Consider the following 72,089-nt stretch of genomic DNA (forward strand, 5'->3'; position numbering starts at 1 on the left):
ACTAGATTTCTCCGTACTTGTCCCTGTCTACATTCGATACAACCCCTGGGGCAATTCCCGAACCCGAGCAAGTAACAGCTTTTGCTAATTCTCTGATACCATGTCCTCTACAGATGGATCCTTTCAAGATACTATCCGCGCAGGAGGTGAAAGAGGCAGAGGACTGGTATGAAGTAAACAAGGACATGGCAGCAGAAAAATGGTTCAATACGATATGGATGAAGGATGCATGGGTTAATAGCAAGGTAAGCATTTATTCTCTATATGCATTGATTGACATATAATTAATTGTTATATTAATCTATGACTAAATCGTATTATCCTATTGATTAGGCTATTGACACATACATCGAGTTCCATGAGAAAAGGCATAACGCCTTTTCAATAGCATATCCTCAAGATTGCAAGTTCTGTCATACGTATTTTACGGTAACTATTTATTGCTACAATCCTTAATTTGTTTGAAAATTTTATTTTCTTAAATGTATTAAACTTTAATTATGTTTGTAATGGCAAAGCCTTGAGGGGTGTTTACTGGTTTTGATCACATACCGGGCCTCCAATTCGACGTCAGAATGGGCGTCGCTAATAGGCCAGCTGACCACGCCCTACGCAATTGCCAAGCAGTGAGATAAACCATACGCCGAAGCGATTTGATGTTATAAATGGGTAATACACTCGTCATAGAACATCATTTCTTACTGTTATGTGTTCTATCATGTTTTGACAAATATATTATTTTGTAAATCATGGACAGGTCTATGCACCCATAAATCATGAATATTCACATTGATTTTTGTTGGTCATCTATCCTAGAGTAAGAGAAATCATTGTTGTGGATAGCTTGTGCACATATCTAATGCCAAATTTCAAGTAAAAGATGAAGAATATGACTGATGCACTCCCCATTCTCTTCCATGCCACTGGAGACAGCACTACACTTGAAGGGAAGAAATAGACCGTCAGATTCGATGAATCCGCGCCGAAGTAAGACAATGGTTATGACTGTAGCATATTCGTGATGAAATTCATTGAGATTTTGTATAGCGATTTCACCTTAGGGGAATAGACATGCAAAAATTCACCAACGATTGGAGGAAGTTAATAGCATATGATTGTTTGTCTGTAGTCAGTAGGTGATATTTGTCCAGTGCATGAGAGGAATTTTGGAAAGATGTATTATATAGAGTATTAAATTCATTATTGAATATGCATTGTACATTGTTGTCTTAGTCATGTACCATTTCATGTTATATACATTGTTGAATATACATTCTACGAGGTTTACAGTAATCTTGTAGTGCAGAAAATTTTCAAGTATGTGCATTTCAGTCCGAGTTCCTTCTCTGATCACGATAACCTTGGGAGGGTTGATTCGAGGGATGGGTTGACTGCAAAAGGGCTAATTAAAACTATACTGGGTTATCTTTTTGGTCCTGAAATCATTATACCAGCCAACAAGATTGCCCAGTATAGTTTTAATTAGCCCTTTTGCAATCAACCCATCCCTCGGATCAACCCTCTCAAGGCTATCGTGATTAGAGAAAGAACTCGGACTAAAATGCACATACTTGAAAATTTTCTACATAATCGCCGGAATTGCAAGTTTCGATGTATAGCATACTTTGTAATTTTAGTGGATGATGAAATGAACTTTATACTTTGTCTCATAGTATTTTTAGCTTGTCTCGATATGCTCATCGATCAAGTTCAATGCACATGGGACTCAATGCTTGGTAATTGCTCTAGATCTTGAATTTCATGTTTGCCCCTTCAATTTCCAATTTGCCCCGCTCAATTCCTAGTTTGTCCTGCTCATTTCTAAGCTTACCCTGCTCAATTCCTAGTTTGCCCTGCTCAATTTCAGTTTTGCCCCGCTCAATTCCTAATTTGCCTTGCTCAATTTCATGCTTGCCCCGCTGATTTCCTAGTTTGCCCCGCTCAATTTCATGTTTACCCTGCTCAATTTCATACTTGCCCCGCTCATTTCCTAGTTTACCCCGCTCAATTTCATATTTGCCCCGCTCAATTTCATGCTTGCGCCGATCATTTCCTAGTTTGCCTCGCTCAATTTCATGTTTGCCCCGCTCAATTTCATGCTTGCCCCACTCATTTCCTAGTTTGCCCCGCTCAATTTCATAATGACCCCGCTCATTTCCTAGTTTACCCCGCTCATTTTCAGCAATGAAAAAGCATTACTTGATGGTTAAGACGTTTTTCAAAAATGCAACACTGATTCCAAAGCTCAAAATCTCTGATTTCATGGTGTTGGGTAGAAAAGAGATTTTAGGAATCAGTACTCTCAGCTGACTGATATCACACACCGCATCAAAAGAAAAAACAATCTTGATAATTGATCGATTCAATTGTGTTCTATCAATGTGAATCGTGGCCATGAATGGGATAATTCTACCACAACTCTTGAGGTTTTATGGGAATAACTACGACCACTAGAGCGTCGAAACGAAGGTTCTCTTTAAATCCATAGAGTTATGGCATCTTGTGGAGAATGGTTATACCAATGTAGCTGTGCCAAGACACAGGCATTCGAAGGCCTTCCAAACAAGGGAACCCCAACTTGTTGTACTAGGTGCAACCATGCAAGTGCTTGGATCTAAACTAATCACCCTCTCAATTAACAAAGTAGCAATAATAAAAATAGAGACAATGGAGAAGAAAATAACAAATCTAAGATCTCTTATTCACTTTCAAAACCAAGATGCATATATCAAGTTTAACACCAACTAATGCTCATATTATTAACATAATCTAAGTTGCAACTTGCAAGTGATTTTCAATTGTACGTCACTTATAGGGAAGTGACTTCTCAGCTTTTTTTTTTTTTTTTTTTTTTTTTTTTTTTACAGGTGTGTGCTTAGCAAAACTCTATATTATATGATGCATTCTGATATCTTAAACTTTGGATGATATTTCTGATCTTGTATGTGCATGGGTGGATGTGCGTCTGGTGAATGATGCTGAGTCTACTTCGTCCTCTACAGTGGGGCCCACTGTATCAATAATCTTGATTGGTAGAAATGGGCCCACCATATGGGATGCTGAAATAAATGAAAATGTCGACTGCTATATTGTTAAGAAGAGAAGAAATGAAATTGCTAAATTGGGTCTTTTAGCAAATTTCTTTTGTTCATTTCGAATAGCATATTTTGTATGTAATCTATTTTATTCTTTCTAGTTTCTTTGTAAGCTCTTTTTTACTGCCTTGCAATGATTGAAATTCTGTTTGTTCCCCAGAATTTTATCACTGATCTGGGTTTTTTCATTTTTAAATGTGACCATAAGATTGCTGATTTTGAGATGAAGTTCGTGGACATTGACAGCAAGCATCTTGGTGAAAATGGATTCCAACAAGAAACCAATTCCAAGTATTTACATGGACCCAAACGCAAGAATTCGCATCAAGATTAGGTCTTCTCATTTCCATAGTGGATATTTTCCAGACACCCAAACCAATCTTTATGAATTGAAGTGGTTATTATTTTACTGTCTATCAGTGAATCTTTATGGTTTTTAAATGATGCCATGGTTTATTCTGTCTTAGGCATATTCTTCTGCCATGAAAATTAACATGTTTGATTAATGACTATTTTGTCTTTGCAAGTACTAGCATCTAAATCTCAGTGACTCAACTTATTGCAGGAGCTATTCATCGATATAGCTTTAAAGGTTGATGTTCGAGCTAGGGGTAAGGAGCCAATGCATTCTTTGTTTTTCTTTTGACTTGAAAGGTTCTCAATTTCATGCTTGCCTCACAGAATTTCATGTTTGCCCCACTCAATTTCATGTTTGCCCCGCTCAATTTCCAGGTTGCCCCGCTCAATTTCATGTTTGCCCCGCTCATTTTCCAGTTTGCCCTGCTCATTTTCCAGTTTGTCCCGCTCAATTCCTAGTTTGCCCCATTCAATTTCCAGTTTGCCCCGCACAATTTTCAATTTGCCCCAATGGCTTGCATTGCTGCACTTTACTATTCAAATAAACCTATTCCCTTGGTTTGTTTTCTTGGAAGTAATGCAACAGCTGAAGCAACAACAGTATGTGATCAATATCAAAATAAAGCAAAATCATATAGCATTTCTAAAAAGCTAGATATGTTACTTAATAAACTAATAGGGAATGGTTATGAACCCCTCAATTTCTACTTTCCGAAATTCCTCCATGCTACAAGTTTTCCATATGCAAATAACTAAAAAATGATGAAAACATGGCATTTGACATAAATCACTATTCATGCTTCAAAAAATCAGTACAGTTCAAGGTTTCTATCTACATAAATCACTATCAAGGCCAGGTATTATTGTCGGTCACAGAATTTGGTCAGGTGTTGTCTTCATCTACTACTTCAAAGATTTTCTTTTCTTTTTCATATTCTGCTTAAGTGTCGACATGGCTTTGTGAATGGTGGAAATGTGTGGTCTTGATTTAGGCCTACTGCAGATTCAATGGAGTGCCTGAGAAGCACTTCCCTTGTAGCCAAACAGCATTTAACAAAGGCTATGTACTATCATGAAGTTGATAGCAGTAGAGGATTTTTGAAGAGGTCTTCTCTCCTGAAGTTCCAACCGAGCATACCCTAGTTGTACCATTTGGTCAACATTTGGATGGATAGGATCATCTAACCAGCATGATGTTCATGCAGTGACACATAAATGGAAGACTTCACTGAATGTGCAGCCAGCACGAAGGCAGAGATGACTAGGTAACATTTGGAACACAGGGATGACAACATGTTGAAGCAATATGGAAAAACTAACATCAGATTTCTATAGAAGTTCTAAAATTTTAAGAAATCTATGATGATAGAAACTCATGGCAGTTGCATGTGCATTTAAACTTGCTTTCAACAATACATCTAATAGGTCTTAAGTACAAAACAAACCTCTCAATGTAATGTGCTTAGTGGAACGAACATTTCAAGCATCATTCAAAGCATTCCTCAGAAGATCCATAAATTATTCTTTTAGGACACCTCCAGAGTTTAGTAGTGAAATTAAAGTCTTATTTAAGTACGTTTTCCTTGGCTAGTTGCTAAAAAATACAAGCACTAAAAGCAAACATTGTACTGTACTATTATTCACATAGCAAATTCAAGAACACATAACCCCAACTTCTCACCCTAATAAAATTTCAAATACTCCCAACAAGGATGGAATTTATTCATCTTCGTATCGATCCCTAGTGGGGATGGCTAACATGGAGGGTGTATACTGACATGGGTGTGTACAAAAAAGCTAACCCAAACAAAAACAAAACAAAAAAAAAAAACCACAAATTTTTTTTTTTTTGCAAAAGACACAAACGTCAATATTATCTACATATCATCGATATTATTGACGTAAGTCATCAATAATATCGACAATATGTCGATAATATCAAATCTGGATGACAATTGTCCAGCAAGCTTTGCTGCATTTTCATATAATATCGATTTATCGAGAAAATATCAATATATCGATAGTAGATATTTATACTCGCTATAGCGATACATCAACAAGTTGTAAATAATATCGAATTATGGCTGTAAGTGTCTAGCAACCAAACACTAAAAATTTCATATTTACTCGATATATTGACAAGTTATAGATAATATCGACGATGACGATGGATATATTGACAACATGTCGATGATATCTACGTATAAAACAATCATAGATGTAAAGTCGATTTTATCGACATATCATCGATATGATTGACATAAGTTATCGATATTATCGACGTAAGTCATCAATAATATCGACCATATGTCGATAATATCGAATCTGGATGACAACTGTCCAGCAATCTTTGCTACATTTTCATATAATATCAATATATCGAGATAATATCAATATATCGATAGTACATTTATATTCTCTATATATCGATATATCGACATGTTGTAGATAATATCGAATTATGGTTGTAAGTGTCCAACAACTAAACACCAAAAAATCCATTTTTACATGATATATCGACAAGTTGTAGATACTATTGATATATCAACTAATAGTCGATAATATGATTATAGATTTTAACTGTTCAGCAAGCTGACCGTTCAAATTCCTATATTCTCGATATATCTACAACTTGTCGATAATATCGTTGATCACAAATCAATATATCGACAATTTGTAGATAAAATCGATGACACCTTCAAACTATCTAGCAATGATGTTTGAATTTTCCAATTGAACTTGATATATCGCCCATTTATCGATATTATCAAAATGTCACTTGTCAATACATCGAGAAACTATCGATATTATCGACGGATATCGGTTTTGAAAAATAACCTACATTAACTGCTTTCACCAACCATCCTTTTTACACTCCATAGCCTTTTCTTTGCACTCCTTCTTCTAAAACGTTCCCTCCACTTCATCTCCAATGGATTTCTCCACATTAGCAACCTTAATCTTGAGGGATATCTTCTAAGACGATCTCAGTAAGTTTGTGTTCATTGCAATCAATATGAAATGCTGAGTTTGTTGATGATGGAAACCCCTTTTCACCTTCCTTTCTTCTATTTTTCAAACTGTCAACCAGATTTTAGATCATACACCCCGTTAGAAATCAGCCTAATAATGATCCTACACACTGTAATGTGATCAATGCACACATGTTAGTTTCTGTGTCATTGGTTTCTACAGGTTCTTGAAGCATTGATGGTGGATAAGTTCTTGATCTTCTTGTCACAGTTGTGATTTGGGAACTAACAAAAAAGATATCTAGGGATGGCAAATGTGGGATCAAGCTGTTTGGACCGCTCGTTAGCATATATGTAAATGTGCTCATGTGTTCTACAATCTTTCCACTATATCAAACAGATCACCCATTAACAAACAGCAATCCAATTAGCAATATTTGGATTTCTTTTTTATCTATAGAATATTGAAATTTCATACAAATAAAAGAAAACATAACAAGAAAAAGTGTTGGCTATCCACTAATACAATGGATATCAATTGCCGAACATAAGTGGACCTAGAAAGCCCTTTGTCTAAGGAGCTTGCAATCTCATTTGCAGTTTTATCAATTATCACAAAAGCAGTTTGCCCTGTAGCGGCCCTAGAGATAATTTCGTTAAGTATGAAGCTTCTTTTCCAATGGGCTTTACAAGAGGAAGAAGCCAAAGATAGGATGCTTCTTGAATCTCCTTCTACCAACAGATGACATTTAGAACCCTATAAGTTTTATGACAATGACAATGACAATGAGATGTCCTTTACTATTTCGGACTGAAAGATGTCCATTGCATTATAATGTGCATGGACAAAAGAAACTGAGCTACTGAGATTGCAAAAAGGGGACATGCATCAAACACTTCCACTGTCTTGATTTCTGATTCATTTGTCTGGTGCCCCCTTTGTCATGTGACATTGCTTTCCTGATTTATGCTTCTTTTGTTTCAAATAAGCATTCAGTTCACATCGATAAAATAATCAAGTGTTTTTTGATAAGTTCATATTCCAAAAGTAAAAAAAAAAGGCCTCCAAAATAGAGCCACCTCTTCCAATAGTCTCTTGTTGCCTACTGTAGATTGACATCTGGCCCATCTTTCTAAGATTTTGTACTAAACAACCGTTGCAGATTGGTTTTTGTCTCCCAAAACAATGATGCGCTTTATGAAAATCAGAGGGGCCATTAGGGTGGGGATTGTTTGTCCTCTTGTTTTGTTTCGAAAAACATGTGGACTTGTCTGATTACAACTCCAAATTGAGTTGTCAACGAGGAGCGCCGCTGTCATAGAACCCAAATGAGACAGGAACCTGATCAAATCTGAAATGAGAGGGGCACTGCTAGATGACAACTTAATTACAGAGTTGTTACCCTTGCAAGATAACCACGTATTCCTCAGTGCATGGAAGTGATTTGAAACCACTTTTTTTCCTTCTTTTTTTTAAAAGTAAAATTCAAAGGACAGTTGATATCATGCTCTTACTGAAATTCCCTGACAAACAATCACATCAATCAGATGCATGGCGCCCCAGGATATCATATTAGATATCCTATTCAGGACATTGCTGATTGATATTACCTGTGCATTCCATGTTTGGATTTTTATTGTGCTATCTGCTATCATATTAGATATCACACCTCCCTAATGTACAATCATCTCCAGAAAAACCCATCTTATCCATGTAATTGCTCTTTTAGGGAAAATTACTCTAACATGCATGACTCTTAATAATTTTTAATGAGACTACTAGAATCATTTTATACTTGTGTGAATAGATGTGAATGGAGCTGATTTCATATAGAAGTGGCATGTTTGTATGAAGTATGGTATGATACCACAAGTTGTGCTACAATTGCCCATGCGGAGTTCTTCACTCAATCGTTAGATGATTTATATAGATACATCAGTTTACTGTTCATTGATAAATCATGAATTGGCCAGATATATATAGATTTTTTGAGTTTATTTTATCATTTCCTTTGTTTGAAACAGGCACTATCATCTCAACTGTCATAATGCCTAACGATAAAGGAAAAAAGGCTATGGTTGGAGAGTCATCCAGGGGAGATCGTACAAAACTCCAATCAAGACCTAAATCGAAACGGGTAAAGGAACGGACTTCCCCAACTGAATCGCTAGCTAGGTGAATTCCTACTTAAAGGAGTGCTCCAATTCAGGATCCCCCTCCACCAATCCAACTAGAACAATTGATCCCACAGGTTCCTCCTCCTCCTGCAAACATGTACGATAAATATCGTGCCCAAAAAATAGTATATAAGAAAAAGGTCGATCGAGCGTGCATCCAGCAATTTGGGATTCCACAGATTTTGGAGAATGTTGGGTGGAGTAACCTCTTAGATTTTGGAGGGACGGTTAGAAATGAGCAAGTGATCATATTTCTATCTACTGTTAGTCGCCGGTAATGCACCCTGCTTCATTTCAGGTGACCATTGGAGAGACCTCCACCACCATTAATCCTGGGGTAGTTGCACAGCTTTTAGGGATTCTAGCCACAACTCGAGGCTTAACGGATCACGACATTGATGACCCAGATGTACAGATAGAAATGACGAAGTATTTTTATAACGGACAGAATGTTCCGTGGCATAAGGGTAATGCACTGAGAGCAACGCACCTGGAAGACAAGCATAAGGTGCTACACAATATCTTCTACTCGAATGTTTATCCAAAGGACTCAAATAGGTCTGACATTACTTCATATATGTTAGATATTCTATACAGCATTTGTCATGGTATTCCTCTGTGTCTTCCCACCATCATTACTCAATTAATTGCTAACTGCATTACAACCACGAGAACCACGGCCATTCCATTCACACACCTATTATGTTTACTCTCCCGTCATGTTGGCCTGATGCCCACCACTGACCGACCCAGACCCTTGAAAATGTTTACACAAAACAACATCAAGCGCATGAAACTGGAGATGAAAGGGGCATCAACATCAGTAAGGCACAGTGAAGATTTTATGGGAGAGACAGAAGTAGAGGCAGCGGAGATAGAAGCTGTAGAGACGGACGCAGCTGAGACAGAGGCAGCCAACACTGACTATCCTATAGAGGGAGAGCAGTGTGAGGTGCCACAACCCTCATATGGTCATACCAGTCGAAGGATGTCATACTGTAACCACAGGGCATTCATTGTTAGGTACATTGATGAGCAGGACAGACGACTTACACGACTTGAGCGGCTTTTTGAGGCCATGAAGAAGGGTATCGAACAGGTCAAGCATAAGATTGACACCCTTATTGTCACAATCACTTGCCGGCATGATGATGTCGCTCACCAGATTGCAGTCCATCCAGCTAGACTGGATTTAATCATGTCTGTTGGCTTGTGCATCAAGTATCTTTTTGGGATGCCAAGCCTATCAGATATTATTGTCGAACTGTTTCTTTAGATAATGGCGTGAATTTTACTTTAACTAATGTAGGGCACATTGATTTTAGTGCCCAGACTTGGGGTACTTATTTTGATTACACTATGTGGTATTATGATGAAATTTATTTATGCACTTCATGTTATGTTGCATGTTCTTAATTTCATTTACATTTCAAATGTTGATGGATTTCAATGGTGTGCATTACGCCATGACAATCTCGCTATCAGATTGAGCGATATGACATGTTGATGATACTTGATTGATTGAGTTTTTTCAAGTTTTTATATTATGATTTAATTAGACAGTTTTGCAGTTTTGTCATTGAAAAATCTTTGAACTGGGGATTCATCAAAGATGGTGCTTTTGTTGAATTTGTCAAAAGAGAGGTATTTATAATAGTTAATTCTTTTATATGCTTTTTCACCTCATTCCTCTCTTTTAGTGGATACCTGCTTTTTTGCTACTCGTTAGACAGCTTCTATTGCTTTATCGAGTAGGCTACCATAGCTACAAGTACTTTGGTACACAGGTTATTAAAAATTACTCATAAATTGAATATGTGGCATAATTACAAACTATGTATCATCCAAAGTACATAAATTACATGATATGCTATACACCGGGTATCGGAAACTTGCACGACTGGCAATTATGCCCGGTTTGTTTGCATCACCCACACTTTACTATTTTTTATTCCTCTCCACGCGATGGAATTCTAAGCTTTTTGGGTCTTCCAGCTGACCTCTTCTGTCTTGGGGGTATAATCTACGCACAATACTCTTTCATCCCTGCTAAAATTTTTCACACGCTATTGTCGCGTACAAGATAAACCAATTCACTATACATGACCAGGTAATTATATGCCGTGTAGAATGGGGAGCAGTATGAGTAGTGAGGAAGATTGTAGTTTATGCAGGCTGACAGGACATGCATATAAGCGTACCCCTTCATGCCAAACTCATGACATGTACATGAAAACTCACTTAGCTTCACTGTATTGTTATAATCTCCAACAATATAGTACTCATCTCGAGAAATAGCATGGCAGCGAACATCTCGCACCTTCTGCACGATATCCTTTAACTGTTTCTCCGCCCATGGTGTCAATGGACCTACAAATGATACCGCAAATTCTCGTCTCTTATAAAACAATTCTTGTATCTTCAATATTACAGCCTCTATTAATTTCGTAACGGGGTATTCACGTGCTTCTTTGAAAAGGGCATTAATGCACTCAGAAATGTTTGTCGTGACCAAGTTAAATCTTCTTCCTAGAAAGTATGAAGATGCCCATCTCTCATAGCCGATTTCTGTTAGCCATGCATGTAATAGGGGATTGGCCATTTCGATATCATGCATTATTTTTTCAAATTCGGCCCTCCTGCAAGTCTTCACAGTCATCCAGTAATACATCTCCAACGACTTGTCCTTAAAAGTGTTCGCCAAGTTTTTGTAGATGTGGTATGCGCAATACCCATGGATTGCATGCAGGAAGACTTATGGAACCTCTTTCATTAGACCTTTATGTCGGTCGGATATAATGACAAGACCCTCCACAGACCCTAACACATTGTTAAGGTGGGTAAGGAATCAATTCCAACTACTGTTCTTCTCTGATTCCCTGATGTCAAACGCAACTGCAAATATATGATTGTCCCCATCTAAAGCTGAGGCAATGAATAGAACACCCTTGTATTTGCCCTTTAAGTATGTCCCGTCAATGGCCAATACCCTCCGCAATGATTTCTAAAAACTTCGAATGCATTGTCCGAGAGCTACAAAACATCTCTCGAACCTGCAAGTCTGTTAGTTAATAAGCACGGCAGTAACTGTCCCTGGGTTGGCCCTCCTCAACTCATGCAAATACAAAAGGAGTTGATTGTAGGAGTCTTCGTAAGACCCCATCACGTGATTAATTGCAAGCTCCCTAGCTTTCCATGTCTTCCAATAATTGATACGAATATTATATTTCTCTTGCATGGCGAAGATAATATCACGTGGCCTTAACCCTAAGCGTTGTTCAATGCGGCTAATAACCAGATCACACGCTAGCTTACTGCTGGCTTGCCGGTGATCGCTCTTCATCCATGCCATGCTGCACCTATGTTTTGATGTATATCTCCGTATTTTAAATATACCCGTATCATTCACTCGAGATGCATGAACCCTCCATTCGCATGCATCTTCGAAGCACACTACTATAAATCTACTTAAATTTGAGTACATTACTCTATACTGGAAATTATTCCGAATTGCAAATTGGTTCAAAACATACTGGTACCAACTCTTGTCCTTAAATGTTTGCCCAACAGCTATATCGATCGGTTTACATAACAAATCAGTATATTCCAGCATTTTTGCATTGGTGAGTGCATCATCATCAAACGGTGCGAGAACTTAACGAGTCATGAGGTTTGATGTTTCGAGAAGGTCTCGAAGCGAAATGTCACTTACACACACAGATAGGATGGTGGATGATGATGGCAAATCTGCTGTTAATGCTAACGGCGGTGTCTTGTATTCATAATTACTGTTAATGTCAAGTGCACTATTGACTTAGCTAGTCACGACATTTGATGTTTGCGACAGCTCGGGTAATTGATCATTGCTTACTACCACTTGTAATGGAGAATGATTGTATTTGAATTCCATGCCATACTCCTCAATCACACTGTCCACATATGTTGTGGTATTAATATGTTGCATTGTTTCGATCTAACGGGATGAATTTATCCGAATGCTCAAACTGGTAAGACAAGAACTCTTTGACGTCATCGTTGTCTTCGATTTTGACTAGAGGCATTAATTCGTTAGTGCAAGGATTCAATACTTTCATCCTAATATCACAATCTTCTGATCTGCTCTTAATAATCTTTTAAATTCTATATCAAAGCTCCTTGTATGTAGTCTTGAGACGTAGCGTTATTTGTTTTGATGTTCCACCCGTGTACGAGTATTGCTTATTTTCAAATTCTAACTCCCCGCCAAAAGAGCACATGATTTTTGTAGCCATTATCTGAAAACTAATACAATGACACATTATCAGTGACTCGTAAATCAATGGAACCATGCCATATGACAAAACTCGATTAAATAATGAAGGACCGATAGCTCAGTTTCTATTATAGATGAGGATGATAAAGAGCTTAAGGAAATGAACAGTAAGCTACGCGTTTATATTTCAAAAAAACAATCAGATCTTATACGGATTAGGCCTTCATCGTTAACGAATGGTTTCAAGTGGTGCTTGTTTAATTTTGTGACGCTATTTATCATACCATTGAGTGAGGGAAGCATTATCAGTTTGAGCAGGGCACACATGAAATTCAACAGGGCAACCTAAAAATTGAGCATGACAAAATAGAAATTCAGCAGGGCAAACAAGAAATTTAGCGGGAGTAACATGAAATTCGACGAGGCAAACTATAACTTCAATGGGCAAACATGAAAATCAGCGGGGCAAATCATCAATTTGAGTAGGGCAAACAAGAAATTCAGCGGGGCAAACTGAAAATTGAGCGGGGCAAACATGAAATTTAGCAGGGGTAACATGAAATTCAGCGGGGCAGACATGAAATTCTATGGGGCGGACTAAAGATTGAGCGAGGCAAACAAGAAAATTAGCGGGTCAAACTGGAAATTGAGCGGGGCAAACATCAAATTCAGCGGGGAAACATCAAACTCAGTGTGGAAAACTAGAAAATTAGTGGGGCAAACATGAAATTTAGCGGGACAAACTAGACATTCAGCGGGGCAAACATGAAATTAAGTGGGGAAAAAATGATATTCAGCGGGGCAAACATGAAAATTGAGCGGGACAAACTGAAAAACTCAACGGGAAAATCCGAAACATTAGCACGGCAAGTATGAAATTGAATAGTGCAAACTGAAAATTGAGTGGGATAAACTATAAATTCAGTTATGCAAGCAAATATTAAATCGAAGGCGCATAGCATGATATTGAGTTGGGCAAACGATAAATCGAGCGAGCATATCATGATATTGATGTGGGCAAACGATATTTCGAGCAAGCATAGCGTGATATTGAGTTGGGTAAATATTTCTTGAGCAAGCATAACATGATATTGAGCGGGGCAAACATTAAATTGATCGAGCATTGCATGGATATTGAATGGGCAACTATAAATTGAACGAGCATAGGATAATATTGAGCTAGGCAAACATTATATTTATCGAGGCAAAAATTAAATTGACCTTATCTACCATGAAATTAAGCTGGGCAAACATTAAATTGAGCGATCTTAGCATGAAATTTATTGCGGCAGACGTTAAATTGACCTTATCTACCATGAAATTAAGCTGGGCAAATAGTAAATTGAGTGATCCTAGCATGACATTTATTGATGCAAACATTAAATTGACCTTATCTACCATGAAATTAAGTTGGGCAAACATTAAATTGAGCGATCCTAGCATCAAATTGAGCAGGTTAAACATGAAATTCAATGAGCCTAGCATGAGATCAAGTGAGCTATAACATGGAATTGAGTGAGCTTCAAATTGAATTGAGCGAGTTTGACATGGATTCAATCAATCAATGCATAAAATTAACTAAGCCTAACGCATGAAATTGACAAAGCCTAACACATGGAATTGACCAAACTTCGCATGCAATGCAATGCCATTGCACGAGTGTAGCATTTTTTTTCAAGATTTGTACCTCCGACTACCGCAGTACTAATCAAATGCAGGTTGAAGAGAGGTGCTTTAGCGTAACGGAATATTTTGAACCTTTTCAAGGAGATGCAACCAGTTCGTGGGATTACACGTAACCCTAGCCAAGATGAAAAATGGCAAATGTAGAATGACGATATCTAGATGGATATCTAGATGCTTCACTGAGATTTCAGTCAGGAAAATGAGAAGAAAACCCTTCATACTTCAGTTCTTCGTTCCAAGAGAGTGTAGGGCTAGAAGCACCTGTTTTTTTTTTTTTTTTTTTTTTTTTTGTTCTCCGTTAAGGGTAGTGAAAGCAATGCTGAAAGCAATGCAGTGAAAAGAGTATGAAAAAAGGAGGGGTACTTTCGTCCTGAAATTTGGTCTCTGCACGTGCAGGTCTAAGTTGCAAAACCAAGTTTGTATTCTTCCATAAAAACAGCTGGATAAAAGGTGGGGTCCACAGTCCTAAATTTCTCAACGTTACTTTGAATTACTTGTATGCTACGTCTGAAATTTCCAAGTAGGTACCGGTATCAACCATCACACTCACACTCTTCCAGAATATCAAGAATCCTTTATAGCCAGGAGATTGCTAAGACTCTTTGTTATTTTCATTTTCTTAACCTTCCAAAAACCGTGTATAGAAAAGCCATGAGGCCATTTCATGGCAAGTCATTGCAGAATAAGCTTCTTCTTCTTCTGAAACTGCTGCACGCGAGGCCCACTGGGATGTGCTTAAGGCATCTAACCTGTCCATCACGGCCTCCCATCATAAAAGTTGGGCGCCCCAAATCGAGGATGGTTCAACCACATGAATCTGAAGGTTTTCTGTATATGGTGTGGCCAACGTAATTAACAATTGTATTAGCTTGATTTTTGGACATTTTATCATTACAGTGGGGCTTACATAATGCATAGGTTGGATGGCATATACAAAACACAGTGGGCCCACCTGAAAAATATATATATATATTTTTTTTAAAAGCTTCATATATATGTGGTGGCCCACGTAATGGTTGATCGTCATGATTTATGAGGCTTCATATCTCCTTCTAAACAGGCTGGTTGTCATACGCATACTTAAGTGGGCCTAAGCACATCACTTGTAGAAAAAGCATATTCCAAAAGAGTCTGCCTCAAAAGTCTTACATGCACCGTGATGCCAAATAAAAATAATAAATAAAAAACACGTGGACCTCACCACTAGGTGCATTTTAAATGACGTGTGGTTCACCTTATCTTTGATGGGTAGTGAGTCGGTGGCTCACCTACCCCTTATAAGTAGAAGCCTTCTAATCGAAATGGTACATACAAAAGGACTCGAGGGCTAGAGTAGAATCTCTCCATCTTCCACCATCCATCCCCACAACATGTCCAAAATTCACACTAGTATTGCGTATAGCAATTGTGGTGGGCCACTCCAACGCTGAAGGGTGGAGAATGAAGGAGACCAACATGGTGCTGTATTTGCAAGACTGGGTAGGTGGGCAGAATGTGAGGGCCACTACGGTAGCTGGAATCAACGCGCGGCACCAAATCAGGCGTGCTAAGCTTCGGGACTATAACAGTGATCGACCATGCGCTAACTGTAGGCATTGATAGGCGATCAATGCAGGTCGGACGAGCTCAAGGCATATATGTAGGTGCTGGGATGGATGGTAGCAGTCTACACTTTCTCTTCTCCATCGTCGTTACAAACGGCCAATACAAAGGCAGCACGCTAGAGATCCAAGGGCCGGATCCGATATTAAGAAAACAAAGGGAGGTGTCAGTGGTGTCGGGCACAGGCATGTTTCGCGATGGCAAGGGATATGTCATTATAGAGCGGGTCTACTTCGACCCAATCACACTCAATGCAGTTCTCAAGTTCATTGTAACTGTACGGTACCCTGTTAGGTCCGACATGCATAAATAAATACAGCAATATTAGTGAAAATAAGACTAAATTTCCCTTAAGGATATACAACTCTACTGCCTTTAAAATGATGGGCCACCTTTGAATCCCAACCCAACAAATTTTGAAGAGTGGCGATTCAATGAAGGAGCTTGCATAAGGGGGTGGAAGACACATAATATAAATCTGGGCATAAGGCACACGTGTCAAAGATACAGACCATTCATTAGGCGGGGAACACTATAAGCATGTGACAGACAAGAAATAATGTAGGTCCGCTAACTAAGCAACTCAAAATTGATGAGAAAAATCAGCAAGCAGGAAAAGAATAAGGTCCAATAGTCCAATTTTAAAGTAGGTGTGGCTCACAGTTACCAGCCATTATATTTGGTACATTTTAAGTGTTCTCAGTGTGGACGATGAATGGCTCAAATAACTGATCTGTGTGTGCTGTATGCCCAGTTCTCTGATGAAGATTGACTTTCAGCACCCATTATGACTAGCTCTTTTTTTTCTTTTTTTCTTTTTTCTTTTTTACACGCTCACCCACACAACTACAACTACATGGGCACTCCAACCCATGCCCTGAGCAATGTGTTGGAACCCAACTGTTATCATTAGCTCACACATGCTTTCCACCCCTACAGAAGAGGAATCACATGCTCAATGCGAGTGTATACAAAAGTGCACTTGGCCCTTTGTTATGATGCATGGTGCTCAATATTCAGTCATCCAGACCATTGACTCGTTGAGCCCCCACCCGTAGATGAAACAAGCACCAAAAGTAAAAGCACGGCCTACCAATATTTTCATCAAGCCTCGGCCTCACACTAATGTACATGACACACGTGTGGAGATACTGGGATGGTTGGCCTGGTAGACCTCCAAATTGACAGGCACTAGCTCAATATCTGCGGTACTGACTAAGACCTAACCATTAACAATAAATTAGAGACACAACTTACAACTTTGCCAGACCCCTTTTCAGTTCATCAAAGTGGGGCCAACAGTTCGGAGATCCAGACAACGGCTCTGATGGGCCTAGCAAGCCCATCAGATCAATGCTCTCGAGGACCAACTCATGATGCTGCTGCAGGCCAAACTGAATACTTTGATAAACCCACCCATGCTGGTTAGAATAGCTACACTGTCCCTGGTTTTTTTTATATACTAATGTCAAAATTCACTTAAGACTTGTTCACCTCATAAAACAACAGCACAGACAGACCCAAGCAATCCTTGCAGTCTAAAACCAAGAAAATCGCCAAAACACAAGCCAGATTAGATTTCTCCAAGTATGAAATAAAATTATCAGCACAAAATACCAGTAAAGAAGGGAAAAAAACAAAAAAAGACAAAAAGATAAAAGAAGGTGGCGAGAAGTAGCCTCATGTGTTCTTCTTGCTATCAGAGTGTGACAATCTCCGGTCAAGTGACTGCAGCTGGTTGCGAAGGTTTGGGTTGTCCTCCAGCAAACGGTCGTATTCAAGGAGGAAACCTTCAGACTGTTTCCTTAGAGCCATGGCATTAGCCTCTGCAGTCTTCGCCTCTGTCTCTTATCTCAGCTTCTGATTCCAGCTGCTTAACCTTTGCCCGCAGACTGGAAACTTCTTCCTCGAATGCTTTCTCGTTCAAGCCCCCACCTTTTCCACTTTCGCTCTTATCCCTGTTCTGCTTCTTTGCAGCCTCCATGCTTTTCCGTGTCATACGCAATTCCCTCATATAATGATGTAGCCGGTCAATTACTAGTGCAAGGAACAAGCAGTAACCTACACAAAATCACCAAAATTTACTTGGGATACACATCGGCAACAACAAAAGAGGAGCCATTGACTCAACAAGTGCAAGTACAGCTTAAAAATAAAATAAAATAAAAATGAATGACTAAGAGAGACAAATTTTAGCTTGAACTAAAAGGAAGGTATTTCGCACACACAAATTCGTATGAGAACATTTTTTCAAGATCTGAACAACTCATCCAACAGACCACGTATGCAAGACATGGCCAAAAATTGTAAAATTTCCACAATCCCGGCCACTCAATAAGCATAGGGCCCAAAAATGTGGGTGATCACAGTTCTACCTCAATTCAAGGGCTCAGGATATTCATCCAAGAGGCTGGAACTTTTGGGGCAAGGCCCATATTTGGTTTGGTCTGGAATTTTACACATCAGTCTGGTGACCCAAGGAAATGAGCAACTTGCTTTCAGCAAACATTTGTTGAGCTGATGTGCAATCCTAAATCATTCTCAGATAGAAAAAATCAGTAAGTGGCTAATGTTAACAGAACAACAACCCACCCAATGTGTTCAGCAGTGGAATTTGTTCAACAAATAGATTTTCATGGAATCCTGCCGGGCTGCCCCTAATAGCAGGGACAAGGCTATAGTATGAAATAGATTTTCATGGAAGTCCTCAGCAATCATCAAGTGCTAGCACACAACTTCAAACCATATCAGATGCAAAACAGGAACCGTGAAGACCAAGCCTTGCAAAAGTTCCTAAAGACTATGTTTCTGGAACTCAAGAGACAAGTTTCCAAAATCTCGAGTTCGTCAAGTTCACTTCCATATCAATATCTCTAACTATACTGCCTGAATTATCTCCAAAAGATTCGGTTATACTCCACGGCAGACCAGAACCCAGGTTCTCTTCCTATGATCAATATACCATACCTAATTCCATAATGCATGTCCATACTACCTGCTAGCTAGACCATCGGTCAGCTAATTTGCTTCCCCTTGAACATGTGATCCAAAAGTAAGTCAAAAACATCAAATGTTAGACAAATGCCGAAGAGGGAGAGATGGCACATTGATCCATCTAAACCATGTTAAGGGAACATTTGCATTGGAGTACATGAGTAAATATTCTACTACTACTCCCACCAAAAAACAAAATCCATATTCATGAAGATGATGAGTGGTCAGCAGTCCTTCCCTAACCTCACCTAATGGGAAAACAAATAGCAAGAACGCACACATCAGTCCCACATCAGAGCAGCAGAAAGATCTCAGAAAACCTTGGCTAAGCAACACAAAAAACTCTTCTTCTTCTTTTGAAAGACGAAAATCTCTTATTGATATGCACAAGAAACAGCTAACTGTAGTCACCCTTCAACAATGTCAATGAAAATTTACTAAAGCGCATCTGATCACCCTCTTCAGTATCACCTCCACCTTGAAAGTTCCAAATATTTTTTTTGAAAGGTAACACTACCAGGGATTGAACCCTGGATCACTCACGCACACTACGGTCTCTACCAGCTCATCAAATGAGCAGGAGACAAATATTCTTATACAAATCCTCCAAAGAATTAATGTTGAAATGGGAACAAAATGTTCGTCTCAAATAATGCTAGTTGTTGGACCTTTCAGTGCAAAAACCGACAGCTCTCATGGCAACAAAGAAAGACACTCCAACCCAAGGTTAAACTCCCTCATTCACAACATTTATTAGTAAACTGCTGTGGCTGTGAAATCCCTAAAGGTGCACACTCATCCAAAGTAGGAGTTATCAATTTTTCTCATAGGGATCTCTGAATGTTGACCCCTTGCCTTGTGATGATCACCCCAAAAAGTCCCACTGAAGGTGTTGAATGACTCGGCCCTTATCCTCCCTATGTGAGGATAAATTGCTCCCCAGACTCCTGTCATGAGGATAAACTACATCTTGCCACTATTTGCAACCAATGTCCCACCATCCTATCCAGCCTCTCCATACAAGGATAAACCATATTACATCCTTGTGCATGTTGCACATTGCCCGGCAAGTGTCTGCAACCCTGGAAATCATCAGTCTCCCTGTAAGAGGATTAAGTGCATCCAAGCATCATGGTAGTGACACTTGTCCCAACAGCGCATCGCACTCCACACAAATAATCTGCCTAAACTGCCTAATGATTGCAACAATCCCGCTAGATGTTTTATGCATCCTCCCTGCATGAGTATAAACTACACCATGCATTATGCACCCGTGTGCGAGGCACCTCGCCCAACCCCACTGCCCACACAATACGTCATTTCTGTAGGAAATCTGAGCCATTCAATGTGGGGCCCACTTGATAATACGTTGTATATCCCACGCCGTCCATCCGTTTTTCCATCCCATTTTAGAACACGGTCCCAAAAATTAAGTGGATCCAAGTCTCAGGTGGACCCCACCACAGGAAACTGTGGTGATTGAACGACCACTATTAAAACTTTCCAGGGCCCACTATAAGCAGATCCGTCATGTTTATTTTCCATCCAACCCATTGATAAGTTCAATCATACCGGGATGAAGGGAAAATATAAAGATCACCTTGATCCAAAAAACTTGTGGTCTACAAAGGTTTTTAATAGTCATTCACCACTTTTTCCATTGGTGTGTTTCACAGGAGACTTGTATACGCTTAATTTTTGGGGTATCGTCCTAAAATGAGCTGAAAAAACGGATGAACGGCTTAGATATTTAAAAAATGGACAACATCACCCACACGATCGGTGGCAGACAGCATCTCCGGGGAGTGTTGATGCGAGAAAGGGTTACATTTTAGAATTGCTAAATCTAATTTCATCAATAATGAATGCCAAGCACCTCCATTCCAACTTATTCATGGTCTTCACCACTTGATAACATTCGCCCATTTGAGTTCAGTTGAGATCCAGAATTGAAAGGACTTCTTACAATGCTTCAGGTCATAATTAAAGCTGAAATTATCCTGCTCACTTTGTTGTTATACCTAAGACTGGCTATTATCTTTGGTTGGTAATCTCCATTTTCATTTGGAATGGATGTGTGATCTTTTAATTTTGTGAGGAGATGGATGAGATAGTTGTAGCACTTGCGTCTATGTTTGCTTTCTGAAGAAGGCACAGGGAACTGTTATCCTGTTCCTGGCATATTTTCTTTCCCCCACGGTGCAAACATGAGAGAAACAGTAATTTTTCATTTGAATAATATGCAAAATTCACTCTTACCATTTAAAGAATAAGCGAAAACCATTCCCTACCTATGGAATGATAGTTTTCTCAAGTCTCTGGCCACTGCTTTGTCAACATCAGATATTTTGAATAATTTCAACTACAATTCTTTGGTGACTTTTCCTCTCTAGACAGCTGTGGGCATTTCTTTTTGTATTTTTGGGATTTCTGAGGCTTTTGATTTCAGGGTAAGGATAAAATAGCTGAAGAAAGAAGGATTGTCATCTGTATTTTCGATGATGTTGCAGAACAATGTCGAGAAGCAGCTCTTAAGTATGCATGTCCCCTTAAAATGTTTTAACTGATTATATGCATTCTGGTTAAGGGTATGCATATGCCTTTGATTAAAACTATGAAATTGTATTCTGACTGGATGGTGTCTTACTTTTTGTTTTTTTTGTACTGTTTTTTAACAGATTATGATCCCTATCTACCATTTTTACTGGATGCTTGCAATGATGAGAGCCCTGATGTTCGACAGGTTTGCACTTGGACCATTGAGTTTTCTTGGATCATAAACAAGCTAAATTTTTTATTTTCAGGCTGTTGTTTATGGAATTGGAGTTTGTGCAGACTTTGGTGGATCTGTGTTTAAACCTCTTGTGGAGGTATCTTTCTTTTTCCTGTGCACCTACCTTGAGGAATTATGCCTTTTTAACACCGTCAACCAACACCTGCCTTTTATTGGCTTGCAGAGGCTCTTTCCAGGCTAAATTTTGTTATAAGGCAGCCTAATGCACTCCATTCTGATAATGTGATGGCATATGACAATGTTGTCTCAGCTCTGGGGAAAATTTGCCAATTCCATCATGACAGTATAGATGCAGCTCAGGTAGTTCTGCTTTCCGTCTTCTACTTTGTGCTTTAAATTGTAATTTGTACATTGTGATTTCCTGGCAACTGCTGAAAATCCATCAACTTTTAACAGAGAATTAAATTGCATTCCCCAACAGGTGAATTTTTATTTTTATAAAAAAATTGCAGTGAGATGATAGGAGTTGGCCATGATTACATGGAAGAGTTCTTCGGTTGTTGCGAATCCGTTTTGGCTGAAGATGGTTTGTTTGTCCTACAGGTTACATACTGTCTATTATAATTTTTCTTAATTGTGGTTTGATTTGAATTATCTGAAAAGAAAGGTGTACCTGTAGTAGTCCATTCAAATGGCCCCACTTAGCCATTTCCTCTTTATTGAATTGAATAGTTACCAATTTTGTGAATGGGATTCTTATTAAACAATCATGTGAATTATTTTTTGAATGACTATCAGGTGTAATACTATTTTGTGAATGTGAATTATTTTTTGAATGAATATCAGGTGTAAAACAAAGGTTACCAATTTTGTGAATGTGAATTATTTTTTCCTTATTTTTTAGTTCCAAAGTTATCTGGGTTTTTTTAGTCTAATACCATCCCCTGCACTTGCATTAAGCACTTCTGTGGGCATTTTCAAGTTTTGTGTATTTTACAGCATACATGGCTAACTCCAATGGTGATGGTTATAGCAAAATTGAAGATGTTAACGCAACTGACAATCATGGTTTTTTTTTTTCCCCTCTGCCACTACTTGACAATCATTGAAATCAACTGATTCAGGTGAGATTTTACAAGGACATTGGTAATGAACTGCACAAGCATCGGATTCTTTTCTTCAGTTTGATCTCTAAATTCTTGCATTTTACTACTGACAGTATTTGTTTTAGTTGCAATGCATGTTTGGGGATCTATTTATCTTTTCTTCTATTCCATTGTACCTAGAGCTCTTCCTTAGCTCTGGAACTGTTTGCCTCTCTATTTATTCATTGGTTGTTCGGATGTTTGGCATGAATCTCTCATATACATGGAATCTAAACCATGGATATCTATTTAAATGGGTACATTTTCTCTTTTTCTTTTTTTTTTCTTTCAGATAGACAATTTGTGCTTGACCAAACACATGATGTTTTCGTATATAAATCAAGTTTCTTCATATGGTCCCAAACAGTCAACATGGATGTGGGACCAGCCTGATGAGCATACCAGCTTGAATTATGGACCAGGGCATCTATGCATATAGGTTTCATCCAATGCATGGATTGTGATGATTTTTGCACAAGGTGCTCCTCATGGTAGGCCCACCTTTTGGACAAGTTGGATGCTGCATGCACGACAGGTTAGAAGCAACATGCACGACAAGTTAGAAGTTGTCCACTGGCTAGACAATAACCTACGGTCCAACTTAGCTGAACTTGATGCATTATCCCTGCTCGTAAAAGAGTTCGGATTATTGGGAAATAGGAATTTTCCAGTTCCTACACTTTCATTTGGTCATGTCGTTAGACACTAGTGCATTAAATGCAAATTGTATTGTGTTGTTGTGTATTGATTTCAACATCTAAAGATCTTTTCAAACTGTATTGTGCTCTCCCAGTGAATGCTATGAAGTTAAGAAATGCTCTTACCTGAACCTCTAATGGGTAGGATGAATTCTAATGTTTTATTTTGTTAATTGGTTTCAGTTGATTAAACTATTCACTTTTCATGAATTTGAGCTGATTATTTGAAATATAAGAAGGGTTGACTAAACTAGTCTTTTCTTGGATTGAATCTGGTTGTTTGTAATAAATGTAGGAAGGGCTCAAAAGAAGGTTGAACAAGAGCAGATATTAAGTAGCCAATACAAGGCAAGGAATAGCCAACAGTTGAAGTTCCGGGTAATTTCTTTTGTATGGGTCCTAGTTTAGGAGGGGGAAATGTTTAGTTAGGAGGGTTAAAGGGAATTTTTGTTGGAGCGGGCCACTTGGGTCATTTCCTCTTTTATTGAATTGAGTTGTTACCAATTTTGTGAATAGGAATCTTATCAAACAATAGTGTGAATTATTTTTTGAATGACTATCAGGTGCAAGATTAAAAATAATAATAATAATAATTTATCGATATTTTTTAAAATTTACAGATATTTTAGCAACGGATCAAATCTGTCGCTACTTTCTGAACATTGCAAATCAACGACGGATTTGAGGTCCGTCGCTTACTCAAGTTAGCGACGGACTTTATCCGTCGCTAATTTCTAACTGTTTGACAATCAATGACGAATTTGAGGTCCGTCGTTTACTCATATTAGCGACAGACCTTATCCATCTCTAATGTTTTCAGTGATGACATTTTTTAAATTTCACTGACGGATTTTTTATTTTTTTATGACGGATCTCATCCGTCGCTATGATGCCACGGACCTTATCCATCGCCGATTAAACAGCGGATTTTATCTGTCGAAAAAAAAAACGACCCAGAAAACAGTGACGGATCAAGCGACGGACGAAATCCGTCGTTTATTTGGTTTTACGACGGATTTGGTCTGTCTCAAATCCGTGATTTTGGCGTAGTGTAAAATGATTTGGAAAAAGTGATGGACGATGTGGATATAGAATACATGAATCAAGGTGGGCCCTACGACGAATTTGAGGTCCGTCGTTTACTCATATTAACGATAGACCGTATCCATCGCTAATGTTTTCAGTGACAACATTTTTTGAATTTTACCGATGGATTTTTTTTTTTTTGACGGATCTCATCCATCGTTATGATTCCACGGACCTTATTCGTCACCGATTAAATGGCGGAATTTATCCGTCGAAAAAAAAACGACCCAGTAAATAGTGACAGATCGAGCGACGGACGAAATCCATCATTTATTTAGTTTTACGACGGATTTGGGCCGTCTCAAATCCGTGATTTTGGTGTAGTGTAAAATGATCTGGAACAACTGATGGACGATGTGGATATAGAATATATGAATCAAGGTGGGCCCTACGGTAAGGGTTGCACCTAATCTGCACTCTTTGTACCAAAGAATCGAGTGTGGTCACCTGGCTAACATCCATTCTCTCCCGCATCTACTTTAGGCACGTGTGTAGGACATCCAATCTAACAAGTGAGCATCAGGTGGAGTCATTTGTGATGTTTGCACTGGGCCCCAACCATGATGAACGATGAACCGCTATTTTTTTAATCATGGTTAATAGATATTCGTACGGAGATGGTGGTCATGGACCACTCAACCATGTGTTGGCAGATGCGACTCAAAATCAGTTGAGTATGACCTAGTTCAGCACCCCTTTAAGTTAGAAGTAAAAATATGCCTAATTTAGGCGAGTCCAGACTCAACTCAGGACAAGATGAGTCTGAGTATGAAATCTGACTAAGCGCCTGTTTGTTAAATCTGAAATCCAAAAGTCTGAATCTGAAGTCAAGAAAACTAATAGTGAATTTAGAATAACTTGTTTGTCAACTTTGAAATGTTTGAAATATATTAATTTGACACATTTATCCACATGAAACAATTATCATTGAATCCCTACCTTTAAAAACTTCATGAATTTCACTTAAATGTTTATTTGTCATCTAACCTATTGAAAAGGTCCTAAACAGCTAAATGACGAGATGACACAAATATAAACATGATCCAAAGCTTTTATGGCCCAAAAGAATTTTTAGATGGTCAATCACCACTGTTTCATATACGAAGGTCCATCTAAAATTTGAAGTTAATTTATTTTTTAGATCATGCCTAAAATAAGCTTTCAATATAGATGGATGGTATGGATGTAGTCACATATATCACAATAGGCCCCACAGTCAGGGTCCCACCCATCTTGGTGGATCTGGGCTCACACCAAACCACTCCCCCAAATTGGGGAGGCAGGTCGGTTGGTTACCTTGCCACTAGCCAATGGCTATTGGTCGTTATTATGTGGGCTCCACCATGATGTATTCATTTTATCTGCTCTGTCCATTCATATTTACAGGTCATTCTATGGCATGATTCCAAGAATGAGGTATATCCAAATCTCAAGTGGATCACATCATAGGAAACAATGTTGATTGATTGCCCACCATTAAAAACTTATTGGGCCCACAAAAGTTTTAGATCAAGTTGATTTTTTTTTCCTTCAATCCAGGTTTATATGACCTAATCAACAGGTTTGAGGTCAAATAAACATTATAGTGGTCACTAAGAAGTTTTTGATGGTGGACCCTTAATCACTATTGCTTTCCTTTGTTGTGGTCCACCTGAGATTTATATATGCTTCATTTTTTATATCAATGATCTATAAAATGATCTGAAAAATTGGATGAATGATGTAGATGAAACACATACATCATGGTGGGCCCATAGAGCACCGACCACTAGCCACCCGGCTGATGGCACTGTCACTGGCCAAACCATGTCCCCACGCATGAGTCGGATTTCATGGGAAAGCCTTTCCTAGGAAGTCCACCGCTAGAAATTTAGGTGGGGCCCACCATGATGTTTGTGTGAAATCCACCATGTCCATCCGTTTTGTGAGATCATTGTAGGACAGTGCTAAAAATGAGCAATATCCAATACTCAAATGGGCCGAAAATGTGAGGATTGGAGGTCCATTATTAAAATATTCATGGGGTCACAAAAGTTTTCAGTCATGATAATATTTGTGGTTTTAGTTCATCTCACTAGGAATGACAGTATGAACGGTATTGATGGCATGTAAACATCACTGTCGACTCGGGGAGGTTTTAATGGTAGGAATTTTCCTACCCACCTTTTCTTTTAGTGTGGCCCACTTAAGTGTATCCTCCTCATTTTTTGTCTCAAGTCTTAAAATGACCTCAAAACATGGATGGACATATTAGATTTATCACAGGCATAACGGTGGGCTCCACCTAAGATTCCAGTGCAGGAACTCCCGCGAAAGGCATTTGCACATAATTCACACCCCAAATATGAGAGGGGATTGCATACTACCCCACCAAGATCGACCGAAATATGGATAATTAAGGGCTTTGCAGGGCCTACTATGATATATATGTTTTATCCATACTGTCCATTCATTTTTTCATATTATTTTAGAAATTAAGATAAAAACAAGGCATATTTAAGGCTTAAGTAGGCCACACTACAAGAATCTGTGGGAATTTGGTGCCTATCATTGAAAACTTCTTAGGGCCACATAAGGCTCTGATCAAGCTGATTTTTGTATTTTTCCTTCATTCAGGTCTGTGTGACATTATAAAGAGATTTGATGGCAATTAAGCTTCACGGTGGACATCAGGAAGGTTTTAACAGTAGTCGTTCCAATCCCACTATTTTATGTGGTGTGGTTGACTTGACTTTGGATGTGCATCTTTTTTTGGATCATGCTTTAGAATGATATAGAAAAGTTGATGGGCTATATGGATCTAACACATAAATCATGGTGGGCTCAAAGAAGTGCCCCATGTTAAAATTTGGGATGTGTATAACGCAAGGGAGAAAATCTTTGTCGCAAAGATCAATTTTGGATTAAAAAAATAAAATCAAAAACTGCATTCTTAATTTTCCATTAAGCTAGACTCCTATCACGGAAATATTTTGGTATAAAATGGTGAAGTGCATTCCTTCTTCCACGTTAACAAACACCATTAAACATGGAACATTTTCTAAATTCCACATTAACTAAAAAAATTCAACGTTAACAAACAGGCCCTGTAAAGGCCATGCATGCAAGGCCCAAGCCTAGCCCATAGTACGGTTGTGTTCATCGGATTCAGTAGCTACCCAGCCCATTGACACCCTTACCTATATGTGGGAGCCCATCTACACAACATGTGCCCAAGTAGCACACATGTAGAGATTTCCTATGTTCATCAAGTGGATCCTACCACCTCAATCGATTCTGATGTCGTGGCTTGTATGAGAAGCGGATTGGACTAACTTTTGTGCAAGGGGTTCTCTAGTGTGACTACTGTTATGGGAAAATCTGAAGTGCTCCGAGACCCGAAGAGCCCCGTGTGGACTGAGGTGTCAAGAAACATTCGAGTGGTGTAAACGGGAAGAGCCTCTGAGTAGGTGAAGCTCAGATTGTCTCCCGAACGGTTCAACCTGAGGAAGACATCCGAGGGATGAGACTTAATGAGGTCTTACTCAGTTTAATATGAACTCCAAGGTATGGTCTCAGACTTAATCAGAAGCAGAGTGACTGGGAAGAGTGGAGCGGCTATTACAGTGTCCAATTATCGCACAATCAACTGGGTAACCATATAACCTCCAATATCTGCATGTCCTTCGGTTGTGGTTAGTGGCTAAGATCGCGCCAAGTCTTGTGGGCACATCCATTCCAACTAAAAGGTATAAATAGTTGTCAAATGTAAAGGAACAGTTACACAAAATCCCTACTACACCACTTAGACCCAGATTCCTAGCCTGACTTTGGCATCGGAGGGTCTCCTGTTCTATCGAGGGTCTCCTTTGTTTTCCATTCATACAAGCATTCAAAGATCGGAGTCTAAGCTCGGAGCTCGGTGCGGGTGAACCAGATTTCTATATCAACATTTTGGCGCCTTCTGTGGGAAACAAGACAAAAGGTCTTTTGTAACTCCACCGTAAATGGCTAAGGGAACAAGGAGAGCATTTTCGGTCCAAGCAACAGGACCAGCGGAACCTGGGCCTGTTGAACAATGGCAATCCTCATCAGTACTCCATACCGAGTTGGCTCCAACCGAACCGTCTCATTGAACCCAGAGCCGAGGAGGGAAGTATCGAGCAATACAGAATCAGATACAGGCATTGGTTAATGAGATTAACCAATTGAAATAGCAACAACATCCGCTCCCCAACCAAGGAGAAGTTATCCCAATCCCGATAGAACAACCAATTCCAATAGGCTTGCAAGCAAGAGCGTCTCAAACCGCATTAGCTCTGGCCCTAGCGCACACTCGAAATGTGCCCACCTGAGTTCCGACCTACGTGTCTGTGACCTCGGCCCTTGCCCCAACCGATCTCAGTCATGAGTAAGAATGGAGAAGAAGAGGTAGGACACCTGAGGCTGGGATTGCTCCCAAGGCTGTTGCAGAAAATAAGGCTCCATGGGAAGCTCAACTTGACAAACTTCACAATCAAATAAAGAGCATGCAGCGTGGAGGTCAGGCACAGACTCCAACTGCAGTGGAGCAATGATGGAGGAGACCGAACCTCCATTCACTAGTGAAATCATGAGCGTAATGATGCCTCAGAGGTTTAGGATGCCCCCCATCATTCAATATTCAGGATGCGAAGATCCGACAGAACACTTGGAATCTTATCACTCCCGGATGCAAATCCAGTCAGCATCAGAAGAGATGATGTGCAGCGCGGTCTCTCTAACCCTCATGGGGGCTACGAGGAGCTGGTATCGACAACTCAAGCCGAGATCGATCGGTACGTTCGCCAAACTCAGCCATGCCTTCCTGACACAGTTCATTATCGGAAAGAAGAGTCAGAAGCCTTCGACTCATCTGCTTACCCTCAAACAAAGGAGTGGAGAGTCTTTGAAGGATTACATTTCTCGCTTCAATGAGGAGGCCTTGCAGGTTGATGATTATTCTAACAAGATGGCTCTGACCCTATGATCAGGGAACTGAAGAACGGGAGATTCCTTTTCTTGATTGGAAAGAATCCCTCGACCTCTCTGAGTGAACTTATAAGCCAAGCACAGAAGTACACAAACACCGAGGAGTTCTTCAGTTCGAGGAAGAACGCTCAGAGTTCAAAAAAGCCATCTAAAGATAAGAAACACAAGGATGCGCCGTCTCAACCAAGCACAAGTCAGAAGAAGATGGATGAAGAATTGACCCATGGCCACAGGACTAACAAGAAGCCCAAGAGTCAGTTCCACTCGTACGCCCCTCATAACACTTCTCAGGAGCAGATTTTGCTAGAAGTCAGAGACAAAAGGCTACTACGTTGGCCGAGCTAAATGAAGACTGACGCAAATCAACGAGACAGGCGCAAGTATTGCTACTTTCATTGCGACCATGGACATAACACTGGTGACTGTATCAACTTCAAAGATGACATCGAGACCCTCATCCGTACAGGTCATCTGCGACAGTACATAAAGGAAGAGAAGCAATCTCGGAAGGAGGAATCATCGACTCATGCAGCAGATGATATCGTTGAAATCTGGACAATATTCAGAGGACCATCCGGAGGTGGGGACTCTAATCAATCCCGAAAGGCCTACGCTTGCAGCACCGACCCTAAACACTATGTGTACCTCATAGATCGACCAAGCAAGGAACCCCGTTTGAGTCCGTGCACCCCGACTTTCACTGAGGACAATGCAAGGAGGATTCAGCACCCCCATGATGATGTGCTAATAGTCGCGATGACTATAACTAATCGCAAGGTGTATCGGATCCTGATCGACACCGGGAGCTCGGCCGACATATTATACTCGGAAGCGTTTTAAAGGATGGGTATCGACAGGTCACGACTCAGGACTATTTGAACCCCACTGCACAGTTTCACGGGTGAGAAGGTCATCTCGAAAGGAGCAATTTCCCTCCCGGTCACCGCTGGTGAAGGATAGAACTAGGTGACCCTATTAGTGGATTTCTTGGTGGTGAATACGCCATCAACGCATAACTTCATCATCGGGCGTCCGTCCCTTAATGCCATGAAAGTAGTGGTGTTCACATACCACCTCATGATGAAGTTCCCAGCCGAGAGAGGGGTCGGCTATGTCCGAGGCGATCAGCGAGAAGCCCGGCGCTGCTATTCAATAACAGTCAGGAAAGGCACAGCAAAGCAGGCCCTCACGATTGACGCGCTCAAACCCACGGCTGATGTCTCAACTAAGAATACCTCGGTGGAGGAGCTCGTAACCATAGGTGCACTCGATCCCAGAGGAGACACCTCAATAGAGAGTTCTCCCATGGAGGACCTCTTAACTCTCCCACTCGATGACACCGATCCGACCAAGATGGTGCAGTTCAGATCGTCGTGAAATTCCAAGCAGCGAGATCAGATGATGAGCTTTCTGCGATAGCATAAGGATGTCTTCGCATGGTCCCATCAGGACATGCCGGGCATCAACCCCGAAGTTATGGTCCACAGACTGAACATGGATCCAGAGTACAAGCCAGTCAAGCAGAAGAGAAGAGCTTTCGATCCAAAAAGATATGCAGTGATTGTCGAGGAGGTTGCTAAGCTCCTCGATGACAGCTTCGTAGAAGAGGTCAACTATCCTGACTAGATCGCTAACGTTGTGCTTGTCAAAAAAGCCAACGGGAAGTGGCGAGTCTGTGTAGATTAGTCTGATCTCAACAAGGCTTGTCCCAAGGACAGTTTTCCCCTCCCAAGGATCGATCAACTAGTTGATAGTACAGCCGGGCATGAATGTCTAACATTCATAAATGCGTAATTTGGTTACGATCAGATTGAAATGCACCCCTCGGACAAGCAGAGACGATGTTCATCACCAACAATGAGCTCTACTGTTACCGGGTGATGCCGTTCGAATTGAAGAATGCAAGGGTGACCTACCAACGACTGGTTAACAAATTGTTCGCTCAGCAGATCAGTAAGACCATAGAGGTCTACATCGATGACATGCTGGTGAAGAGCGTCAAGTCATCCAACCACATCTTGGATGTGGTTGAAGCGTTTTCTATCCTTCGAAAGTATCAGATGAGGCTGAACCCAACCAAGTGCGCGTTTGGTGTGGGTTCGGATAAGTTTCTCGGTTTCCAGGTAGTCAAAGGGGAATCGAGGCTAACTCAGAGAAGATAAAAGCTCTCCTGGACATGAGCTCACCTTAAAATCTAAAAGAGATCCAGTGCCTCACAGAAAGAGTGGCCGCACTCAATCACTTCATCTCCCAGGCCATAAACAGATGCCTCCCCTTCTTCTAGCAGTTTAAGGCCAGTAAGAAGGCTAAATGGACTTTAGAGTGCGAACAAGCCTTCCAGTAACTGAAGCAGTATCTGGGATCGCTTTCGCTACTATCCAAGCTAAAGAAAGGAGAACAATTGATCCTCTTTCTGACCATATCTCCCTCAGCTATCAGCTCGACACTCATCAGAGAATCTGAAAGAAAACAATAACCGGTGTATTATGTCAGCAAGGCGTTGATCCCGACTGAGACAAGGTATCTAAACATGGAGAAGCTTGCTTTAGCTCTAATAGTCTCAGCCTGGTGGTTGTGCCCATATTTCCAGACTCACTCCATAACCGTCCTCACAGACCAACCTCTCTGGCAAGTATTACAGAAACCAAACGTATCGAGACGATTGATCAAATGGTCAGTTAAGCTCGGTGAATTCGATATTGAATATCAGCCGAGAATAGCTATCAAGGGTCAGGCCATGGCTGGCTTCATAGTGGAGTTCACCTCCTAGAATAGTAAACTAGATCCGCCAAACTCAAATGCGCTCGTAAAATCGACAGAAAATCCAATCACAACTCTAGCTTCTTAGTGTGCGGAGGCTAAAGCTGAAGATAGAAGGGTGTTATTCATGGATGGCTCGACAAATTAGAAGCGAGGAGGGGTCGGGGTCATTCTGATTGCACCCGACGCGATGATGGTCCATTATGCCATACGGCTTGGGTTCCAAGCCTCTAACAATGAAGCAAAGTATGAGGCCTTGATAGCCGGACTCAAGCTAGCAGCTACCCTGTGAGTCTGAGTTTTGAGTGTTAATTGTGACTCACATCTCGTCGTGAATAATATATCTTCAAAGTACGAGGCGAAGGAGGTTAGGATGATAGCTTACATGAATGAAGCTCGAAGGTTGATGGGAAATTTTCAGGAGTGCAACATCGACCAAATTCCGAGGTCAAAGAATTCTTGGGCCAACGTGCTTGCTAAGCTGGCCACAGCAACAGAAGGGAGGATCCCGAGGTTTGTCCAGTGGAATTCCTAGATAAACTGAGTATTAAAGGTCATGAAGGCGATAAACCCGTACAGATGGTACCAAGTTGGATGGATCCGATAGTTCAATTTCTTAGAGACGGAAAGACCCCTGATTATAGGGTTGAGGCTCAATGCCTCACAGTTAGATCGGCTCGGTATACTATCATCGGAGATACTTTATACAAGAAGGGATTTTCTTAACCATATCTGAGGTATCTGTGACTAGATGAGGCCAATTACGTGAAGAGAAATCCATGAAGGTATATGCAGGAATCACTCAGTGAGTCGAGCTCAGGCTCAAAAGTTCATCCGACAAGGTTACTTCTGGCCGATTATCCAAGCCGACTCTAGAGACTTTACTCGGAGGTGTGATAGATGTCAAAGGTTCGCAGCCATCCCTAAGCAGCCAGTAGAAGAAGTAACCCCTATGAGTGGGCCCTGGCCATTTACCAAGAAGAATAGACTTAATGTTCTATTTTACTCATGTATGTGTTACAAGGTGAATTTAAGAGCTTGAATTGAAAAAAGGTGCTAAAAGCATGGATTTAATGCTCAAGAATCACTAAGGCAAGGGATGGATTTTAAGTGACCAAGATTAAAGAATTTACATGCCAAAGATCTAAGAAAACCAAGTAAATAATGAAAAGAATCGAAAATTTGAAGTGAAGAATCCTGAAATCATCCTGAAAAAGTGTATTCTGAAGCTCTGAAGTCTATTTTGGAAAACTGCGTAGCGAAAAATCTATTTTAAACAAACTATGCAGTGTGGAATTTATTTTGAAAAACTTTGTAAATTTGAGGAGGTTTCTAGAGTTTTTCAACTTTGTACGAAAATTGGAGTTCCCCACTTATAAATAGGGCTTCCTAGGGCATTCCTAAACATCATTTAAAGCATTCAAGAGTAAGATTTAGGATTTTTAGAGGGTTTTCAATTTTATTTAAGTTTTATAAATTATTTTTTCTTTTAGATCTTTTCTATTTGCATTTATTTCTTTCTTGTTACTTTCTTTATCTATTCTAATTATATTTTTCTAAGTTCCTTCTAGCCCAATCTAGAAGGGAAGCACATGGGTTTAATAATTCTTTAAGTTATGATGATTGATTGTTTTAATGATGAGAAGAATGATATATGCATGTTATCTATTATTTAGGTTTAGTTTTTTTAATCATAATGTGAGATCCATATGTTTCCATCATATGAGATCCACATTGATGGATAGGCTTACCATAGATCAATTAGATTTTCTAGATAGAAGAGGTTCTCAACCTGCTATATTTTTTTTGATACTCATTATCTCATTGATATTGAATTCTTAAAATCACTGGCTCTTGAAAATATATATCAATGGTGCAAATCCATGATTTTCTAATCTTTTATATCATTTATTAAAATATTTAAACTGTTTTATTTTCAGATTAGGCTGACCATAGTGCTCCGATCATAGTTTTATTATCCAAGTCATCATGATTTTGGAACATTAACCTATGTGTGAAACTTTGAAGCATGGGTGTTATTTTAATTCAGTTGAATTACATCCATTCAAAATTTTCAAAAATCAAATCTTCAGTTTAGTTTTTATTACTTAGTTTGTTTTGCATTTGATTTTCTCCTTCTTGCAATTCATCTCCCTATGGGATCGACCTTGTATCCACGGGATATTACTTATAAACCTCTGCACTTGGAGACAAGCAATCAAGTTTTTGGTACCATTGCCAAGGAGAGACTGAGATAGATTAGATCTGTGCAAGATAGTTAAGGTAAGTTCTCTTGTAAACCCTCCAAATTTTCTGTAGATTTTCTTTTTTTCTTTGAAAGTAAATTCAGTTGGGTCTTTCAAGCACTAACTATGACATAAGGTTACCCTGCTTGGGATTGTATCACCCAAGTGTTATAGTTGTCCTACAATTGTTGTTTGATCACAAAGATCATCCGCTGAATCTATTTTCCATATTAGTATAGTTTAATTTCTATATTAGTTTTACTTTTGTTAATTTATTTTTTATTTTTGCTTTCTAGATTGAACCCATATGGTCGGCCCTGCCGCTTGGGTTGTTGATTTATTTTTACTTAGTGGATTGAACCCTCATGGTCAGCCCTAGCGCATGGGTTGTTGATTTATTTTTGCTTTATGGATTGAACCCTCGTGGTCGGCCCCGCCGCCTAGGTTGTTGATTTATTTTTACTTTGTGAACTGAACTCTCTTGGTCGGCCCTGCCGCCTGGGTTGTTGATTTATTTTTACTTTGTGGATTAAACCCTCATGGTTGGCCTTACCGCCTGGGTTATTGATTTATTTTTGCTTCGTGGATTGAACCATCATGGTTGGCTCTGCCGCCTGGGTTGTTGGTTGAGCTTTTATTTTTATTTTAAGTATCATACTTGCTATTTGAATTAGTAATATATGTTATGTGGATGGTTTATATCCCATTGAAGTAGGGATCAAAACAATCGACTCCCCTCCGAAGGCAGACTAGTTCCAGGTCTTCATCATTCACTTAGAAGAGGCACTCAACATCACTTGGATTCTATGACAGACTCAGTTGATAATCCAAATCCAAATCTGTCAGATCCAACTATAAATCAAAATAGAGAAAATCAACCTAATCTTCCTCTTAAGGATGAAAATGAAGTTCATAGGAATGTATTAAACCAACCACGGGCTTTACGTGAACATTTACACCCTGAGAGATCAACTTTACCATCTTTCATAGTGTTCCCTGCTCACACAGGGAACATTGATTTTAAACTAGGTGTGATTCAATTAATTCCTAAATTTCATAGCTTGGATTCTGAAGGCCCCTACTTGTACCTTAAGGACTTTGAGGAAGTAATTGTAACATTACAAGTAAACAATGGTAATAAGGATATACTTAAGCTTAGGTTATTCTTATTTTCTCTAAAAGATCAGGCTAAAGCATTGCTCAACTCTTTAAGACCTAATACCATCACTACATGGCAAGCCGTAAGTAGAGAGTTTTTGAAAAATTTCTTTACCGAGCACAAAACAAATGCACTAAAACAAGAAATCATGTCATTCTCCCAAAAGGAGAATGAATTATTTTTTCAAGCTTGGGAGCACTTCAAAGACCTTCTAATTACTTGTTCACATCATGGTTATGAACCATGGCACATGATTGATACATTCCGAAAGGGGCTCACCATGGATACCCGTCAATTCATAGAGATAATGTGTGGTGGAACCTTTCTTGACAAAGATTATAATGAGGCTTGGGATTTTCTAGATATGTTAGCAGATAATACGCAGACATAGGATATCTCTACTAAACCAGACCAAACTAGACCCATTCCTAGAAAGAAAGTAGGGATGTACATTGTTGAAGGTCAAATATTGCATATCAAATCCCAGTTATCACCTGGATTTACGAACATGATACTGTTTAACGCCCTATTTTAATCGTGTTTGTGTTGCAAGGTGGATTTATAAGCGTGGACTGAAAAGGATACTAAAAGCATGAAACTTACGCTCCGAAGTCACCAAGGCAAGGGATGGACTTCAGGGAACCAAGATCGAAGAAATTACATGCCAGAGATTCAAGAAAATTAGGCCACTCACATTAAACGAGCCCGAAATTGGTCCAGAATGCAATATCACATGGTTCCAACCATCCATTCGGCTCAAAACTTCATACATGGACTGGGGGCCATAAATTAACCGTACATGTAAAATTTCAACCATTGGATACCTCTGGAGTGGCCCAATGGACAGATCAGCCCCTTAATTCCTTAAGTGGGGCCCACCTGATCTCTGGATATGCCTTAGCTTTGGACTCAATGGCTTAAATAGGGATACAAACTAAATGGATGTATTAGATTGCTCGTAAAAATCACAGTGTATCCCACATGTGCATCATGCATACACATGCGCACGTGCACTAGCCGTGCACCAAATATCACAAAGTCGGTCAGCACATGCTGACCGACTCCAATTTCTAAAATATAAAAGGTCATCCAGCGTCTTTACGCACAGAGGCCATTTTTGGCAAGTGGGTCCCACCTATATCATATTTTGATGATCTGGACCGTTCAACGTGTCCAAAAGGGGGGCGTAACCATCACCTAGCTTCCCTTTTTAGCTCATACACGTGTACGCATGTGAATCGTCAGAAAATGGAAGATGAACAGTGAATTGAGTTAGAACAGTGGACCACACAAGAACCTACTAAAACTACTCCTTCCCGACTGGTTTTTCGCCAGGATTTCAATGGACGGGGTGAATTTCTTCATAGACATAAATGTGGGGCCTACCGATCATCGCAGCAGCGGTCCGTAAACTCTATTTCGCAAACAGAGCCTGCGGACGAATCTTGTGGGCCACCACCGTGCTTCATCAGTCGGATCTGGACCATCCATCTGAAGCCCACGCTCCCTATCATCCAAGCCTAGATGATGGAATTGTAGGAATAAATGAAGATTGGATTTCAACCATCCAAATGGAGGATGGACGGTAGCACAAAAGATTGTGTGGACCACACCAAAACATAAGAAAAATGGTCATGTCCGACCATTTTTCCATGCTAATCTCAGTGAACGGAGTGAATTTTTTTTATCAGAGATCGTATGTGGGGGCCACCAATACATCAGCGTAAGGAGTTATGCAGGTAACCGACTTTCCAATTTCGCAATTTGCTGAGTAAAAAAATTTCCGCAGGAGATCTCCACCGCCTCTACACCCAGCCGTCCATCCTCCATCAGCCTATAAAAGAAAGAGATGTCAGAGAGGTGAGGGATTCAGTCCAGGGAAGAAGGAGAGAAAAGGAGCTCGGTTGTGGACGTGAAGGTGGATTCGAATTCCTTGGACGTGCACAAGAGGGAGAGTAGACTTTGTAGGGTTTTTATTTTTATTTTTCTGTTTTATTTTTCCTTTCTTTTAAGGTGTCATGTTGCTAGACTAAACCTCTTAGCTAGGGCTAAGAGGTGAAGCTTGTAGCATGATTGGGGTGTTAGTTTTGCTTTGATTCATGGTTATTGAACTTTTATGGATTCTAGTTTGATTATTAAGGAATACTTTTAGTTTTTAACGGTTTATTGTGACTCAAATTATAGTAGATCTACAATAGCTTTGAGTATGTTCTTTTCATTATGAGATTGTGAACTTAGGAGGCCCCGTTGTTCGCCATCATCTCATGAGCATAGTTGGGTGATGGAACCCTTCCTAACTTTCACAATTCTCTCATGATTGGCTGTGAAATTGGTAAATTACTGTTGTTTGCCATAGTCTCCTGGGCATGGTTAGGTGACGGAATCACTTCTAATTCATATACCTTTCATCTCTTTAAAATTACATCAGAGGAAGTTTAGTTTAATTTCCATGATTCTTGAAGCAGGCATAAGATCTCCCTAATCTCTACAAGTAGATCCTCTAAATCCCTAGTTTCTTATCTCTGATTTCTCTTAAGTTTTACATTAATCTCTTACTATTATTCATCAATTTATATTTGATTTAGATTTCATCCTAGGCTAGTTCTAGTTCTAGTTATTTTCAGATAACGTATAGGTTTCAGTCCCTTGTGATTCGACCTCAGTCTTACTGAGTTTATTACTACATCACAACCCTGCACTTGGGGAGTGAACAAGTTTTTGGTGCCATTGCCGGGGATGTGAGGATGTACGTCCTAAGAAAGGAAGACGACCTTAATGTAAAATTCGCTGCATTGGCTAGAAAGGTCGAAGCCTTGGAAATTTTAAAAATTTAGAAGGTTGATATGGTTAAAGCAAACATTTTCTTAGGTAATTTTTGTAGCATTTAGGGTGGTACAAACCATGACACAAAGGCTTGTCCAATAATTCCAGTTGTACAAAATATCGTGCATGAGCATGAACAAGCAAATGCTATAAATAACTACCAAAAGTCAGTTATGCAACCAATAGGAAACATGTATAATCTAAATTGGCATAACCATCCTAATCTTAGTTTGAGGAATGGACCACAAATTAATGCGTCCAATGCACCTCAAATGCCTCCACAAAACTTCTTTGGGGCACCTAAAATGCACCATATGTGCCCTCGCCCAAGCGATCATCCGTGGAGGATGCATTGACCGCATTTATGAACTCTCAAGCTCAAATGAATCAGTCTCTAACCCAATCAAATCAGAAAATAAAGACGGCCGTGGCTAGGATTGAGACTCAACTAAATGCTAGGCAAAAAGGCATCATTCCTTCTCAACCTGTGCCAAACCCTAGAAACACTCATTTCATTGGAGAATCAAATCCAAGTAAGCTACATTATGAACAAGCTATGGATATTATTACCTTGAGAAGTAGAAAAGAGGTCGATAACAAGATAATGTAACCAGTAGAAATACCGAAGGATGAGCCACTGTCTCAAGAAAATGATGAACCAGATATGGTTCAAGAGCCGCAATAACAAAAGGATAAAGAGAATAAGTCATATGAGCCTCTAGTTCCATTCCCATATTGACTTCGGAATCCAACTGTCCCCATGAAATATCAAGAGGTGTTGGATGTGCTCTAAAAGGTTACTGTCAATATTCCTCTGCTTGATGTCATTAAACAAATTCCATCATATGCTAAATATCTCAAGGACTTGTGCACTGTAAAGAGAAAATTAAATGTACACAAAAAAGCATTCCTTACTGAGAAAGTGAGCACTATCATTCAACAGAGGGCTGTACCCAAATACAAAGACCCAAGAAGTCCCACTATTCCTTATATTATTGGAAATTTTCAAATTAAGCATGCTTTGCTAGATTTAGGTGCAAGTGTCAACTTAGTACCTTATTCGGTTTATAAACAAATGGGGCTAGGCGAGCTTAAACCAACCACGATTACACTCCAACTCGCTAACCACTCCATTAAGGTACCAAGGGAAATTTTAGAGGACGTACTAGTCCAAATAGAGAAATTCTACTTCCCTATGGATTTTATTATACTAGACACTAAACCATGTGTAAATGTTAGTGCTCAAGTTCCCATCATTTTAGGCTGCCCATTCCTAGCAACTTCAAATGCAATAATAAATTACAGGAATAGAATGATGAACTTGTCTTTTGGTAACATGACTCTAGAGTTAAATATTTTCAATCTATGTAAGCAGCCCATTAATAATAATGAGATCCATGAGTTGAATTTCATAGACTGCTTGATAGAAGAAGAGGAATTGGAACCTAGTTACACTAAGGAATTGATTCAAGTCTTTGGGGACTTGAAAAATTCTAATTTATAAAAAGTATTTGCTGAAATTTGTGATGATAATGAGAGCACTACCACCCAAGACATTGGTATGTACCAATGGAGACCGCGCACTCAAATCCTATCTATTGAGGACTTGCGACTTCTATCATCACCAACCAATGTTCCAAAGCTTGATTTAAAACCACTACCAAATGAGCTTAAGTATGTATACTTAGGTGAAAACAAAACTTATCATGTAGTGATCTCTTCATTTTTAGATAAGGATCAAGAGCTTAAATTGTTGAATGTTCTAAGGGACCACAAAAGAGCCTTGGGCTAGACCATTTCTGATATCAAGCGTATAAGCCCTTCCATATGCACTCATTGGATCCACCTCAATAAGGATGCCAAACCAATTAGACAACCTTAAAGGCATCTCAATCCAAACATAATGAAAGTTGTAAAAAATGAAGTGATCAAATTACCAGATATGGGAATCATCTACCCAATATTCAATAGTGTTTGGATGAGTCTAACTCAAGTAGTCTTAAAGAAATCTGGAATAACTATCTTATAGAATTCTAATAATGAACTCATACCAACACGTGTCACCACTGGTTGGCATGTTTGCATTGACTATAAAAAATTGAACCAGGTCACAAAGACGGACCATTTCCCTCTACCATTCATTGATCAAGTTTTAGAGAGGATAGTAGGTCACTCCTATAGTTTTCTTGATGGATATTCCAGATATAACCAAATAGAGATAGCCCTGGAAGACCAAGAGAAAACCACGTTCACTTGTCTATTTGGCACGTTTGCTTTCAAACAAATGTCATTTAGATTGTGTAACACTCCAACAACTTTTCAACGGTATATGTTAAGTATTTTTTCAAATATGGTTGGAAAGTTTCTTGAGGTTTTCATGGATGACTTCTCTGTATTTGGGAGTAGTTTTAAGAAATGTTCTCTTCACACATAGACAAGACTACTCCCAAATACAGAGAAACATCTTATCTTAAATTGGAAGAAATGTCATTTCATGGTTCAAAAAGGAATTGTTTTGGGCCATGTTATCTCCAAAAATGGAATCGAGGTAGATTGCTCAAAACTGGACATTATAGTTAATCTACCTATCCCTCGAACTATTAGAGATATTAGGTCACTTCTAGGGCACGATGGTTTTTATAAAAGAATCATCAAGGACTTTAGTGTCATTATTAGATGCTTGACTAATCTTCTTCAAAAGTATATCCCATTTAAGTGGATAGATGCGTGTACAAGTGCCTTTAATAAAATTAAATCATTCCTTACCACTGCACCTATCATGCGTCCACCAGATTGGACACTTTCTTTTAAACTAATATGTGATGTAAGTGATTATGCCATAGGGGCTATTTTAGGCCAAAGGAAAGATAAACGGCCCTACGTTATTCACTATGCAAGTAGAACTCTAAGCTCGGCTCAAGTGAACTACTCAACAACTGAAAAAGAGTTACTTGCAGTAGTTTTTATTTTAGATAAGTTTAGGTCTTACTTGTTAGGATCCAAAGTGGTCATTTTCACGAATCACTCAGCTCTGAAATATCTGCTATCTAATAAAGATGTAAAGCCGAGACTTTTGAGATGGATCCTCTTACTCTAAGAATTTAACTTAGAGATAAAAGATAAGAAAATAGTAGAAAACGTAGTGGCCGATCACCTTTCCAGATTGGTATTAGATGATTCCACTGAGGAGATGCATATCCAGGACACTTTCCCTGATGAATAATTATTTGCGATCTCCAAATTGCCTTGGTATGCGGATATAGTGAACTATCTTGTAACGAAAAAAATGCCCTATCATTGGAAGTCACAAGATAAGAAGCGTTTTGAAACTGAGGTTAGGAACTTCTTCTGGGATGACCCGTATTTATTTAAATATGGGACTGATCAGATTTTTAGACGTTGTGTCCCAGAGGATGAAGTTCATAATGTTATTTCCTTTTGTCAAATGAAAGCATGTGGTGGCCATTTTTCTTCTAAGAAAATCACTGCAAAAATCCTACAATGTGGTTTTTACTGTCCCACTATGTTTAAAGACACTCATACTTTCTATGTTGCTTATGATAGATGTCAAAGGTTAGGAAGAGTGTCTCGGCGCAGCATGATGCCTTTATCTCCAATTTTACCATTGGAGATATTTGATTATTGAGGTATTGATTTTATGGGCCCATTTCCATATTCTTTTGGATTTCTTTATATATTAGTTGGTATGGATAATGTTTTCAAGTAGATTAAGGCAGTTCCAAGTAGGACCAATGACAACAAAGTGGTCATATGATTCCTAAAGGAAAATATTTTTTCTAGATTTGGAACTCCAAAGGCCATCATTAGTGATGGCAGGTCTCACTTTTGCAATAGAACATTTGAGGCTTTAATAAAGAAATATGACATTAAGCATAAAGTGAGCACCCTATACCACCCACAAACGAGTGGATAAGCTGAGATTTCTAATCGGGAAATCAAACACATTTTAAAGAAAACTATAAGGCCAAATAGGAATGATTGGTCCCTCAGACTATCCGACACTTTATGGGCTTATAAGACCGCTTATAAGACCCCAATTGGAATGTCCCCATACAGATTGGTGTATGGGAAGGCTTGCCACTTGCCTATGGAATTGGAACATAGAGTCTACTGGGCAATAAAGAAATTAAACTTTGATATGGACCAAGTAAGTGGACAAAGGAAATTAGATTTGAATGAATTAGAGGAGCTGAGGAGAGATTCCTATGAAAATTTTAAAATCCTCAAAGAGATTACCAAACCTTTTCATGACAAAAACATCCCGAGGAGAAATTTTGAACCTCAGCAAAAGGTCCTATCGTACAATTCTCGTCTACAGTTCTTTTCGGAAAAATTACGATCAAGATGGACAAGCACCTTCATTGTGAAGAATGTTTATACTCATGGGGCTATTGAAATTGAGAATCCACATAATAGCAATGTGTACAAGGTTAATGGTCAGGGATTGAAGCCTTATATGGAAAACTTTCATTTCGGAGGGGAGTTTGTCCCTCTTAATGAGCCAGAATATTCAGATTGATGTTCCTAGTCTGACAGAGCATTTATGTAGGATTTGTATTATATTCAATTTTTTTAGTATCACCTAGCAAGTGAGTTCTTCATGGTATGTACTATCCACCCTTTCTTTTATTTTTATTGTTATCTGCGTTACATTATCATTACATTGGAGACAAATGTAAATTTTAGGTTGGGGGGTGTGGATAGTCATCCATATGAGGTTTTTTTTTTAAGTTTCAGTTTTTTTTAAGTTTATGGGGAATTTTTTTTAACATTTTCAAAATAATATTTTTATATATAAGAATGTGAATATGATATTATGTGAATTTCAAAGGCAAAGTTAATACTTAGTTTAGGTCGATAGTAGTTAGAATTCTGATAACTGAAAATTATAGACTTTAGTTCAATTATCTAATCACTAGTTTAAAGTGAGTTGTAATTTGATGTACTGAATTTACAATACACCCCAGCTAATTAAGTGTGGAATATGATATGTGAACTAGAATAATAAATTTTGATTCAAAAAAGGTTGAATGAATTAGTACCATTAATATATGCTTAAAAGAGAGAATATTTAAGAAAAAAAGTGATGAGGAAAAAATTATTATAAAGCATGAATGCAATGACCATAACAATCGTGTCAGTAATCTAGAGTAAGGATACCTAGGTATCCATTACTGTTACCATTACAAGTACGATACCTTAAGTTATGAAGCAAACCCGGTAGGAATCTTCATTAAGGGTGGTATATAATAATAAGGATATAATGATAAGAGAAGAAATGATATGAAGAAAATGAGATAACTAGAGATTTCATATTCTTGGAATGATTGAAAGGAGTTAGGATAGAGAACATGCATATTTCTCAAAGTTAGACTAATGTCATGGAGCACCTAAGTATATTGGATCATAACTATTCTAAATTTTGATTAGGTCCCTGAACTCAAGAATGTAATGGCTTAAGAAATTGAGATTCTAACTAACTTCAGACTTACGGTAAGTATTGTTTTGTTTTGTAATTCACATGATGACTAAAGGCATAATTGTATCAATTTCTGAGTGTTGAACTATTTTTCATGTTTTAAATGTTTGTAGGTAACATTTTTGGAAACCCTCACGAGACTATAACTCATCCACTAGGAGAAACCTAGGGGTTTAAAAGCTTGTTACATATAATAAATGCAATCGAGATTACCTGCGAAAGTGTAGTTAGAATTTTTTTCATTTTAATTTTATTTCTAAAATTAGTTTTTATTCTTATTTTTATTTTTCTTCACTTATTTTGCTCGGGACTAGTAAAATGCTAGTTGGGGTGTGTGTTGAAACTCAAATATTGCATAATATTTTCCATTTACATCTTGGTTTTATAAATATGAATTAGCTTAATGTTTTATTTTACTCATGTATGTGTTGCAAGGTGAATTTAAAAGCTTGGATTGAAAAAATGTGTTAAAAGTATGGATTTGATGCTCAAGAATCACCAAGGCCATATATGAATCTTAGGAAACCAAGAATAAAGAATTCACATGCCACAAATCCAAGAAAACCAAGTGAGGAATGAAAAGAATCGAAGATTTGAAGTGAAGAATCCTGAAATCATCCTGAAAAAGTATATTTTGAAAATCTGAAGTCTATTTTGGAAAACTGCCCAGCAGAAAATCTATTTTAAACAAACTGTGCAGCTTGGAGTTTATTTTGGGAAACTGCATAAATTTGAGGCAATTTCTAGAGTTTTCCAACTTTGTATGAAAATTGGAGTTCTCCACTTATAAATAGGGCTTCCTATAGCATTTTTAAGCATTATTCAAAGTATTCAAAAGTAAGATTTAGGGTTTTTAGAGGATTTTCAATTTTATTTAAGTTTTATAAATTATTTTTTTCTTTTAGATCTTTTCTATTTGCATTTATTTCTTTCTTGTTGCTTTCTTTCTCTATTCTAATTATGTTTTTCTAAGTTCCTTCTAGGCCAAGCTAGAAAGGAAGCACATGAGTTTAATAATTCTTTAAGTTATGATGATTAATTGTTTTAGTGATGAGAAGAATGGTATATGCATGTTATCTATTGTTTAGGTTTAGTTTTTTTATCCTAATGTGAGATCCATTTGTTTCCATTATATGAGATCCACATTGATGGATAGGCTTACTATAGATCAATTAGATTTCCTAGATAGGGGAGGTTCTCAACCTGCTATTTTTTTTTATACTCATTATCTCATTGATATTGAATTCTTAAAATCACTAGCGCTTGAAAATATATATCAATAGTGTAAATCCATGGTTTTCTAATCTTTTATATCATTTATTAAAATATTTCAACTGTTCTATTTTCCAATTAGGCTGACCATAGTGCTTAGATCCTAGTTGTGTCATCCAAGTCATCATGATTTTGGAACATTAACCTATGTGTGGAACTGTGAAGCTTAGGTGTTATTTTAATTCAATTAAATTACATCCATTCAAAAATTCCAAAAATCAAATCATCAGTTTAGTTTTTATTACTTGGTTTGTTTTTCATTTGATTTTCTCCTTCTTGCAATTCATCTCCCTATGGAATCGACCCTGTATTCACAGGATATTACTTATGAACCTTTGCACTTGGAGGCAAGCAATCAGGGATCGACATCATTGGTCCTCTACCCCAAGGCAAGGGACAGACGAAGTATGCAATCGTGGCAGTAGATTACTTTACAAAGTGGGTCGAAGCCGAGCCACTGGCCAAGATCATCGAGCAGACAATGACTAACTTCATTTGGAAGAACATCATCTGTCGATTTGGCATTCCGTATACTATTGTCTCGGACAGCGAGAAACAGTTTGATAATGACAAGTTCAAGGGCATGTGTCAAGGGCTCGGTATCAAGAGCGCCTACTCATCACCACGTCATCTCCAGTCAAATGGATAGGTAGAGGCAGTGAACAAAATAATAAAGGCTCATCTCAAGACCAAACTAGAAAAAGCTAAGGGTGCGTGGGCCGACGAGCTACCGTTCATGTTATGGGCGTACATAATGACAGCTCGGACTGCCACAGGGGAGACATCGTTCTGCCTCTCATATGGGGCGGAGGCTATCCTCCCGGTTGAGATAGGGCTTCCCACTGCCCGAGTGCAGTCATATCATGAAGGACGAAAAGCAGATCAAATGGCAATGAGCCTCGACCTGGTTGAAGAATTAAGAGAAGTCGCCTGGCCACGGATCGCAGCTCGACATCCACAAGTCACCCATTTCTACAACTTCGGGACCAAGGTAAGATGATTCCAACCAGGGGACCTCGTATTGCGATGTGTGTTCCAAAACATGTCGGCGCCCGGAGTAGGATCCCTAGGGCCTAATTGGGAGGGCCCCTATCGAGTTGTCAGCTCAATGAAGTCCGGATCTTACCGACTCGAGACTCTGGAAGGACACCCTCTACCGCATCCGTGGAATGCTGAGCACTTGAAAGTCTCATACTCTTAAAAGTAGCAATGTAAGGGTCGATATGTCTTGTCAAAAGTCTATTGTTTTAATAAAAGTAATGTTCTACAAAAAGTTATTTGGCTCTACACAATCTACCAGGACCCCCACAAGGGAAAAGGTCCTACAGGAAGGTCGGTCGCCAGATTGGTCGATCCATCTCCCGAATATGATATGAGGAACCATCTCTCATGTGCAGAGATGGAGCTCCTTGGCGAGCAGACTCTTAAAGAGGAGATCAGGTCCTCTCGTGACAAACAATTGACATGTTAACAGTCATTATCATTCAACTACCAACACATAAAAGAGCATGCCATCAACCCAAGGGTTAATTACCCATCATCTGCAAGTATCCTAAAATCATCACTCACAAATCATCCAAAAAATTATCATCCAGGAAGAAAAAAGATCAAAAATTACTCGACTGGAGGGCTGGGGTCGATAGGCTGAGGAGCAGGAGGAGCCTCGGAGTCAGGAGGAGGAATCTCAGAGTTAGGCACTTGACCACGAAGATCACCTTCATCTAGCCTCCCCTCGGCGTCCTCAACCGCGAGGGCCTCGAGGTTGAGGTCCAGATACAACTCCAAGATGACATCAATGCAAGCATTATAGCCACAGTAGTAAAATCTGTTGGCATCAGCAGTCCTCTCCTCTGAAGATTTAAATTCTTCAATGGCGGTAGCAACCACTGATGCAACTGAAGCCTTGGACTCAGCATGCTGTGCCACCCTCGCTTTCTCGACCACAAGCCTTAGCTCTCCGCAGCATTAACTTTGGCCTACTCTAGTTTAGCTGCAGGCTGAGCTTTATCCTCCTCAACCGAGCCAAGACGAGCCTGGGCCTCTGCCAGCTCGGACACAACAGCTCCACAACGAGCCTGGAGCTCGTTGCTATCCCCTTAGTACTGCAACCCCTTCATCTTCTCCTTGCCTAATGAGCCACGGAGCTCCTCTCGCTCCTCTCGAAGCGTTCTGACCTCATCCCGGAGAGCTGCTATCTCCATGTCTTTTCTAGTGATCTCCCTCAATCTCTCTCGGGTTAACAGGAGCATTTGTGTGGCCTAAACCGATATAAGAGCATGAGCTTAGAACATTTCAAAAGTAAATAAGGGGAGAATCTCCATGCGAGAGGTACCTTGTAGAAGACGGAGGCAATATCGTTTAGAAAAGACTTGTGCTGCTTGTTGAGGAGGTCAGCGATCTCTTCTTCAGGAGCATGCTTCATCGCCCAGTTGACCAAACCGGACATATGATAGCCCAGAGGAAATCTCGACCTTCCAGGCTCAGGAGCCTCCGGGTAAGTAGCAGAGCCTACCACCTCACCGGTACCACTAGTGGTAGAGGCCTGAGCCTAAGCCATTGCAGCGCCCTCATCCCCTAGAGGGGAATCATGGCATCAACGGCCCAGATGGCCTCCTCGCACTCAAAAGATGATGAGATTTCAATGTAGGGCTGTTTGGAGTCTGGTAGGGGAATTTTGGGGGCTTGAGGGGTTGTGGCAGGTTGTGGGGTCCGAGCTTGAGCGATCCTTGATCCGGATGCCGCTGTCGTTCTGAGTCTCGCAACGCCGGCTGGAGCTGCAGCAACAATTGAAGCCTCACCTCGAGTCCCCTGCTCCTTTCGAGGAGTTATCTTCACTCGGGGTTTAGCAAGCAACATATCTTTAGGGGGCAAAGGTTTCATCTTCCTGAATCCGGTCGCCTCAGTCATATTTGCACAAGCGGCAGTAGATTAGAAAGCTTCTGAATTCAGGGGTCTATAGCACGATGAAGAGATACTCACTTAGAGCAGAGGGGAACGGCTTAAGTCTACAGAGTCCGGACAGATGCAGATTGTCCGGAGTAATCAAATAATGTCAAACACGTGGCTCTTCCGTGCGCAGCCTTGCCTTGGCGATCTGATTCTTTTGCAGAGAAGATAGCTCGGGGGCTCCCTTTGGGTATTCTACAAAGAAAAAAGGGGGTAAAGTCTGGTCAGAAAGAGTTGAATCAGAAAGTAATGAAGGAGGTTAACACTACTCAATATGATGTACGATGCCATCAGTATTCTCCATGAATTGGGGATGAGTTGACCCCGGGCCAATCTCAGACGCGCGGTCAGGGCTCAGAGGAAGGGGTGTAGCGAAAGCTGGAGCCCGCATTGCAGTGCACAAAAGAAAATGGCGACATTACCCTCAACGGGGTCCCCTGGGGTGTCGTTGGGGGCGGGCGCACGAATGTGGATGGAGTCAAGGATTTGGAATTCTTCTCGAACCCAGTCCATCTGGGATTTGACAAGCACCAAGCCCCCGATGACAAGCTCGGTAGCCCGGCCACCCGAAGGACCAACAGCAGCCTTCCCTCTGGGATCTCGGGATATCCTTTTCTTACCCCTTAGACGAGCATGGGGCCTAGACCCTTGGCTCCTGCTAGACGGGGGGCAGAGAGGTACCGCCTCCAATGGGCCCTTGGATGCCTCTGGCGTAGAGTCCGAGCCCTCTCGTCTGAACTCATCCTCATAATCGTACGCTTCTCAGTTCTCTTCCAAGCCGTTTGACATGATGAAGAATTGGGAATGAAAGGAAGCTCAAGAGGCCGAGAGTAGAAATTGACTCACTGGAAATCACCCCTTCAGGTCACCAGGAATTGTCTCTTCAGGTCATCGGGAATCATCTCCTCAGATCACTGGAAATCGCCTTGCTAGAAATTGCCTACTCAGGCAAACCCCAACTGCAAATGCCTTAGGAGGAAATAGGAAATGGGAGTTCTCCGAGGCATGAGGACTTATATAGCCTAGGTGTGCCCTCTGCATTTATGGCGAAGCGATACGACTACAGCTGAACCATCGTGAGTTGATCTTGCAAGACACGTGGCGGTGCACTATTAGCTAAGCATCATCGAGCCACGTGCTACAAACATCGGACAACTAAAGCAATGTCGTCCTGTCCTCTGTAGTCCGTGTGTTAGCCTCATGATCAATCCGACAATTCAAAATCATAACTGTCGCCACGTGTTCACCCCTTATGGATCCGCATACGAAGAGCCTCAACAATGCAACAACAAAATCATAATTGCAGCTATACGTATTAAACGGACCGACGGTTCGTAACTCGAGGGGTTATGCACGATTTTCCCCATGTATTTACTCTCTGAGTCTGCGTTCGAACTCAGAGAGTCGGGGGCTTCTGTTATGGAAAAATCCAAAGTGCTCCGAGATCGGAAGAGCCCTGTGTGGACCAAGGTGTTGAGAAACATTCGAGTGGTGTAAACAGGAAGAGCCTCTGAGTAGGTGAAGCTTGGAGTGTCTCCCAAACAGTTCAACCTGAGGAAGACATCCAAGGGATGAGACTTAATGAGGTCTTACCTGGTTTAATATGAACTCCAAGGTATGGTCTCGGACTTAATCAGAAGTGAAGTGACTGGGAAGAGTGGAGCGACTATTACAGTGTACTGCATGACCAACTGGGTAACCATATAACCTCCAATATCTGCATGTCCTTCAGTCGTGGTTAGTGGCTAAGATCGCGCCGAGTCTTACGGGCACATCCATTTCAACTGAAATGTATAAATAGTTGTCAAATATAAAGAAACAGGTACGCAAAATCTCTCACCCAAATCCCTACTACACCACTTAGACCCAGATTCCTAACTTGACTTTGGCATTGGAGGGTCCCCTGTTCTATCCAAGGTTTCCTTTGTTTTCCATTCGCATAGGCATTCAGAGATCGGAGTCTGAGCTCAGAGCTCGATCTGGGTGAACCAGATTTCTCCATCAACAGCTACCATCCGATATTTTTAAATATTTCTATTTTATTTTATTTTTTTTTGTACTTTAGTCAACTCGCCTGAGTCTTTGAGTCAACTTGACTCTGCTGGATCATAATATCAATGATCGGGATCAACAAAAATGGTCTGCACTCGTACTAAATGGTGCATTTGAACATAATTCACCTAGTGATCATGGCTCTATAAATTTTCATTTTTCAAATGAAGTGGACAACAAACTGCAATTATATTATATTATTCCTTACATTGTAATTGAGTGGGTGGACAACAAGAATGGAGCAGGGCAGAATCAAATGGTTAAGATAATTTATCAATGTGTTTTGGATTATGCTTCGTCTTCAAAGACGCCCACGATTTGGACAGTCTGTATTGATAGCATCTATTTTGGATGCTCCGCTATCATTCGACAATGGTAGCAAATTCACACCCCATTCTCTTGTTTAACCCATTTCCATTAGGTGATGAGTAAAAGTTGGTTTTCCTCAACCAAAACCTATCACATGTTAAACAATGCAAGATCTTGATAGTCCATCTACTGGGCCTCACCAAAGGTGGGCCACACCCCAAAACATAACATTTACTAGGCAATTATCAAACCAATAAACATGACCTATCTTAACCATCAACCTACTAAACTCATTTACCATGATAAACTACCACTTAGCAAACAAAACATTTTATTTCATAGATTCAAACACATCATTCTACATAATAAATACCGAGACACCGACGATCCACACCGTAGATCAATAGTGACAAACAGTTACATTGAACTTGATCACTGTATTGAGGTTGACGAGGTCTAGATAGACCGTCTCTAACACAGCATAGCCCTTGGCATACCGAAAAAAGCCAGTGCTAGACACCACCGAGACCTCCCTCTGCTTTAGGAAGAACCGGTCGGCCCCTTGTATCTCCAACGTGCTCCCATTGTACTTCTCATTGGTAAAGACAACTGAGAACAGAAGGTGGACATCGGAAGCGTCCAATGCTGAGTTCACATACATACCATGTGCCCGCCCCACCTCCTTTGATGTCTGATCTAGGCCTTCAGTTGCAGCATCATCGATCACCATGATAGTTGCAAATTTAAGTATGCTCGAATTCGTGCCATTCAGACCAGCGACGGGAAAGGCGGTCGCATTTGAACCAGTCTCCCAATCTTGCAAGTAGAAGACCATTTTGGTCTCCTTGATGGATAGGACTTCCAAGCTAGCCACCATGGGTTCGAACAATGCCACAATGGTCAATTGCACCAATGTGATGAATGCCATTTGATATGGACTGTGTGATCAAACTCTTTTTTATCTGTTGTTTTAATATAATCTAGTTTATGTTAAGGACATGCAAGAGGAGATATTTATAAGCAAAGGTTGATTAAGATGTTTTCAATTTTACTAAGATGTATTACAAGAAAGTCCGTTTGTAGTATATTTGCCCTTTGTTTATCTGATATCTATGAGTAGGGGTGGCAATGGGCCAGGTTGTCCTGCCCGACCACTTTCGGTCCAGACTTGTAGAACCAGGGCTTGGCCCCCTAACTTCGCCAAAGGGATGAGCCAGGGTCAATGATTTGAGGGGGCGAATTCAGTGTGCATGTGTTGTTTAAAATCACTTTTAGATCAAGGGTCTTCTTTCTATGATTAGAACCATTGACACAATGGGACTAATGGCTTATCTATGTTCAAAGACCGGACTGTATTCCTACAAGGCTAGGGCACGGCTTCTATAGCCTGATTAGGGGCATGATTGGACTATATTCTAGGATCAGAGGACTATGCCCAGGAGGTCCCAGCCCATTACCAGCTCATATATGAGCTATGTTATTTTATTAACAAGAATTAAGAGAAAAGCTTCGATACCCTGGCAGAGTGTGATGGATGATACATCCACACTTGGACGTTACTTAGAAATTGCATATGTAGCATATAAGTATTTCAAATTAAAATTTCCAATTTATAGATCCCAGTTTAGATGTATCATGAACCAATAAAAAAGGAAAAGATTGTTTAATCATCCAGACTCTCGGAGATTTGTGGACATTTAGGGCCCCTTTGGATACCACCAAATAAGTTACTTTTTCTACGTACAGTAATAGATAAGTAACTTATTTCAGATAAGTAAGTTTGGTTTATGATTAGTTATAAGTAACCTTTTTTTCTTAAAAATACTTAATCACTTTTGTAAAATTTCTTTTAGCTTTTTTACTTTTCATAAGTTATTGAGAAGAGGCATCAAGAGAGAAGATCAAAGAAAGGAGAAGCTGATAAATATGTTGTTTCTCGGACATACTTATCGTATTGAATGCTCAATTGCACACCAGTTCATGTGGAACTTGTGTAAACTTTTTTTAGAACTCATCATACCTGATATGACTCCAAAATCTGAACAGTCCATGTGAAGCAACACCTCATGAAACCCGTGGGCCCAATTTTTGCTTTGATCCAAAACTTTGATGGGCCATGAAAATGAAAACAGTTTCCTCCCTTGATTTGCATTTCTCTTTTCTATGGCCCACCAAAATTTTAGATCAGGGTGAAAAGTTGTCCCATGGGGTTTCATGGGATTTTGCATCATATGGATTGTTCAGATTAGATGCCTATGACATATGAGCAAAGGTGTGCATGTGCATAAGTGTGCAGGTGAGTGTGACTCTACTTATCTACTTAATAAGTAGAAATTAATATTAGCTACTTGAGCCGTAAGTAGCTTATGTTAAGTAACTTAAGATCCAAACACCCCCTTATTGGCTGGTTAAGAATCAAAAAAGAAAAACCTATGGTAATAAACATTGTTCAACCAATCCCATCAGATTGTGACTTAGGGGTTGTTTGGACACTCCAATGACCCTTTAAGTTAAACTAATGACTGGTTAAGTCAAAATTAATCTTGCTTGGTTAGGAAATAAATAACCAATTAAGTTTTTAAGTTGGTTATTAAAAATAATAATAATAATAATAATAAATAAAATCCAAATTATGGATAATTTTTATTTTCCAAATACGAGTTTTGTTTTAATCAATTCCACATCTCTTGCTACTGTACCGTATGCAGACATATGGCCGTTAGCAACTAGGACACCAGCAATCAGTGGTAGGTTGGTTACCCGACAGCCGCACATCCAGCCGTCAAACCTCACACCACCCTCCTATCCCTCTTTCTCTCTTCCATATTAACATATGTGTTTACCAGTTCCAAAATTAAATTTAACTATTTATTTTGGTCTGGTTATTAATTTAGATATTACATCCTGTATCCTATTTTTATCTTTTATTTTTTTAAAAGGGGGGGTTTTCTTTTAAGCTACCTCATTAAAAAATTGGATTAGGAGGGTTATTTTTTTGTAAATGATGAAATTGTCCATCCGAAAAATAAATATTTACAAATCAAAGGTTGGCATTGTTTACCTTATCTTATTTTGGATAGTTCTTTTGTCCTAATAAGGCACATCAAATTAATGAAATAGATGCTATATAAATATCACAGTGGGCCATACACAAAATGTCGTTGGATGAACATGATGAGGTCGATCACCGTCTTCCTCGAGGATAACTACTTTGGATCCACGAAGCTTCCTTGGACTCCTCACAGAGACTTCTCGAATCCACGAGGAAAGACCAAGAAAATAGAAATACTATTCATGAAAATTTTTAAATTGATTGATTGATAATAAAAATGAATTTAGAACCCTTTAAATAGAGACACCAAGCTTTGAAATAAGTTTTGGAATTAAATTACAACTAAAACTCCCTAAAATTCGTAACTTACTATAAATAGTAAATTTACTATTTATATTAAGTGTCCTAGGGTTAACCACGTTATTCTCCTAATTTTTTTAAACACTTTTACGTTGGACGCAACTCTTAAAGCCCAATGGATGAAAAGTTATAATAAAGCTAAAACTTACTAAAAATAGTAAAAACGGACATAAATAGGGATTTCAACCGTCGATCCGATGGAATCTCGTCCCACCCTAAAATCATATATGGTACCACCAGTATCTCATTCCGGTTTGTGAGATATGCCGGTTTTAAGGTCCTGACAGTCTTGATGACTTTTGCCTCCAATTGAGTCTTCTCTGGTCCATCTTAGACATGAAAGTGCCCGCCACCTACTCTATATCACAAAACCAACAGTACACATCCCATCCAAACCTTTTCCTGCGGTGTGTCTTATTTGAGTTCAAGTTGGTCATGGTTTTCCAGTTCTTAGATGAATATGAGCTAGCATACCTGATGGACGAGGTAGATCCATGAAAGATCTGTCTGTTTATGTACATAGTAGTTTTTGAGTTCATAAAATAAAAGTCTTTTATTACTTTGCCGAAAGGTATTTTTTCCATTTATAAAAAAGGCATGCTCAATCTAAAGAAATTAGAGAAAACTAAAGGAAGATACTGCTATGGCAATTAATTTGATTATTTGATTAATGAGGTACCTTAAAGAAATGTTAATTTAAATAGATATTAGGATGTAAATTCAACAATAATCGATTAGTATTATATAAAATTTCCTTTTTAACATAACCAAACATTTCCAAACAGCCTCTTAATGACAGTGGTTTCTACAATGTAGTGGGTCTAAGTTGAGTTAATGTACGTTACCTGTACAATTACTGAGTGCCTGCGCATCAAGCCATGTACTCGACCGGAGCATCAAATAATTACCCTTTGGGATTTGGGTAACGTGGGATTCTTGGAACAATGACGATATTCCATAAGACGGAAGATATGTACCTTGGAAGCTTGGCATATCTGAGTCCAAGAACTGGAACAATAGCATGCCTCTTGACATGGGAACTGTTATTCCTCTTCAAGTCATGCATGCCTCCAAATCGTAGTGGTAGATGTGGCATTGATACATGTGATCCGAACCATTCATTTAGTTTTTACCAATAGAAAATAGGATTGACAGTTCTTCCTGTACCACTTATATGATATGTGTGCAACCGGCCTGTTGCACTCTTCAGGAATATCAATTTTCATGGCATAACTTCGCAATGCAGATTTGTTCAAATCCCTCGTTGAATTTGGATAAAGCATAAAAATACAAAAAATTTAAAATTTAAAATTTTTATAAAAAAAATAAAAAATAAAAAATAAAAAAAGCACCAATGAGATAATATTAACTGTCATTTTTCTCCTTAAAAATTGGATCACTCATTATTTAATTTTCTCTAGGATTGCTTGATCATTGTGATTTTAGAGATGGTTTCTGGAATTGTGCATGAGGAGTGGTGTGAACACTGAAAAATTGGCGCCCATGCTGATTTATGTTTGTGGTTGGGGGTGATTAAACTGATTTGGATTATTGATGCAATAGACTTGGAGTCGCCACTAGCTACTTAACTCAAAATCTCACAGTCAGTTAGAACCTTTAGAATATGTAAAGCCAGATAATCCAGAAATTCCCTTGCTTTAAATTGACTCCTGATTTTCGACATAAGATTTTGAGTAAGGGACCTCAGTTATAGGGAGGGAATATGTTAAGCACCCTCTCTGCCAGTGTACGGTCTCTACTTTGTGTAGTGAAATAATCTTAAGGTATAGAATGATAAGATTAAAATGGGACTAGATAAACTTGGATTTCTAGTGAGGTAAGGTCCGAAATTCCGACAAGCTATAGAGCATACGTCCAAAGAATATCTAGAGGAGTTTTGAATAGATGTGATGACACTAAAATATCATAAAAAATAGAATAGGCTTCCATGAGTTTTTGATATGATAGGATCTAGAGTTCTGGCAAGTCACAGAGCATACATTCAATGGTAATCTAGAAGAACGGGGGGGTGAGAAGGGAAGTAATGATGCGATTGATGAAGTAAAAATGATAGTAATGATTGCATGATCTTTTGCTTACACTTGAAATAGTTTAGATGTTTGACCCAAGTAGAACTATAAGACTAAAGGATGGTTGGAGGAGGCTAGAGGGAAGCTAAAAAAATGGGAGCTTGAAAATTTAAGCACTCCTCTCTCTCTCTCTCTCTCTCTCTCTCTCTCTCTCTCTCTCTCTCTCTCTCTCTCTCTCTCTCTCTCTCTCTCTCTCCTTCTCTTAGTGGGGGCTTACTTGGTAGTTGGTTGGCGTGAAATGAGGAAATATGGGGGTATTTATAGCCCATTGGGATGACTTTTATGTAATTCAAGGGTTTATGAAGGGTAAATGATGATGTGACAGTTTTAAATTGGTAGAAAGAAAGGAAACACCATGTATCACTTTCTTATAAGTTAAAGGGCTTGGTAAAATGGTAAATAGTATGAATTTTGGGGTCAAAGAAGTTCAGGCAGAGTTGACTTTTGAGAAGAGAAATATTTGTAGCTCTGGGCATATTTGTCGAGAGGAGGCGGTAATCTGATTATTGCTTGGGTACGATTGCTCCCACAGTTTGGCCGGTGGGCCTATTTCGGGCCCTGAGAGCAACCTGAAGCCTGTTTTGAATTTTTAGCTCAAAAATGGCTCAAAAATAGCCCGAAAATGACTTTGAAAAAATAGGTTGATTTTGGTAAAGGTTTGGGCATGCTTTGGCTTAGGTGATGACTCGAGTTAAATTAGGGTCTAGGGTAATGGAATGGCTCAAGTTCAGTTTAGGGTTTTGGATCAGGTTTGGGAAAATGGTTGCGATTTTAGGTAGGGTGTGGGATTTATGCTTAGTTCATAATGATCATTAATGCCTTATCAATTGCTAGCCTGGGTAGGGTATCTACAAGTGACAATTAGTTGGGTTTAAGCCACTTAAGACCTAGTCTTGATTTGAAAACTTTTGGTTGGGCTCAGGTTGACGTAGAGAAGAGCATAAAGGGATATGAAAAAGATCACCGTCTTCCTCAAGTAATTAAAACCTTGAATCCATAAGGTAATTTTTTGAATCCACAAAAAAGAAGAGGAAGAAAGTTTTAAATTTTATTAATTAATAATTATCTAATGTATATGTGTCTCAATTACACCATCTATAAAGAAAAAATAAATTAAAATACATAATTACTAAAAATAATAAAATTCTAACCATAAGAAAAGTCCTAATTATAGTGAAACTCTTCTAAAGCTTAATTCTAAAAATAAAAAATTTAGATTAGGAGTAATTTTTAAAATAAAATTAAAAATTAAAAATGAAAAATGAAAAAATTACTACAAAAATTGAAATTATTAAAAATAGTTAATTTTACCTCAAATCTTATTTTTGAGCTAGAAGTGTGCTTTTTCATGTGAAACTAACTAATGCATGTGGGTCGGTTCATCCGGAATGGCCTGTTATAGTAAAGATTAATAGGTTGTGTGTCCTGTAATGATACCCGGATTAAAATTTATGACTAATTTACGGTTCACCTTCTTTTAATCCAAGCATGATAGAAATGTATATGTGCCACGTCCTACATCACAGGTCTAACCTGATCCAACTCAACCTAGCTTGAAAAGTGATAAAATCCCTAACTTTGCCTTCAATTTTCATAATATACCTGTTAATCAAGTACATCACACATGCATAAAGAAATAATCATTTTAAAAGAATGAAACTAACATTCCCATTGAAAATAGACATTGATAACTGTCTAGAATGGTATATTTGTAGGACATGACAAGTCCGATTAGGCGAGGTGTTGAGGGTCAAATATTGCATATCAGACCCAGTTGTTACCTAGATCTACAAACATAATACCGTTTAATGGCTGATTTAATCGTGTTTGTAATGCAGGGTGTGTTTAAGAGCCTGGACTGAAAAAGGGTGGTAAATGCATGAATTTGACGCTCCAGAAGCACCAAGGCAAGGAATGGACTCTAGGAGACCAAGAGCGACGGAATTACATGCCAGGGATCCGCGAAAATTGAGAAACTGAAGCTCAAGCGGCCTGAAAGTCAGCCAGAATGCAAGATCACTGGGTTTCCATCATCTGTTTGGCTCGAAACTTTATACATGGCTCGAGGACCAAAAACTAACCGTACATGTCAAATTTCAGCCATTGGATCCTCGTGAAAGTGGCTGAACTGACAAATCAATCCATAAAATCCTGATTTGGGGCCCACCCGCTGTCCAGATACGCTTTAACTTCGGTCCCCACGGCTCAAATGAAATGAGGAACAAGATGGTTGGTGTGGATTTCTCATAATAATCATACAGTGTACATAGTACACTTTTTGCACTAAGAGTGCATAGCAACACAGGGACGTGAAGAGAACTCTGTTTCTGTAATGAAACAGAGACTGCCGATGATCTCAGTGGGCCATCATCATGGTCCAAATGCTCAATCCAAGCCGTCCATCATGCAGAGGGGCTCGATTTAGCCACACCCATGTTGACTTTATGCACTCATGCACGCACACGTGTTGGTTTCAATGGTCACAAATGGACTGCCCTACAACTATTGCAACTGATTTCTTCCATGGACCACACCGATTTGGATCCAAAAACAGTGATTTCCGGCTGGTTTTTCGAGCAGAATACAGTGGACGGAGTGGATTTCCCAAAACAAAATCTATGTGGGCCCCACCAACTTCGACAGCGAGCCAGCGTGCGCAGGCCCTGTTTCCGTGTCCGGTTGAGTCCGGGATTTGCGGGGGATAGTGGGCCACGGTCATCAATAATTTAAGTGATCCATACCGTCCATCAGGCTTGAAGGAACCCACGAATCACGGCCTAGGCGGAAGAATTTCAAAGGAAGACAATAGGGTGATTTCCAACCCTTTGAAAGACAACGGACGGAAGAAAGAAAGACCCCATGGGCCAAATCAACTGACAGCCAAAAATATACTGTTCTAACTTGTCCATGGGAAGGCTTGTCACTTGCATGTGGAGCTGGAACATAAAGCGTACTGGGCGATCAAAAATCTCAATTTCAATCTGGACAACGCTGGCTCGCTACGCAAACTTCAATTGAATGAACTGGAGGAAATCCGAAATGATGCGTACGATAATTCGAGAATTTACAAGGACAAGATGAAAGCATTTCATGACCAACACATTTTGTGAAAATCATTCACGCCTGGTCAGAAGGTCCTTTTATACAATTCTCGATTACATCTCTTTCCAGGTAAGCTTCAATCTCGTTGGACCGGCCCTTACATTGTTGTCACTGTTTTTCCGCATGGGGCCGTTGAAATAAGAGATCCCGACAATGGCAAGGAGTTTAAAGTCAATGGACATCGATTGAAACCATTTGTCGAGAAATTTGATTGATCCTGTTTACCAGGATTAATCTCCTAGTCTGATGGAGGTATAGTCAGTTCAATGTTTGTGGGTAACATTATTTGTCTGGCTGAAGACGGTAAACTTAGCGCTCCTGGGAGGCAACCCAGTTCTTCATTTCATTTCATTTTTTATCATTAGTTAGTCCAATGTTTGTGGGTAACATTACTGCAAACCCTCACGAGGCTACAACTCGTCCACTAAGGGCAACCTAGGGGTTTAAAGGTTTGTTGCATACGCTAAATGCAATCGAGAGCACCTACGAAAGTGGTGTGGGTAGGATTTCATTTTTGTTTTATTTTTTATTGGTTTCTCTCTTGTGCTGACCCGCTCTTACGTAGATATCTTTGGAAAGCCTCTTGATTCTTTCGTCCAGGTACTATCTTTCCATCACTCCTATTTTTCCGTTGTCTCATGTGCATTGCATGTCTAATTCTTTTTACATTGAGGACAATGTAGATTTTTGGTTGGGGGTGGGAGATTAGGTTTCCTAATCAGTGTTTTCTTAGTCTTGAGCAGAAATTGTGAAAATTTTTAAATTTTTCTGGAATTTCTGATGAATTCGAAGTGATTTTGACGGCCATCTCGGGCACTTAGAATTTCAAGATGCGTGATGTTGGTACTTTATGACTCGTGGATTCAGTTATCTATTAAATTTCACAGTTAAGTTTGAAGTGTTAATTTATAATTAGAAGTTTTAAACATTAATTGAGTTATGATTTCACATGTCACATCTCGCTTTCACATTAAGATTTCAGTTTGATATTGAAGGGTTAACTTGGTAATCACTAAGCATGTAAGGAACCAGCTTGGAAAATTTGCCCGTCATGATTAAAATTTTAAAAAAAAAAAAAAAAAAAAAAAGAGATACCTTTGGAAAAGGTTAGGCGAATAATCTTCACCATAGGTTTGCTCCCTATAGGTGCGGATTCGATTCTCCTTTCCCTCGATGGAAAAAATCAAAAGTGGGAAGAATAAAAAAGAAGAATTGTAAGGCAAATTCTGGTTTAGGTTTTGAGTGTCCTAAATACTGTTTTGATTATCAATGTTATCACAGAAATTATCTATTGGATTTCTTAATGATGATAAGCCGAGATTTCATTATACACTCATGATACTCATTGTTTAGAATTGTTCTAATTAATGCATAAATACTTTAAAGTTGATTATGAAATTTATTGTGCACTTGATTCCAGGAGGAAGTAATGTCCAACATTCATGCATCTTAGAATTTTCGAATCTAAATTGTTTTTTTAAAAAAAAAAAAAAAATCACTTGAGTTCATAAAGATTGTCCTGTAATTCTCAACTTATTTTTTCGCATACTTTGCTCGAGACTAGCAAAATGCTGGCTGGGGGTTGTGTTGAGGGTCAAATATTGCATATCAGACCCAGTTGTTACCTAGATCTACAAACATAATACCGTTTAATGGCTGATTTAATCGTGTTTGTAATGCAGGGTGTGTTTAAGAGCCTGGATTGAAAAAGGGTGGTAAATGCATGAATTTGACGCTCCAGAAGCACCAAGGCAAGGAACGGACTCTAGGAGACCAAGAGCGACGGAATTACATGCCAGGGATCCGCGAAAATTGAGAAACTGAAGCTCAAGCGGCCTGAAAGTCAGCCAGAATGCAAGATCACTGGGTTTCCATCATCTGTTTGGCTCGAAACTTTATACATGGCTCGAGGACCAAAAACTAACCGTACACGTCAAATTTCAGCCATTGGATCCTCATGAAAGTGGCTGAACTAACAGATCAGTCCATAAAATCCTGATTTAGGGCCCACCCGCTGTCCAGATACGCTTTAACTTCGGTCCCCACGGCTCAAATGAAATGAGGAACAAGATGGTTGGTGTGGATTTCTCATAATAATCATACAGTGTACATAGTACACTTTTTACACTAAGAATGCATGGCAATACAGGGACGTGAAGAGAACTCTGTTTCTGTAATGAAACAGAGACTGCCGATGATCTCAGTGGGCCATCATCATGGTCCAAATGCTCAATCAAAGCCGTCCATCATGCAGAGGGGCTCGATTTAGCCACACCCATGTTGACTTTATGCACTCATGCACGCACACGTGTTGGTTTCAATGGTCACAAATGGACTGCCCTACAACTATTGCAGCTGATTTCTTCCGTGGGTCACGCCGAATCTGCTCCAAAACCATCCCTTCCCAATCGAAATTTCGAGCAGAATACAGTGGATGGAGTGGATTTCCCAAAATAAAATCTATGTGGGCCCCACCAACTTCGACAGCGAGCCAGCGTGCGCAGGCCCTGTTTCCGCGTCCGGTTGAGTCCGGGATTTGCAGGGGATAGTGGGCCACGGTTATCAATAATTTGAGTGATCCATACCGTCCATCAGGTTTGAAGGAACCCACGAATCACGGCCTAGGCGGAAGAATTTCAAAGGAAGACAATAGGGTGATTTCCAACCCTTTGAAAGACAACGGACGGAAGAAAGAAAGACCCCATGGGCCAAATCAACTGACAGCCAAAAATATACTGTTCTAACGGGAATCTCGAGAGGATGTTGGCTGACGGTGTGGATTTCTCCTTTGGCATCAAGAATAGGGTCCACCGAGAATCAGCGGAAGATGATTTACGCAGGACTGTGCATCCGGAAAAGGATCCGGACGATCCGGGATGGAATGCGAGCTTGGCTAGGATCGGACGGTCGATCCTAGCTACCCAAATCAGTCTCCCAGGCTGGCTGATCATCGCCAAGGAGCCTGAACGGCTCAGATCTCACTCTTGGAGGGTCAGTTTATTAAAAGCTTCACCTAGTTGCGTTGCGGCATCTCTTATACGCTCCGGAAGAAACAGCGGACGGGGTTCTCACCGATCCACCGTCCGTTTCTTCATGGTTATAAAGGGAAGAGGAAGCTTGGTAGCAGGGGAGGCAGGTGGACGTGAGCAAGAGTTGGGTTTGAGAGAAGAAACAGAGAAGAAATAGAGAAGACAGGAAAAGAGGACGTGAAGTTTTTAAGCTGGTTTTTTTTTCCCTCTTGTTCTTTTCTTTCTTTTCTCTATTATCACTTGTTTTGTTTAGCCCAGTCATGTGTGGCTAAACCTCTTAGCTAGGGGTAAGAGGTGAAGCCTGTAGCGAGATGGGAGACACTATTTCATGCATTTAATTTAAATTTCTGAACTGAACTTGGTTTTAAGTTGATTATTAAAGGAATCTTTTCTCAGTCTTTAATGGTCTGTTGTGACTGAAATTACAATGGGTTTGCAATGGCTTTGAATATTTCTTTTTCTCTATTTTTATGTTTATGAAGTCAGGAAGCCCTGTTGTTCATCATTGCTTCATGGGCATGGTAGGATGACAGTACCCTTCCTGAGCCTCATACATTGTTGATTGGTTGGTAATTAGTTTAATCCTATTGTTTGCTTTGTCTCCGGGGCATGGTTAGATGATGGAATCCATTCTAATTCATATACTTTTCATCTCTTAAAAACCAGATCAAGTAGGTTCAGTTTGATTTCCATAAATCTTAATGCAGGCATAAGATCTCCCTGATCCCTACAAGTGGATCCTCTGAAACCCTAGTTTCTTTCCTCTGAATTCCTTAAAGTTTTAAATAACTATTCCACAATTATTTCTTAAATTCTATTTGGTTTAGATCGCATCCTAGACTAGTTCTATTTCTACCTGTTTCAAGAAACGTACAGGTATCAGTCCCTGTGGATTCGACCTCGGTCTTACCGAGTTTATTACTACATCACAACCCTATACTTGGGGAGTGAACAAGTTTTTGGCGCCGTTGCCGGGGACTGACGGTTACGATTCTCTGAAATTAATTGGTTTTAGGATTAGTTTAAGATTAGGATTTTACTAACCTTAGTTTTTATTTATTTTTATTTGAGTTCAAAACTAACTTTTTTTTCCTGTTTTATAGGATCTTGACATAAGTTTTTCAATTGGTAATTCCTTCCTAATCTCTCTACTTGTTCCTATTTTTAGAATTAGGGTTTAAATTTTAGAAATTTTCTAATTCTAGTATCATTCCTTCTGTAGGAAATAGTTTATTTTTAGAAATTAGGTTATTTCTTTCCCTTTTTAGAAATTAACTTTCTATTTTTTATTTTAGTAACTTTCTAATTTTAACTCTTTTAAAATCTAATTTGTTTCCTAATTTATTTTTAGAATTTTTGTTTAGAAACTAACCTTCCTATTTTGTAGGCCTTTAAGATAGAAATTTCTAATTCGGTAAGCTCCTTCCCTACTTTCTATTTTTCAGTTCTCTTTTAATAATTTACTTTCTAATTTAGATCTTCCCTAATTTATTTTAGAAATTTCCACTTTCTTTTAAGAATACCTTCTTTTAGAAATTAATTTACTGTTATTTTTCTTTTAAAGGATCATTCTTCTCTTTTTAGAATCTAACTTATTTTTGTTTTATTTTGCAGGTTTTTAACTTAGGACTCCAATTTGGTAATTTCTTTCCAACTCTCTCTTTCTTTCTAGATTTTCCTTCCCTTTCTTAGGTTAGGTTTTTAATTGAGGGCTGCGAGTGTTTTCATGCCCAAGTGGGCCCGTGACGACACTCGACGTCTCTTGACTGAAGGAGGATTGGTTGAGGGGTTGACTATCCATCGCAGGACTAGACACCGCTCGAAATCCCCTGAGTTAAGTGAAGTTATGGCTGAAGACCAACCTCCTCTACTTCCACCAAGGGTGGAGGATACCCAAGATGAGAATGAGGTGCAACAGACACCCCCGCCTCGTACTCTACGAGATTATCTACAACCGGCGGGAGTGAGTACGCCCTCATGCATGATTTTTCCTGAAAACACAAGACAAATGGACATCAAGCCAGGAGTTATCCAACTCCTTCCCAAATTCCATGGACTTGAATCAGAGAGTCCATATTTACATTTGAAAGAGTTCGATGAGATTATAGCTACATTATGTTTTCCTAATGTATCTGAGGATACAATTAGGCTGAAACTCTTTCCTTTTTCCTTAAAAGAGAAAGCTAAGACGTGGTTACATTCACTGCGTCCTAGATCCATTGGCACATGGAACGACATGCAGAGGGAATTCATAAAAAAATTCTTCCCACATCATAAAACGATTACCCTCAGAAAAGCAATCATGAACTTTGCCCAAAAGGAAGATGAAACATTCTTCCAATGTTGGGAAAGGTTCAAAGATTTGGTCAGTTCATGCCCACAACACGGATTTGAAACGTGGCGCATTACAAATTTTTTCTACGATGGACTGACATCTTCCATGCGCCAAATGGTCGAGACAATGTGTAATGGAGAGTTCATTAATAAAGATGTTGACGAGGTATGGGATTACCTCGATAGTCTTGCTGAAAAAACACGATCATGGGACTATTACCCAATGGCGAACACCACGTCTAGGCCGACTCAATTAAAGGAGAAAGGTGGATTATATCTCTTGAAAGAAGAGGATGATCTCAAGTGTAAAGTGACTACGCTCATAAGGAAAGTTGAGGCCATGGAAGGAAAGAAGGATAAGGTCAATGAAATTGTTTGCGGCATCTGTGATTGCAACATTCACACAACTGAAAACTGTCCTACAATACCTGCCTTTCGAGGAGTGTTGAATGAACAAGCCAATGCCGTAAATAACTATCAAAGACCTTTTACTGGACCTAACTCCAATACATACAATCCTGGCTGGAAAAATCATCCAAACTTTAGTTGGAGGAATGGACAAACGACGACTCCTCCAGGTTTCTTCAATCAAAATCCAAATCAAGTGAAACCTCAAGAGGAACCGGTTCAAAATCCCATACAAGAGCTGGCTCAGGCAATGCGGGGAATTACAGATTTTATGCAAAAGATAGATTCTCGTATGACGGTTATAGAAAAGGGGATGCTTCCTGCACAACCTCTCCCCAATCCTAAACCGCAGTACGAGATTAATGATCCCGGCTCTTCAAATCAGATGGAGCATGCTAAATCCATCACCACTCTTAGGAGTGGGAAGATCATTGATAAAACTCTTCCGGTTAGGCCCGAAAAGCCTCAAGAACCAGAAGAGGACAACAATGATGGATCCAGTGATGCCCCACAAAAAGTAGAACCGGAACTTCTAGAGAAGCCAGTTGCTCCATTCTCCCAACGGTTGGTTTCACCAAAACCTCTCTCTAACTCTCAGGATATTGTAGAGGTGTTGAAACAAGTGAAAGTCAACATTCCTCTACTTGATGTCGTTAAACAGATACCTTCATATGTCAAATTCCTGAAAGACTTATGCACGACCAAGCGACGGAAAATTATTCAAAAGAAAATCTTCTTGACTGAGAAAGTGAGTGCCATCTTGAAGCAAGACGTGCCGCAGAAATTCAAGGATCCCGGTAGCCCAACCATATCATGTGTAATCGGGAACCATCGAATTGATCACGCACTTCTTGACTTAAGAGCGAGCGTCAATCTGATTCCCTACTCGGTATACAAACAGTTAGGTTTGGGTGAATTAAAACCCACCCTAACCACACTACAACTTGCTGATCACTCTGTTCATGTACTAAGAGGGATAATTGAGGATGTGTTAGTCCAGGTCGATAGATTTTACTACCCTGTAGATTTTATCATCCTGGACACCGAACCCATCAATAACATGAGCACTCAGATTCCCGTCATTCTTGGTCGCCCATTCCTTGCCATGTCAAATGCAATTATCAATTGCAGGAATGGTGTCATGACTATGTCTTTTGAAAATTTGACATTGGAGTCAAACATTTTTTTCAATAACGGCAGCAACTCAGAGGATGACGACTATTTCCACGACATTAACATGATTGACTCTTTCGTGGAAGATACGACACCGCTGACCTTATCCTCCGACCATCTGGAGACGTGCCTGGCCCACTCCCATGATTTTGATGATGACATGATTAGGGAGACGTGTGCCTTGCTTGATACTGCACCGGTACTTGAAGTTAACCGGTGGAGGCCACAATTTGAAGAATTACCACAAACCGATGTAGTGCCTCTACCGTCTAACCTCAAGCCGCCGAAGCTTGACCTAAAACCTTTGCCCTCTAATTTGAAATATGCCTATTTAGGTCAAGATGAGACATACCCGGTGGTGATCTCTGCCCACCTGGAGAAAGAACAGGAGAGTATGCTTATATCTACTCTCATTGAGCATAAAGGAGCCCTGGGATGGACGATAGCGGACCTCAAAGGAATCGATCCCTCGATTTGTACTCACCGCATATATCTTGAGGATAATGCAAAAATCGCTCGGCAACCACAACGTAGACTAAATCCAAACATGAAGGAAGTGGTTAAAGCCGAGGTTCTTAAACTATTAGACGTGGGTATTATATACCCTATATCCGATAGTCAATGGGTGAGTCCAACTCAAGTGGTCCCTAAGAAGTCCGGAATCACCATCGTAGCCAATGCTAATAATGAACTCGTGCCAACTAGAGTCACTACTGGTTGGAGAATGTGCATTGACTACAGGAAGTTGAATACTGTCACGAGGAAAGACCACTTTCCTTTACCATTCATTGATCAGATCCTGGAAAGGTTAGCTGGTCATTCCTATTACAGTTTCCTTGACGGGTATTCGGGCTACAACTAGATAGAGATAGCCCCTGAAGACCAGGAAAAGACCACATTTACATGTCCCTACGGCACCTTTGCCTATCGAAGGATGCCATGTCCCTACGGCACCTTTGCCTATCGAAGGATGCCATTCAGATTATGTAATGCCCCTGCCACCTTTCAGCGATGTATGCTTAGTATCTTTTCTGATATGGTAGGGCAATATCTAGAGATCTTCATGGACGATTTCTCTGTTTACGGTCCATCTTTCAGCAAGTGCTTGGAAAGTCTTAAATGTGTGCTGAAAAGATGTGAAGAAAAGAACTTGGTACTTAATTGGGAGAAGTGCCATTTCATGGTTCAGAAGGGACTTGTCCTTGGGCATATCATCTCGTCCAAAGGAATCGAGGTAGATAAGGCAAAAATCGATCTTATCTCTAACCTACCTCTACCCAAAAACATCAGAGACGTGCGATCCTTCTTAGGACACGCAGGATTTTACAGGCAATTCATAAAGGACTTTAGTCTCCTCTCTCGTCCTTTATGTAATCTTCTTCAAAAGGATGCTCCGTACGAGTGGACTGAGCAATGCCAGGAAGCTTTCACCAAGCTTAAGGGCACGTTAACCACTGCACCTATCATGCAGCCACCCGACTGGAGCCTACCTTTTGCTTATGTGCGACGCTTCTGATTATGCTCTTGGAGCGGTCCTAGGCCAGAGAAAAGATAAGCGGCCCTACGTCATTCATTACGCAAGTAGAACTTTAAATTCTGCCCAGGTGAACTACTCGACTACGGAAAAGGAACTCTTAGCTGTAGTGTTCGCCTTGGACAAATTTAGGTCCTACTTGATCGGATCCAAGATCATTATTTACACAGATCATGCGGCACTTAAGTATCTTCTTTTTAAGAATGATTCTAAGCCCCGCTTGATACGATGGATCCTTCTACTCCAAGAATTTGATTTGGAAATTAAAGATAAAAAGGGAGTAGAGAACGTAGTGGCCGATCACCTTTCTCGCCTTAATACCTCTGATTCCCTTGAGGCGACCCATATCAATGATATGTTCCCAGATGAACAACTGTTCAGAGTCTCCCATTCACCTTGGTTCGCTGATATTGCTAATTATCTTATCACAGGTTCTATACTAACACATTGGACTGCGCAAGATAAGAAGAAATTCTTTACCAAGGTATGCCACTTTTTTTGGGAAGATCCTTATTTATTTAAATATTGCCCAGACTAAATCCTAAGGAGATGTGTACCAGACGATGAGCATCAGAGCGTCATCTCCTTCTGTCACTCACAGGCCTGTGGTGGTCACTTTTCTGCTAAAAAGACCACGGCCAAGATTCTGCAGTGTGGCTTTTACTGGCCCACTATGTTTAGGGACACTCATGAGTTTTGCAAAGCTTGCGAGCGTTGTCAGAAATTGGGAGCATTGTCCCGTCGAAATATGATGCCTTTGAATCACATCCTTATCATTGAAGCATTTGATTGCTGGGGCATCGATTTCATGGGACCATTCCCCCAATCGTTTGGAAATCTGTATATTTTGCTCGCCGTGGATTATGTCACTAAATGGGTCGAAGCGATTCCATGTCGAAAGAATGACCATCGCACGGTCATTAAATTCCTAAAAGAAAACATCCTTTCTCGATTCGGAACGCCTCGAGCCATCATTAGTGATGGGGGCTCACACTTTTGTAATAGACCATTCGAGAGCTTAATGAAGAAATACGGTATCTCTCATAAGGTGAGCACCCCGTACCACCAACAGACAAGTGGGCAAGCCGAGATTTCTAATAGGAAAATTAAACACATTTTGGAGAAAACAGTTAACTCTGACCGTAAGGATTGGTCAATCCGATTGACCGATGCCTTATGGGTATACCGTACTGCCTTTAAAACCCCTATTGGAATGTCTCCCTTTAGACTTGTCCATGGGAAGGCTTGTCACTTGCATGTGGAGCTGGAACATAAAGCGTACTGGGCGATCAAAAATCTCAATTTCAATCTGGACAACGCTGGCTCGCTACGCAAACTTCAATTGAATGAACTGGAGGAAATCCGGAATGATGCGTACGATAATTCGAGAATTTACAAGGACAAGATGAAAGCATTTCATGACCAACACATTTTGCGAAAATCATTCACGCCTGGTCAGAAGGTCCTTTTATACAATTCTCGATTACATCTCTTTCCAGGTAAGCTTCAATCTCGTTGGACCGACCCTTACATTGTTGTCACTGTTTTTCCGCATGGGGCCGTTGAAATAAGAGATCCTGACAATGGCAAGGAGTTTAAAGTCAATGGACATCGATTGAAACCATTTGTCGAGAAATTTGATTCAGAGGACATTCCATGCCTCTGACGGATCCTGTTTACCAGGATTGATCTCCTAGTCTGATGGAGGTATAGGTAAGTTTCCCGCTTTCATAGGACTAGGGTAGTTGCTTTATTTGTCTGGCTGAAGACGGTAAACTTAGCGCTCCTGGGAGGCAACCCAGTTCTTCATTTCATTTCATTTTTTATCATTAGTTAGTCCAATGTTTGTGGGTAACATTACTGCAAACCCTCACGAGGCTACAACTCGTCCACTAAGGGCAACCTAGGGGTTTAAAGGTTTGTTGCATACGCTAAATGCAATCGAGAGCACCTACGAAAGTGGTGTGGGTAGGATTTCATTTTTGTTTTATTTTTTATTGGTTTCTCTCTTGTGCTGACCCGCTCTTACGTAGATATCTTTGGAAAGCCTCTTGATTCTTTCGTTCAGGTACTATCTTTCCATCACTTCTATTTTTCCGTTGTCTCATGTGCATTGCATGTCTAATTCTTTTTACATTGAGGACAATGTAGATTTTTGGTTGGGGGTGGGAGATTAGGTTTCCTAATCAGTGTTTTCTTAGTCTTGAGCAGAAATTGTGAAAATTTTTAAATTTTTTTAGAATTTCTAATGAATTCGAAGTGATTTTGACGGCCATCTCGGGCACTTAGAATTTCAAGATGCGTGATGTTGGTACTTTATGACTCCTGGATTCAGTTATCTATTAAATTTCACAGTTAAGTTTGAAGTGTTAATTTATAATTAGAAGTTTTAAACATTAATTGAGTTATGATTTCACATGTCACATCTCGCTTTCACATTAAGATTTCAGTTTGATATTAAAGGGTTAACTTGGTAATCACTAAGCATGTAAGGAACCAGCTTGGAAAATTTGCCCGTTTTGATCAATTAAAAAAAAAAAAAAAAAAAAAAAAAAAAGAGATACCTTTGAAAAAAGTTAGGCGAATAATCTTCACCATAGGTTTGCTCCCTATAGGTGCGGATTCGATTCTCCTTTCCCTCGATGGAAAAAATCAAAAGTGGGAAGAATAAAAAAGAAGAATTGTAAGGCAAATTCTGGTTTAGGTTTTGAGTGTCCTAAATACTGTTTTGATTATCAATGTTATCACAGAAATTATCTATTGGATTTCTTAATGATGATAAGCCGAGATTTCATTATACACTCATGATACTCATTGTTTAGAATTGTTCTAATTAATGCATAAATACTTTAAAGTTGATTTTGAAATTTATTGTGCACTTGATTCCAGGAGGAAGTAATGTCCAACATTCATGCATCTTAGAATTTTCGAATCTAAATTGTTTTAAAAAAAAAAAAAAAAATCACTTGAGTTCATAAAGATTGTCCTGTAATTCTCAACTTATTTTTTCGCATACTTTGCTCGGGACTAGCAAAATGCTGGCTGGGGGTTGTGTTGAGGGTCAAATATTGCATATCAGACCCAGTTGTTACCTAGATCTACAAACATAATACCGTTTAATGGCTGATTTAATCGTGTTTGTAATGCAGGGTGTGTTTAAGAGCCTGGATTGAAAAAGGGTGGTAAATGCATGAATTTGACGCTCCAGAAGCACCAAGGCAAGGAACGGACTCTAGGAGACCAAGAGCGACGGAATTACACGCCAGGGATCCGTGAAAATTGAGAAACTGAAGCTCAAGCGGCCTGAAAGTCAGCCAGAATGCAAGATCACTGGGTTTCCATCATCTGTTTGGCTCGAAACTTTATACATGGCTCAAGGACCAAAAACTAACCGTACACGTCAAATTTCAGCCATTGGATCCTCGTGAAAGTGGCTGAACTAACAGATCAGTCCATAAAATCCTGATTTAGGGCCCACCCGCTGTCTAGATACGCTTTAACTTCGGTCCCCACGGCTCAAATGAAATGAGGAACAAGATGGTTGGTGTGGATTTCTCATAATAATCATACAGTGTACATAGTACACTTTTTGCACTAAGAGTGCATGGCAACACAGGGACGTGAAGAGAACTCTGTTTCTGTAATGAAACAGAGACTGCCGATGATCTCAGTGGGCCATCATCATGGTCCAAATGCTCAATCCGAGCCGTCCATCATGCAGAGGGGCTCGATTTAGCCACACCCATGTTGACTTTATGCACTCATGCATGCACACGTGTTGGTTTCAATGGTCACAAATGGACTGCCCTACAACTATTGCAGCTGATTTCTTCTATGGACCACACCGATTTGGATCCAAAAACAGTGATTTCCGGCTGGTTTTTCGAGCAGAATACAGTGGACGGAGTGGATTTCCCAAAACAAAATCTATGTGGGCCCCACCAACTTCGACAGCTAGCCAGCGTGCGCAGGCCCTGTTTCCGTGTCCGGTTGAGTCCGGGATTTGCGGGGGATAGTGGGCCACGGTCATCAATAATTTGAGTGATCCATACCGTCCATCAGGCTTGAAGGAACCCACGAATCACGGCCTAGGCAGAAGAATTTCAAAGGAAGACAATAGGGTGATTTCCAACCCTTTGAAAGACAACGGAC

At 39.7% G+C, this 72,089-nt stretch overlaps 1 protein-coding gene, 1 long non-coding RNA gene, 1 other non-coding gene and 1 pseudogene across 3 annotated transcripts; 2 read left to right on the plus strand and 2 right to left on the minus strand.

The window, feature by feature from the left end:
- Positions 1-17,616: 17,616 nt before the first annotated feature.
- Positions 17,617-18,213, minus strand: LOC131239088 (uncharacterized; annotated as a pseudogene).
- A 3,578-nt stretch (positions 18,214-21,791) lies between these two features.
- LOC131238708 (uncharacterized) lies at positions 21,792-23,384 on the plus strand. Its single transcript, XR_009168026.1, has 3 exons — positions 21,792-21,879; positions 21,941-22,230; positions 22,383-23,384. It is a non-coding gene; the product is annotated as an uncharacterized LOC131238708 (long non-coding RNA).
- A 6,749-nt stretch (positions 23,385-30,133) lies between these two features.
- On the plus strand, positions 30,134-30,628 carry LOC131239090 (uncharacterized). Its single transcript, XM_058236645.1, has one exon. It carries the CDS (start codon positions 30,134-30,136, stop codon positions 30,626-30,628), a length of 495 nt encoding a protein of 164 aa, XP_058092628.1.
- Positions 30,629-64,772: 34,144 nt separating this feature from the next.
- Positions 64,773-64,879, minus strand: LOC131241591 (small nucleolar RNA R71). The gene has a single exon (XR_009169151.1). It is a non-coding gene; the product is annotated as a small nucleolar RNA R71 (small nucleolar RNA).
- Between the last annotated feature and the right edge of the window lie 7,210 nt (positions 64,880-72,089).

Source organism: Magnolia sinica, chromosome 3, assembly GCF_029962835.1.
Source record: "Magnolia sinica isolate HGM2019 chromosome 3, MsV1, whole genome shotgun sequence".
Classification (NCBI taxonomy): domain Eukaryota; kingdom Viridiplantae; phylum Streptophyta; class Magnoliopsida; order Magnoliales; family Magnoliaceae; genus Magnolia; species Magnolia sinica.

Bases quoted from the DNA above. Each gene is read 5' to 3' on its own strand.
- LOC131239090 (XM_058236645.1), top strand. From the start codon at position 30,134: ATGAAGACTGACGCAAATCAACGAGACAGGCGCAAGTATTGCTACTTT.